General features: G+C 45.8%; 2 protein-coding genes across 2 annotated transcripts in view; one reads left to right on the top strand and one right to left on the bottom strand.

Moving 5' to 3' along the window:
* LOC143923504 (cardiotrophin-2-like) overlaps positions 1-3,573 on the top strand; it is a 12,307-nt gene extending 8,734 nt beyond the window's left edge. The window contains exon 3 of the mRNA XM_077447221.1: positions 1-3,573. This exon is cut by the window's left edge and continues 2,307 nt beyond it. The gene's annotated coding sequence lies outside the window, so the exon portion shown is untranslated.
* Positions 3,574-12,648: 9,075 nt separating this feature from the next.
* On the bottom strand, positions 12,649-57,322 carry LOC143925639 (serine protease 53-like). The gene is given in 14 exon segments (XM_077450105.1): positions 12,649-15,418; positions 15,420-15,941; positions 16,076-16,218; positions 20,277-20,545; positions 22,058-22,220; positions 29,771-30,011; positions 30,287-30,447; positions 30,747-31,009; positions 32,695-32,845; positions 33,057-33,300; positions 33,782-33,948; positions 34,076-34,368; positions 35,060-35,222; positions 57,274-57,322. Coding segments are annotated over 14 exon segments (2,853 nt in total). The 3' UTR covers positions 12,649-15,394.
* Between the last annotated feature and the right edge of the window lie 14,767 nt (positions 57,323-72,089).

Genomic DNA, 72,089 nt, shown 5'->3' with positions numbered 1-72,089 from the left:
TCTGAAAGTACTAGTACTAGCCTGTCTGCTGATCATTGCATAAATTATTTAAGCAGATGACCCAAGTGCACACCTCCGACGGATACAGCTCCCAGCAGGGGTCTGGTTTGGGTTGCCACCTCATCCCTTTAAACCTGAACACATATTAGTTACACGGGTTCTGAGGCTAATTTAATGCAGATAAGGCACCAAGTGTGTTTAATTACTACCTTAATCAGCCACAGAACCTGTGTAATTAATATGGGGTTGATTTACAAAAGCTGGAGCACTCAGAATTTGGTGCAGCTGTGCACAGTAGCCAATCAGCTTCAAGCATCAGCTTGTTCAATTAAGCTTTGGCAATAGTAAATCAACCCCCAGCGTGCATTACGCAACCGGCGTTATTTACTACAGCTGGAGAATGCAAAATCTGGTGCCTTTCTGCATAGAAACCAAGCAGCTTCCAGATTTTAGTGCCAAAATTTTAAGTGATTGTAAGAGTTCATTTTTAAAATTTTTTAAAACAAACATGTCATAGTTGCCTCCACTGTGCAGCTTGTTTTGCACAGAGTGGTCCCCAAACCTGGTCTTCTGGGGTTCCCCCCCCCCCGGCGGCCTTCTCGGCTCCTCCACACTTCTGATAACCCCCTGGGAGAAGCGCTTCCCCGAGGGGGTTACCTCGCGGGCGCGCTCCCGAGTCCAGCATTTGCGTCTATAGATAAAGAGTGCCGGACTCGGCCCTGGCGCCCACGTCATTGGATTTCACTGACAGCAGCTCTATCCAGTGGAGAGAGACAGCGCGTCCCCGCCGAGGAGATGGAGGAGTTCGGGTAAGTGAAACAAGGGGGGACGGTGAATGCCAGGTGTTTTTTCACCTCAATGCATAGGATGCATTAAGGTGAAAAAAACACAAACCTTTACAACCCCTTTAACCCCTCTAGCGGTAATCCCGAGTCTGGCTCGGGGTAGGAATATACTGATAGGAGCGGTAACCCCGAGCCAGACTCGGGATCGCATCACTCGATGCAGGGGAGGACACAGGGAGAGTTACTTACCTTGTCCCCTGGATCCAGCGATGTCCTCCGCGCTGTGTGATCGAGCTGTCCTCCGCTCGATTCACAGTGCCGAATGCCGCCGAGCTCCGTTCCCTGCGACGTTACGGCGCACGGGAGCGGAGAACGGCAGCAAATTCAAAAAAGTAAAAACACACACAGCACTGTAATCTTACAGATTACAGTGCTGTATTAAAAAATACACCCCCCTTTGTCCCTAGTGGTCTGTGCAATGCCCTGCATGCACTTTTATATTATAATTACTGTTTTTTACTGCCTGGAATTTGGAGATTGTCCATAGCAACCAAAAAGTGTAAATTTTTCAGTGTTTTTGGATTTGATTACATTATTGAATAATTTTTATTATTCTTTATTATATTATAAACTTTATCATACCCGGGATGTCTGCTAGACTCTGGTTTGAACAGATTTAAGAGCGTTATTCCTAAGAATTACAGGACTACAAAATAAAAGCCAGATTTCCATGCAAAATAATTGTACCGCTTTCTGCACCTAATTCCAGACTGAATCATACCGCCAGGGAGGTTAATAGATCTGATGATAGACGCTGATTGGCTACCATGCACAGCTGCTCCAGATTTTGAGTGCTCCTGTTTTAGTAAATTCCCCCCTCCCCCAACACCTTATCGTAAAGCTGTGTAATACCGATGAAGGTTTGATGCAGGAAGTCATGGCACTGAAGTGGGAAGGTTGTGGAATTCTCTTCCTCAAGCAGTATATTCAGCGGGGGGCACCGATAGTTTAAAAAAAACTATTTGATGAGCACCTAATGATCACAACATACAGGGATATACAATGTACTATTGACATAAACACAAGCACACTCCCAGGATGGACAGGATGGACTGGTGTCTTTTTTTTTCAACCTTATCAGCTATGAAGCACAGTTTTTATATAAAAAAAAAAAAAAAAAAACCCACTAAGGAAAAATTATAAAAAAATTATTAAGAAATCAGGCAAAAAGCAGCTGGATGAAATGATATCATCTTCAGGAGAATTTCTTTATAACTTTTCTTTGAACTCAAATCAAAATATCCTCCGGGTTTTATAAACTGCGGTTTTCCATAATGAACAATCCACCCACATGTGTCTGAGTTACTGAGTAGTCTGGCTTCCTATGAGGTCACTATGACATCATTGAGGACATCATCCCACACTATGATTCTGTCAGTAGAATTGGCTCATCATTACCATCAGTCTGGGTATTGGTCTCTGTAATGGTGCAAAGACCATTGCCCAGTTAAGGGCGCTCAAACTTTTTCTTGTGAAAAAAAAAAAGGGGGGGGGGGGCTCAAACTAATATAATAATAAAAATCAAGTTGTATAGTGTATGGCCACTTGGCCAGCTTAGGTCTACTGTCAACTAATATAATTCAAGGGCATTCCTGATTTCATACAGATTGAATGGTTTACGTTTGGCCTCCTATTTGAAATGTTTGGTAAATCTTGTATGTAGATTGGCCAATCAGATTATATAGTGCAGGGATATGCAATTAGCGGACCTCGAGCTGTTGCAAAACTACAAGTCCCATCATGCCTCTGCCTCTGTGTGTGATGCTTGTGTCTGTCGGAGTCTTGCTATGCCTCATGGGACTTGTAGTTCTCCAACAGCTGGAGGTCCGCTAATTGCATATCCCTGAGTGTATGGCCAGCTTTACAGCACAAGTTCACATTAAGCACTTTATTTCAACCAATCCTATGGAGGCAGGGTGATGGGTGATGTGGGGGGGGGGGGGGGGTCAGACCAAAGCTTGGACCAATGCACAAATCAATTTTATACTTTTTTATTTATTTTTTTCCTTTTTTACATTTTGCTTTCATTGTTGAATAACCAGCAGTGGAAAAGCAGGGTGCTTTGATTTTACATTTCCAGCATTTTTTTGTAGAGTAGCTCCGGACACTGAAGGCCGCCTGCTCATGGTCATTTCCCAGGGCAGAGGTAATCTAACGTTTTGGGGGTTATTTACTAAAAGCTGGACAGTGCAAAATCCGGAGCAACTCTGCATAGAAACCAATCAGCTTGCGGGTTTTGTTGCCAAAGCTTAATTGAAGAAGCTGAAGTTTGAAGCCGATTGGCCAGCATGCAGGGCTGCGCCAGATTCTGAGTGCACCAGCTTTAGTAAACCGACCACACTGTCAAGGTGGCCATAGACTGGGATCTGTCAGATGAAGCAAACTGACCAATCGCTGTACAGGGTGAGGGGTCACCTGACCTGACAATGTTGGGGCAGAGCTGACACTCTAAACCTGGTCTGTGTGTGTGTGTGTGTGTGTGTGTGTGTGACCATCTGATCAGTAATCCGCACAGTCACTGACACACTCTGAATACCCGTTACTTGTCTCAGGGTTCTTCTGCAGGTGACAGGTCCTCTTTATAGACAGGAAGTCCTTCTGTCCAATCACTATTTATGTCATTGCTGCAGATATTTATACGTTGCTCTGTACTATGTACTTGTGTTTTGTATTTGTGTGTTTTGTATATTTATATTATTTATAGAAATAAAAGATATTTTTGTTTAAAGTTTGCTTCCTGTTGTCATATATTGTGGAGATCAGAGGAAACCGCACTACTTAGGATAAGCAGGAACTTGTATTATTCAGCCTAGGATCACAATGTGAATTGCGTCGCATGGAATCGCATGTGATTTGCACAGGAACGCGGTGCGATTCACAGTGTGATCCTAGACTAAATAATAAAAGTTCCTGCTTATCCTAACTGGTGTGTTTTTTTTTTTTTTTTGCATGGCTCAAATCGCACCGCATCAAGAAGGCGCAGGCAGCTTCTTTTTTTTTTTATTCGCACTGGAAGCAGATTGCATAGGCGTTTTATAACCATGTGATCTGGTTTAAGCAAACGCACTGAGTTTGTGACTTGCTTTTGGGGTCTCGTTTAAAAAAAAAAAAAAACGAAATCAAACAAACATGCCTATGGTTTTGCACAAAGCAGCCCCGATCCTCTTCTTCTGGGGTCTCCCGCTGATGCCCCCAGGCCACTCCTCTTCATCAAGTGCCCCCCTACAGAAAGCCGCTTTCCATGGGGGGGGGCACCCGTGCATGCTCACTCCTGAGTCCTGCTGCTGCGTCCATTGACACAGACATTGGCCTAGGGTTGCACCCGGATTCACCCGGACAGTCTGGGTGTTGAATCTTGTGTTCAGGTTTCAGGCAGACTGAAACCAAGACACATTATTCAGACTAGGCTGTGGCTCCCTGACTTGGGGGGGGGGGGGTGGGTGGCAGGCAGCGGTGGTACTTGGGGGGGGTGGCAGCGGTGGTACTTTGGGGGGGGTGGCAGGCAGCGGTGGTACTTGGGGGGAGTGGCAGGCAGTGGTGGTACTTGACTTGGGGGGGGGGGGTGGGTGGCAGGCAGCGGTGGTACTTGGGGGGGTGGCAGCGGTGGTACTTTGGGGGGGGTGGCAGGCAGCGGTGGTACTTGGGGGGAGTGGCAGGCAGTGGTGGTACTTGGGGGGGTGGCAGTGGTGGTGTACTTGGGGGGGGTGGCAGCGGTGGTACTTGGGGGGAGTGGCAGGCAGCGGTGGTACTTGGGGGGGGGGTGGCAGTGGTGGTGTACTTGGGGGGGGGGTGGCAGGCAGCAGTGGTACTTGGGGGGGTGGCAGTGGTGGTGTACTTGGGGGGGTGGCAGGCAGTGGTGGTACTTGGGGGGGTGGCAGTGGTGGTGTACTTGGGGGGGGGGGGGGTGGCAGCGGTGGTACTTGGGGGGAGTGGCAGGCAGCGGTGGTACTTGGGGGGGGTGGCAGTGGTGGTGTACTTGGGGGGGGGGGGTGGCAGGCAGCAGTGGTACTTGGGGGGGAGTGGCAGTGGTGGTGTACTTGGGGGGGGTGGCAGTGGTGGTGTACTGGGGGGGTGGCAGCAGTGGTACATGGGAGTGGCAGGCAGCGGTGGTACTTGGGGGGGTGGCAGTGGTGGTGTACTGGGGGGGGTGGCAACGGTGGTACTTGTGGGGAGTGGCAGGCAGCGGTGGTACTTGGGGGGGGGGGGGGGTGGCAGTGGTGGTGTACTTGGGGGGGGGGGGGTGGCAGTCAGCGGTGGTAAGGAGCAGAGGTGGTGGAGGACTTGGGATGGATCTTACTTGAATGCCTCCAGGGAAGCCTTAACTCGTGGAGACCCTCCCCTTCACTCGATTGGTGTCAGCTGACTTCATTTTTCCGCCCCGCCTCCCTACATTCTCTCTCTCTGGATAGGCAGGCGGGATGGGGCGGTCCAGACAGTCTCTCTGAGTCTCAGCCTCTTCTCAGCTCAGCGGGCGAAAGCCCCCCCTCCCCCGCGGCGGACGAACGGTCAGGCAGCGCGGGCCATGGCGGGGCCTCCCGGGCAATAGATGTAATTGCGGTAACGCCGCCCAAGTGATGGGAACGGCGTTACCATGAGGGGGAAGAGTAATCAGTTAGATCATTTGTTACCCTCTAAAGTAACTGCGTTACGTAACTCCGTTTATTTTAACTCAGTTACTTACATCAAAGCAGGAGCTCCAAAATGGATATGAAGTTGTCAGAAGGATTGCCACATTCCCCATGCCCCAAAGCTGTCACTGTATACTTTAACCTCTTGCTGCCCATATAACGCATATGTGCGGTAACAAAGAGGGTGAGCTTTAATTCCCACATGCCGGACATATGCTTCCATTGGCAGCAGAGATTTCTGTGCTGAAAGTGCGCTCCCAGGATGGAGACTGAGCTGTCTAAGTCAGCTCTCAGTCTCTCTAGTAATGATCACGGCCAAGTGGGACTGGCTTCTGATCATGTGATCACTGTGCAAAACAATCACAGTGGTCAGGGGATCCGCAGGTCCTTCCCACCTTCTCCCTGGGCATAGGAGACCCCTTTTAAGGGGCCGAGCAGGAAGGGGTTAAAAAAAAAAAGTAAAGTTGAAAGTAGTTATTATTGCACTTTTAAGAAAAAAATAAAACCTTAGCCCCTGACTGCTGGGTCCTCTAGGGTTTTTTGTTGAAGGATGGATGGAACAATATATATCCTCCAGCATTGGTGGCCAGTGAGTGGCTGACTGGAACAATAACCCCCCACCAAGGCACTGGTGGTCTGCTGCTGGCTGGAACAAACTCCATTTATCCCCAGCATTGGTGGTCAGTTGCTGGCTGGATCAATACCTCCCCAACATTGGCTGACTGGAACAATAACCCCGAGCATTTGTGATCAGAGGCTGGCTGGAACAATAACCCCCAGCATTGGTGATCGGTGGCTGGCTGGAACAATAACCCCCAGCATTGGTGATCAGTGGCTGGCTGGAACATTATCCCCCAGCATTGGTGATCAGTGGCTGGCTGGAACAATAACCCCCAGCATTGGTGATCGGTGGCTGGCTGGAACAATAACCCCCAGCATTGGTGATCGGTGGCTGGCTGGAACAATAACCCCCAGCATTGGTGATCAGTGGCTGGCTGGAACATTATCCCCCAGCATTGGTGATCAGTGGCTGGCTGGAACAATAACCCCCAGCATTGGTGATCGGTGGCTGGCTGGAACAATAACCCCCAGCATTGGTGATCGGTGGCTGGCTGGAACAATAACCCCCAGCATTGGTGATTGGTGGCTGGCTGGAACAATAACCCCCAGCATTGGTGATCAGTGGCTGGCTGGAACATTATCCCCCAGCATTGGTGATCAGTGGCTGGCTGGAACAATAACTGCCCAGAATTTGTGAGCAGTGGCTGTCTGGAACAATAACTCCCCATTATTAATGGTCAGTGGTGGATTGGAACATTAAGCCACCCCAGATTAATAACCCCCCAGCATCTGTAGTAAGTGGCTGGCTGGAACAATAACTTCCCAATCCCCCGGCATTGGAGGTCAGTGGCTGGCTGGAAAAATAACCCCCAGAATTGGTGGTCAGTAGCTGGCTGGAATAGCCCCCCCTCTCAAACATTGGTGGTCAGTAGATGGCTGGAACACCCAAACCCCCAGCATTGAGGATCAGTGGCTGACTAGTACTGTAACCCCCCCCCCCCCTCCGAGCATTGGTGGTCAGTGGCTGGCTGGAACAGTAAACCCTCCCATCATTGATCGTCAATGGCTGCCTGGAACACCCCCTCAACCCTACATCTCCAGCATTAGTGGTCAGATGGTGGCTGAATTAGTAACCCCCCCCCCACTGGTGGTCAGTGGCTGGCTGGAACAATAAACCCCCAAGTGTTGGTGGTCAGTGGCTGGCTGGAACAATAAACCCCCAAGTGTTGGTGGTCAGTGGCTGGCTGGAACAATAAACCCTCTAGCATTGGTGGTCAGTGGCCGGCTGGAACAATAAACCCCTAGCATTGGTGGTCAGTGGCCGACTGGAACAATAAACCCCCCAGCATTGGTGGTCAGTGGCTGGCTGAAACTATTCAGTGGTACCCCCCCAGCATTGGGGGTCATTGACTGTAACAATAATAATAACCCCCTTCTTCTCTCACCTATAAGTGGTGTTTAAATCTTATTTACCTGAACACACAATCCCACACCCAGGGCCGGATTAACATAGGGGCTATTGGAGCTGCAGCTCCAGGCCCTTTTCTCAAGATAGGCCCATTTGCCCAAAAAAAAAAAAAAAAAAAAAAGATCAACTTCGAGGATTGTAGCTCGGCGATCAGGAGTCACAGAGACCCCACATTTGGGGGGTATGTAGCTAAAGACCCACTCCAGCACTGGTTAAAATATGGGTCTGCTATCATCTATGGTTCTGGAGATACGGGGCTCCTTGCGCAGCCTGTCAGAAGCTACATACAGAGCGGCCAGTATAAATACAAGCTGGAACACTCTGCAGCAGACGGAGAGGATGAACTCACAGGGCTTATAATAATTATTTGTATATTACTTATGATAATTAACCCCTTGCCACCCAGGCCCATTCTGAGACTTCTCTCCTACATGTAAAAACCATAATTTTTTTTATGCTAGAAAATTACTCAGAACCCTCAAGCATTATATATTGTTTTAGCAGACACCCGATGGAATAAAATGGTGGTCTTTGCAACTTTTTATGTTACACGATATTTGCGCAGCAATTTTTCAAACTTTTTTTGGAAATAAACTTTTTTATTCAGAAAAAAAAACACTAAAGTTAGCACAATTTTTTGTTGTGTACTAAGCGATGCTTTACATTTTTTTACAGGTTAGATGTTTAGAGTTACAGAGGAGGTCTAGTACTAGAATTATTGCTCTCGCTCTAACGATCGTGGCGTATGTAACCTGTGTGTATCTGGCTCTGATACTAACCAGTGCCTACCCAGGGACTGACCAGTATCTCTCCCCAGCCTGTCCCCACACACCCTCTCACCTGCTGACCTGTGAATGGGGCAATCACTCCCGCAGTGTTATTGTGTTCTGCCAGTGAATACAATGATTAGTGTTGCTAACTATAGCTGGCAGCACTGATTGTTTTGGGGAAAACCTGACAGGCTGGTTGTAATCTAGTCGGTTAATAGGTTGACTTGTGTAAAACCAGCTAGCCCATACATAGATTGACTATGGCTGTAATTTCAATCCATGTCTGGCCCGCTTAACCACTACACAGTCCCTAAACATCCTTCCACAAACCTTTACATTTTTCCTTCCCAGATTACTTCATCCTCCTCTCCTATACATAGTGCCCACTGTCATACTCTCCACACTTCTCTCCTATACATAGTGCCCACTGTCATACTCTCCACACTTCTTTCCTGTACATACTGCTCACTGTCATACCCTCCACACTTCTCTCCTATGCATAACGCCCACTGTCATATCCTACATACTCCTCTCTTCTACATAGTGCCCGCTGTCATACACTTCTCTCCTGTACATAGTGCCCACCGTCATACCCTCCACACTCCTCTCCTGTACATACTACTCACTGTCATACCCTCCACACTCCTCTCCTATACATAGTGCCCACTATCATACCTCCAACACTTCTCTCCTATACATAGTGCCCACTGTCATACCCTCCACACTCCTTTCCTGTACATACCTGTACATACTGCTCACTGTCATACCCTCCATACTCCTCTCCTATACATAGTGCCCACCGTCATACCCCCCTTCACACTCCTCTCCTGTAATTACTGCTTACTGTCCTACTCTCCATACTTCTCTCCTGTACATAATGCCCACTGTCATACCCTCCACACTCCTGTACATATTGCTCACTGTCATACCCTCCACACTCTTCTCTTATACATAGTGCCCAATGTCATACCCTCTACACTCCTCTGCTGTGCATACTGCCCACTGTCATACCCTTCACACTCCTCTCATGTACATAGTGCCCACTGTTAGACCCTCCACATTCCTCTCCCTCACCTGCACATACTTCCCACTTTTATACCATCCATACTCCTCCCCTATGCCTCTTACCCACAAAAACTGTTCTTTAAAATTATACTGAATATCCTCAATGTTACCAGCTCTAGAATGGGCACACTTTTGCCAGTTCGACGAAAGGAAAGCCCTCATATTTGTTCTGCCCCATTATTAGTACTTATTTAATTTTGTAATTACTATTGTGATGTATAGAGGAATATAGGGGATGTCAGCTACTCTAAATATAGCACTTGTAAAAAAAGCGTTCCTGAAATTATTTTTGAAATGTTGACAACTATGCACTTAGGCACTGCCCAAGGGCCACAGGGTCAGTAGGGGACCCCATGAGAGGCTCCTGTGATATTAAAGCGGTAGTAAACTTTTCTAACATTACTACTTTTTAGAGGCCCTGGGGTAGGTTATGCCATAATGTACAAGTATGCACAGCATATTAGCACATTAGGGTACACTTAAATTGTCAGACTGAGCCCTCCAGTGCTGTGCTGTGATCAATCTGGCGGGGCCCGGGCACTTCCATCTTCACCGGGTCTTCCTTCTGGATTCTGTGCCTTCGGTCACTTGCCTTGGCCAGGCTGCATTGATGCCATTCCCACACATGCTCATGTGCATCCTCTCTCTCTCATCCCCCCCTTTCTCTCTCATCCTCCCTCCCTTACCCCTCACACCTCTTTCATCCCCTTTCTCTCTCTCTCTTCCTCTCTCTCTCATCCTCCCTCTCTCGCTTTAATTTAATTTGTTATAACAAAAAATTGTTTGCATTTTTATTTAGTTATTGTTTATAAAAGGCCCCACCAAAATCCTCAGCACCAGGCCCATGATGTTCTTAATCTGGCCCTGCCCACACCCCGAGACAGGCTGGGGCTACAGCTCAACTGCCGGGTGGCGATCACTGCGACTGACCATTCTGGGCTTCTTCCGGAAAGTGTTCCAGCAGCCAGCTCACTGTTACCACTCCGCCTATCACCAGGGCGCACTCTAAGTGGTGGTACTTTGGCGCTGACCACCCAAGTCTACCATTGAGTCAGTAATGTATCACTTTACAATTTTCTGACTTTTCAATACATCAGAAACATTCTATGATTGCCGTGCATTGACAAAAAGTTTTATTTTCATTTACAGAGAGAAATTCCAATAATTTGGTCATTAAAACAAAAACTTTCGTTGATTGTTAATATTTGTTCCATTAATACTGTAGAGAGCAGAGACTCCGGAGGGGAAGTCATGACATTCATATAGTAAATACTGTTGCTATGATTGTATGAGCAGAACACGTCTACTCACACGCTACAAGACTGCTAATACTGCACCTATCTTTGTAGAGTAAAGTAGATGTAAATCCCATCTGGATGGCATTTGGTTCGCTCTGTGCATTGAGAACAATCGTCATTTCTTCCTACGCAAAATCCATTTATTAAACTTTTTTTTTTCCTCCCTCTTCCCCGTCTCACTGCTGCTGATCTCCTCCGGCCTCTTTCAGACACTTCCTGTCCACATACACTTGCTTGAGGCTCAACTGATCATCATAGGTCTGGACCGGTTTCTTGATCATGATAACGGTGGACCACGTCTGCCCAAAGCCAGGCCGCATGTAGTCACCACCTGGGGAGCCCACGACGGGGTGATAACTAGACGTGCGTTTCATTCACAATCAAAATTCTGACAAATTTTTTGTTATTCAGAATTTTCAGATGTATCTGAATTTCTGAATTACAACATTAACGAATTTAAACAAATCTGAAATATTAAAATGGAAATTTTAGGCAAAATTCTATTTGAATAGTTTTCTGATCGAATTGGAATAGTTTTTCGAAAGGAATTCCAATTTCTGAAGAGAATAGAATAGAAAATAATAGAAAAGAAAATGAAAAAAGAGACTATAATAGAGTAAAACACACCACAATACTGAATAAAATAATAGAAAATAAAGGAATAGAATAGATTAGAAAAGGAAATTAAAGAATAGAATATAATAGAGTAAAACACACCAGAATACTAAATAAAATAATAGAAAATAAAAGGAATAGAATAGATTAGAAAAGGAAATTAAAGAATAGAATATAATAGAGTAAAACACACCAGAATACTAAATAAAATAATAGAAAATAAAGGAATAGAATAGAAAAATAAAGAATAGAATTAATAGAGTAAAAAACACCAGAATACTAAATAAAATAATAGAAAATAAAGGAATAGAATAGAAAAGGAAATTAAAGAATAGAATATAATAGAGTAAAACACACCAGAATACTAAATAAAATAGAAAATAAAGGAATAGAATACAAAAGAAAAACTAAAGAATAGAATTAATAGAGTAAAACACACCAGAATACTAAATAAAATAACAGAAAATAAAGGAATAGAATAGCAAAGAAAATGGAAAATTAAAGAATAGAATATTAATAGAGTAAAACACACCAGAATACTAAATAAAAGAGTAGAAAAAATAGAATAGAAAATAAAGGAATAGTATAGACAATAAAAGAATAGAATAGAAAAGATTGGAGCAAAAAAAAAAAAAAACGAATTTAAAAATAAAAGAACAGAATAAAATAAAATAAAAAATAAAGGAATAGAATAGATTTTAAATATAAAGAATATAACCATCTTCTGAAATTCGAGTTTCAAATAAAATAGGGGAAAAAAATAATAGAATAGAAAAAAACAATATAATAGAATGGAATAAAATAAAAAGACTATAACCTTTCCGAAATTCAAATTTCGAATAGAATACTTTTGAATTTGAATAGAAAACAAAAGAATAGAATAGAATTTAAAAAAATAGAATAGAAAGAATATAACCGGTTTTCAAAATTTCGATGGAATACATTTGAATAGAATAGAAAAAAAAAAAAAACAATGGGATAGAATAGAATTAAAAATAAAGAATATAACCATCTTCTGGAATTTGAATTTTGAATAGAATGAATTTGACTTAGAATAGAATAGAAAATATTAGCATAGAATAGAAAAGAAAAAACAATAGAATACAAAGAATATAACAATATAACCATCTTCCGAAATTATAATTTTGAATAGAATAAATTAGAATTTGAATAGAGTAGAGAAGAATAGAATATAATAGAAACAAATAGAATAGAAAACAAAATGATAGAATAGAACGGAATAGAAAGAATATAGCCATCTTCCAAAATTCATATTTCGAATAGAATAAATTTGATTTCGAATGGAATTTGAATTTGACTCAATTCTGAAAATTCGTAATGATTAGAACTCGAATAAACAAAACTAATTCCGAAAACAAATTAAACAAATCAAACAAATTTAACGAAAATAATTTATGCAAATAACAAATCGAAACGAAATACATTTTTCCATTCTGCACATGTCTAGTGACCACAATGAACCGCGTTTGGGAGACAGTTGTCACCCTAGACCAGTGAATGCCGAAACGAGACCCCTCATGACAACAGCAATTAGAGATCTTATTACAAGATTTCAGTGATTGGGGTTACATCTACGTTACATTTTGCATTGTTTATTATTTCACAGTGTTTTTTCTTATTCTCCTCCACCCAGGCAGCCATCATCTTAGGTGTACAATACTGTAAAAAATGTATATTTCAGCAAATAATTAAGATCTCTCCTGGAGTTTCTCTGTAGAAAACACGATTTTTGTTTAGGCTTTATAAATGTATATATTGCACATCAAAAATAAATGTTAAAGTTATTCTCCGGCCTCCCAATCCTCACCCCCCTCTGATTGCTGAAATTATTAAAGAAAAAAAACCAAAAAAACCCTTAAGCCGCGTACACACGAGAGGACTTATGTCCAACAGACTTCCGAAGGAGTTCCGTCGGAGTTCTGCTGCAGTTCCGACGGAGTTCTGACGGACTTTTCGACTGAGCGGACTTGGCCACACACAATCACACTAAACTCCGACGGATTCAAACGTGATGACGTACGACTGGACTCGAATAAGGAAGTTCATAGCCAGTAGCCAATAGCTGCCCTAGCGTCGGTTTTAGTCCGTCGGAGTAGCATACACACGAGCGGATTTTTCGAAGGGACCGGGTCCGGTGGAGTTCCTTCGGAAAAATTTGAAGCATGTTCCATATTCTAAAGTCCTTCAGACTTTGGCGAGTCAAAAGTCCGTTGCAGCCCACACACGATTGGATAGTCCGACGGAATCAGTCCGTCGGACTTTGGATGTTGAAAAGTCCTCTCGTGTGTACGGGGCTTTAGACTCACCTAAAGTGACGGTCACATGACACTCCAGTCCCAAGGCGAAGTCCTTCCTTGTGTGTCCACCACATTGCCTGCATGACATGGACACTTCCTATTGGCTGTCCAGCAGCGAGGTACTCTCGGGGTCCAGAATAAGGGTCCACACAGGGGCGAACTGACCATTGGGGCACTGCCCGGGGGCCCCATGCCACTAGGGGGCCCCATCAGGGTTGCCAGCCTCAATAAAACCAGGGACAGTATGTAAAAATCTGTGTTTTTAAAAAAAAAATCCCAAGATTATAGCTGCCCCCCCTCTCCAGTACATTTTCAGTGTGTATGTGTCTGTGTGTATACTCTATGTGTGTGTATACTGTGTGGCCCCATAATCTCTTATTGCCCGGGGGCCCCATAATCTCCTATTGCCCGGGGGCCCCATAATCTCCTATTGCCCGGGGGGCCCATAATCTCCTATTGCCCGGGGGGCCCATAATCTCCTATTGCCCGGGGGGCCCATAATCTCCTATTGCCCGGGGGGCCCATAATCTCCTATTGCCCGGGGGCCCCATAATCTCCTATTGCCCGGGGGCCCCATAATCTCCTATTGCCCAGGAGCCCCATAATCTCTTATTGCCCAGGGGCCCCATAATCTCCTATTGCCCAGGGGCCCCATAATCTCCTATTGCCCGGGAGCCCCATAATCTCCTATTGCCCAGGGGCCCCTTAATCTCCTATTGCGCGGGGGGCCCATAATCTCCTATTGCCCGGGGGCCCCATAATCTCCTATTGCCCGGGGGGCCCCATAATCTCCTATTGCCCGGGGGGCCCATAATCTCCTATTGCCCGGGGGGCCCCATAATCTCCTATTGCCCGGGGGGCCCCATACTCTCCTATTGCCCAGGGGTCCCATAATCTCCTATTGCCCGGGGGCCCCATGAGTTGTCAGTCCGCCCCTGGGTCCACAGTGCGGATATCAGCATAGGGTGGCTATCAGGGACCAGCCGGTAGAGGCACATCTGCAGTGCACCCAGAAAATGGCACCAGTGAAGGACCCAAACGGCCAACTTTGGTCTACTGGTTTGAAAGTGGCATCTCAAGCCTTGTTATAAGCCCTGCCCAGTTCACCTCTGTGGACTATAGAACACCTCCTGACTATGTTATGGAAATGAGAATAAAGGGAGGTGTTTGCAGGCCAGATCGGATGTGCAACCTAGGTTGACCGTGCTGCTCCACCATTGATACAGTACAGCAGGGCTATGCAATTAGCGGGACCCCCAGCTGTTGCAGAACTACAAGTCCCATGAGGCATAGCGATACTCTGACAGCCACAACCATGATACCCAGTGGCAGAGGCATGATGGGACTCGTAGTTTTGCAACAGCTTGGAGGTCCGCTAATTGCATATCCCTGCAGTACAGTGTTCCCACCCTAGAACAGGAAGTGTGTTACTGGCAGGGTCACCAGGTGAAAATAAAGAGAAAAGACCTGAAGAAAGAAGGAAAGTAATCCAGCCACGGCATTTAGTCATCGGTAGGTTGAAATATAAAACGTTTTTGGTCTTGGATTTAGTGCTAATAGGGCAAAGGCCAACATTGGCCTCAAGACGTTGTTGTTTCTTTGAACGAGTGTTGGCTCAGAGAGCGTGACAGGGCCTCTTTCTGTGCTTCACATATATAGGTAATCCTTCAGTGCGCAATAATCTGTTCGGTGACGCTCGCCCATCGAAATCCACAACCGTTTGTAGGCTGTGGATGAAAACCCATTGACCGAGCTCATAATTTCCGTAACACCTCTAGATTATGTTGTTTTGGCTTCTCAGAGGGCAAGCTGTGTCCAGGAACCAATCAGCGGTAATGACAAATAAAAAAAAACTGTCAGAAGAGCATGGACTAACCAGCTCCTCCACAAAGCGTCCGCTCCAGAGGCTGTAGTGCTCCCGGTTGAGCCAGTTTTTTGAGTCGTCGTTGAAGAAGACAAGGTCGAGTTCTGAATCTGTGGTGGCACCGTTGTGTGCCCGGTACAATTGATCCCACTTCCGTGGTTGGGCTCCAGACAGGAACTTTGGGTGCTGGCAGTAGTGAAATGGTGGACATCTTTAGTAGACACATCACTTTCTCGGTAGGTTGTGTTAGAACTTTGTGGACCCGAAGTTGTTTTCGGAGAGGCCAAAGTCTCATTGTAGCTAGGTGTCGGAACTGTTGTGTTCCTCTCAAAGAGACTCAGGTCCTTTTCGGGAACCACCCCTCTGATCCACGATAACATGGGCACCACTGACGTGAAGTTACTGGGACAGGGATTCCCTTTGTTTGGAGAAGTTTGGCTGCCAACACCAAACACGAACCAAGGACCTTTGGAGTTTGGTTGGCATACAAGAGGGGCACTGTCATCCAGCTGAAGAAAAAGCGCAGAAAAATTAATATGAAATGACAAGGGGAAGAGAAGTTTTAAGTTGCCTCGTCCCGTCATGCACCACTCATGCACCAGTTCTTTTCCTTTATCCCGCCACCAAGTCCTCAGGTACATACCAGGCATGAAAATGCGGTATTGTTGGCAGCTGCACAAATTTGCCCTGCTCCACCAGTCTGTGTTATGTTTTTCACAGACCCACAGTGCTTTCCATCCCAGAGATGGACCCGAAGATGCCTCAATGGAGGTGAGAACGTGTGATCTGGAAAAAGAAGGGATACAGATTAAAACAAAACTGTTATTTACTTGATACATAATGCAAGCATAGGGTAGCTCCAGGATGAATCCCTTGCAAGGCCATAATATGAGGGACATGTTTGGCCAGTGTAGAGGACATTTTTTTAAAGGTTCCTTGATAGAAAACCATATCATAAAGGTATAAAACATCTGAATTACAATATAAAAACAAAAAGTTAGCTTGGAAAAATATGGTGACTTAGAGGTGATCTAACGATAATTTTAAGCCCTTGTACACACGGTCGGAGATTCTGACGGAATGTGTTCTATCGGACCATTTTGGCGAATATTCCGACTGTGTGTGGTCTGCATCGGACTGTTTCCGTCAGAATATCCGACGGACCAACTTTTCCAACTTGCCGGTAAAATTTTCCCACAAAATGCTCCGATCGGACATACTCCGATCATGTGTAGCCTTCTCCGACGGACAAAGTGCCACGCATGCTCAGATCAAATTCCTAGACCAAAGCTATTGGCTACTAGCCTGAACCTAGTCCCGTCGTAACGAAATAACGTCATCACGTTATGTACAATCGGATTTTCCGACAACTTAGTCCGACCGTGTGTATACAACATCACTTCCGGACCTCTTCCGGAATTAATCTGTCACAATTACTCCAATGGATTTGGTTGTCGGAATCTCCGACCGTGTGTAAAAGGGCTTAAACAGATTCACTATAAAAGATTGAATAGTTACATATTTAGTGAGGTTGAAAAAAAAAAAAAAAAGGACACAAGCCCATCTAGTTCAACCAATAGAAAAACAAATAAATAGAACAGCCAATCTTAGTCGGGGTTTAAAGGAACAGTAGAGTTCCTATAGTCTAGATCAGTGATTCTCAACCAGGGTTCCTCCAGAGGTTGCTAGGGGGTTCCTTCAGCATTGGGCAATTTCTGCCTCTCAGATAAGTTCCCACTCACACCATTGATCTTTTTAGCTATCTGTAAGGAGGTAATTCTTCCCAATGACCACAAGTATAAGGACCATTCTTCCCAATAACCCCAAGTGTAAGGACCATTCTTCCCAATGACCCCAAGTGTAAGGACCATTCTTCCCAATGACCCCAAGTGTAAGGACCATTCTTCCCACTGACCCCAACACTAATGTATCATGAGTTGTAGATTTCTAATTTTTAGCAGGGGTTCCCCCGAGACCGGAGAACTATTTCAAAGGTTCCTCTGTGTTGAAAAGGTTGAGAAAGGCTGTTCTAGAGCAACCTTTCTCAAACATTTCCCCCCCATGGAACCCCAAAGATAATTTTCAGGTCTTGGGGAACCCTTGCTAAAGTTAATTCATAGGGGTCGATGGCAAAAATGCCACTTACATTGGTGGTCAATAGAAAGAATACAACCCTTAGAGTGCTGGTCAGAATGCCACCCTTACAGCTAAAAAGATAATTGGTGTCATGCTGCTGGCTTTGTCAAGTGGTATTGGTCCTGGAGCTATACAGGCACCCTCAGATGGGAGGTCAATCATTCATAGCTCAAGGAACCCCTAGTAAACTTTGGGGGAATCCCTTTGTTCCATGATTGAGAATAGCTGCTCTAGAAGTTGTTGGGGGTTCCTTGAGTTGTGGCTAATTGACCTCCCATTGGATGGTGCCTGCATAGATCCAGGACTACCACAAATTGACAAAACCAGCAACATGGCACCAATTATCGTTTTAGCTGTCTGTAAGGGTAGCATTCTGAGCACCCCTGTAAGCCCTTGTACACGCGGTCAGACATTCCGATGGAAAATGTCAGATCGGACCGTGTTGTCGAATAATCCGACTGTGTGTGGGCTCCATCGGACTGTTTCCGTCGGAATATCTGACCCGACAAAGTTTTAGAGCTGGGCTGTAAAACTTTGCGACAACATGATCCGATCGGACTTTGTCAGATCATGTGTAGAGCATTTTCATCGGACAAAGTGCCACACATGCTCAGATCAAATTCCTAGACCAAAGCTATTGGCTGCTAGCCTGAACGTAGTCCTGTCCTAATGAAATAACGTCATCACGTTAAGTACGATCGGATTTTCTGACAACTTTGTCCGACCGTGTGTATGCAACAGTTTCAGACAAAATCCGTCGGACAAAATCCGACGGATTTGGTTGTCGCAATGTCCGACCGTGTGTACAAGGGCTTAGAGTGCTGGTCAGAATGCCACCCTTACAGCTAAAAAGATAATTGGTGTCATGCTACTGGCTTTGCCAAGTCGTATTGGCCCTGGAGCTATACAGGCACCCTCAGATGGGAGGTCAATCATCCACAGCTCGAGGAACCCCTAGTAAACTTTGGGGGAATCCCTTTGTTCCATGGAACTCTGATTGAGAATAGCTGCTCTAGAAGTTGTTGGGGGTTCCTTGAGTTGTGGCTAATTGACCTCCCATTGGATGGTGCCTGCATAGATCCAGGACTAGCACAAATTGGCAAAACCAGCAACATGGCACCAATTATCGCTGTAGCTGTCTGTAAGGGTAGCATTCTGACCACCCCTGTAAGGGTTTCATTCTTCCTGCTGACCACCAATGTAAGAGGCATTCCAATTACCCCCCAATAAATTAGTTTTAGGAAGGTTCCCTGAGAATTGAAAATGATCTTTGTGGTAAATGGGTTGAGTAAGGCTGAAATAGAATAAATACATAGAAAACCTCAGTACACAGAACCCTTCACCTAGAGCTGATCCATATAGATAAGCCATGATCCAATTTGCTCCAATGGAGGGAAGAAAAAACAAATAATTGGTCCCCTAAAGGCGAACAGATATTTCCTGGTTCAACAGTCTCAAATGAAAAAAAAAAATCTAAGGACTATTATTGGAGCTTCAGCTGCATATACGGGAAAGACAATATCTCCAAAGCATTGGAAAATTGTATCCGTGGTAGTTGGAGAATTGTTCAAGTTGGAGAAGTTCCTGTATGATGTAGTAATTTTCCCAATTTATTTTAGGTGGGTGGGGATCGGGTCTTGCTTTGGTCTACAACTGCTTGAGGTTGTTGAAGGTTAAACGTGATGGCATCCAAGCCAAAAAAAAGAACCACGGGTCCAGACAAAAGACTGGACATGATGGAAGGGAGTGCTGGGTAAACCATACATCTGAATACCGTAGATCAGTGATTCTCAACCAGGGTTCCTCCAGAGGTTGTAGGGGTTCCTTCAGCATTGGGCAATTTCTGCCTCTCAGATAAGTTCCCACTCACACCATTGATCTTTTTAGCTCTCTGTAAGGAGGTAATTCCTCCCAATGGCCACAAGTGTAAGGACCATTCTTCCCACTGACCATCACACTAATGTATCATGAGTTGTAGATTTCTAATTTTTTAGCAGGGGTTCCTCGAGGCTGGAGAACTATTTCAAGGGTTCCTCTGTGTTCAAAAGGTTGAAAAAGGCTGCCGTAGATGTTCTTTTTTGTCTCCTGGAAACTGCAGAGTACATACTAACATACAACTTTATGGCCACCTGTGCATATGTAGCATGTTCTCAATTATTGCAATATTTTTCAGCTGTGTAAATGGCTCATTCCATCAGTTGTATAAGCATTGCAGAACTCTTACTCTAAGGCCGCGTACACACGGGCGGATTGTCCGTCCAACTTAGTCCGCTGAAACGTGTTTCAGCGAACAATCCGCTCGTGTGTGGGCTTCAGCGGACTTTTTCAGCGGACAGTCTGGCGGACTAAGTCTTTCGGAATTTCCGTAATACAGTCCGTCCAAACTTGGTTTCAGCGGACAGTCCGCTTGTGAGTAGGCAAGTTGGACGGACTAAGTATGGCGCATGCTCAGAAAGGATTTACACGGCGGAAGGTTGCATTGCAGTGTATTGGACGTCGTATTTCTAGTCCCGTCGTACGCGCTGTACACGTCATCGCGCACGCTTTCAGCGGACTGTCTGTTCGTCGTGTGTGGTCAAGTCCGTTCATTCAAAAGTAGGACGGACTGTCTGTCGGATTGTCTGACGGACTTAGTTGGCCAGACAATCCGCCCGTGTGTACGCGGCCTTAGTTTTGTCATAAACAAAGTATGAATATAATTGACTTGCCTGAAGGGTACACTCTTCCCCAGCCAATGACCCAGCATTTGTCGGTGGGGGGTGAAGACTGGTAAGGCGCCAGGCAGATGGGCAGGATGTAATCGCTGAAAGTGACACCATAGTTCATCTCCACCAAAGCTGCATCATTTTGCCCCGTCTCTGGCTTGTAGTCTGGGTGAGGCACCACCTTCTTGATCTGGCGCTGCACCTCTCGGGGGCTTGGCTCGTTCTGCTGCTTGCGGCCTAGGATGATGGTGTATTCATTCAGAGATGTGTAGCTGGGGAGAATGGAGAGAACAACATATTGTAGTTACTGGGCTTAACAAAATAAAGAAAAGGTTCATACGTAGCACCCACATAGCCAGTCCGGTGGTGGATCGGCTCGTTTCCACTGAAGCAACCACTGTTATTATCTTAAAGTAATATGGTACACTCAAATACAAATCCTTTCTTTAAAGTATCAACTTTAGTACATACTGTAAGGTAAATGCCAGTACATAACATAAAGTAGGCATCATGAATTAGTAGTATATACACTATATTGTCAAAAGTATTGGGACACTTGCCTTTACACGCACATGAACTTTAATGGCATCCCAGTCTTAGTCAGTAGGGTTCAATATTAAGTTGGCCCACCCTTTGCAGTTATAACAGCTTCAGCTCTTCTGGGAAGGCCGTCCACAAGGTTCAGGAGTGTCTATGGGAATGTTTGACCATTCTTCCAGAAGCGCATTTGTGAGGTCAGACATTTGGACGAGAAGGCCTGGCTCGTAGTCTCCACTCTAATTCATCCCAAAGGCATTCTATGGGGTTGAGGTCAGGACTCTGTGCAAGCCAGTCAAGTTCCTCCACCACAAACTCGCTCATCCATGTCTTTATGGACCTTGCTTTGTGCACTGGTGGGCAGTCATGTTGGAACAGGAAGGGACCGTCTCCAAACTGTTCCCACAAAGTTGGGAGCATTAAATTGTCCAAAATAATTTATTATGCTGACACCTTAAGATTTCCATTCACTGGAACTAAGGGGTCAAGCCCAACCCATGAAAAACAACCCCAACACCATAATCCTCCCTCCACCAAATGATTTGGACCATTGCACAAAGCAAGGTCCATAAAGGCATGGATGAGTGCATTTGGGATGAAGGAACAGAGTCCTGACCTCGACCCGATAGAACACCTTTGGGCTTCTGGAAGAATGGTCAAACATTCCCATAGACACACTCCTAAACCTTGTGAATAGCCTTCCCAGAAGAGTTGAAGCTGTTATAGCAGCAAAGGGTGGGCCAACTCAATATTGAACCCTACAGACAAAGACTGCCATTATAGTTCATGTGTGTGTAAAGGCAGGTGTCCCAATACTTTTGACAATACAGTGTAGCTCAAGCCTACCACATCACTAAAGTGTGAAAAGGCCTGAGGCCCAGTTTACATATCTGCAGCCGTGGGTTCCGGCCTGGGGTCCGGTGCATGTCTGTTCAGCGGTTCAGTTGCGATTCTAATTTTTGCCGTAATTCACACCTGAACCGGAACCCAAACACGCACAGGACCCTTCTGCGATCCGGACCATGCTACTCTGGACCTGTGTGAACCGGCTCCATTGAGAGACGGTCATACCCGCCTGTCATGCAAATTGAATGTGGGGGAAACCTGCATCTCCAATTCCCAGCCTGAAGGAAGATGTGTAGTAATGCCGAAAGGAATAAAAAAAAAAATCAACATTTTCAAAAATGTTTGGCCTTTAGTCATGAGCATAGAAATAGAAGAAAGTTACTGTGTACCAAACCATGTACCTGGGAATGCAGTGAGCCGCTATAAGGATCCATGTCTCTGTAATAAGGACTCCGGAACAGTGGTGGGACTCAAACTGCTGAAGATCAACCTGCCACGGCCACATCTTATCTGTGGCCTCCCCGATAGGCTCAGGGCTGGGAGAAGCAACTGGATTTCCACAACCTGCCAAGAACAGGAAATTAGGTATGAAAAACCATTACCCTAGGAAAGCACCGGGCCAAGACAGTGTGACTGAAAAATAGCCCTGGCATTTCAAATACACAAAACTCCATTTATGAATGAATGAATGAATGAAATACTTATATAGCGCACAATGCGAACTGAATCGCCTCTAGGCGCTGTGGCGAGCTTTGATCATCTGCTAAAAGAGGAAGGTCTTGAGTTTTTTCCTAAAAGCCAGGTGATTTTCTTCCAAGCTTTGTCCAAAAGAACAATAAATACCATGGACTGGCACTGTGCACACTACCAACTGCAATATATTGTATTTGTTCTAGACGTGGAGGCGAGGCTTATGGGCCTTCCAGGAACGGGGGGTCCTGGCACTACATACATCACAGCCACCACACTCCCAAAGCAAAAATATATCATGTCTCCATCCAATGTGACAATGACATCATCACCTTGGATTCTTGTACTAAGAAAGTCTTTGTGAAGTTAAATGTGTAGCAAGATTTGACAGCGGCCTTCAAAATTACAGGAAGACTATGTCTAATTGAAATGTTAGGGACCGCCCAAGCTCATGAATCGGACACATGTATGTAGGGAAGCCTCCACACTCAGGAACCAGTAGAGTGAAGAGGGAACCCCAGATGTATAGTTTAGAGTCCAGTTCAATTTTTATTCGTCATAAAAGTAAAAAGGATAACTAACACGTTTTGTGGGCTCCATCAATGCCTCCTTATCAGGGCTTATGCAGGTGTGGGTTTGAATAAAGCTGGGCTGAAGCAGGTATCTCTAGCATGGACTGAGGCCTGCTCTGGTCAACGGCCTGGTTGCTAGACCAGTGATTAGAGAAGGTTTCTAATCTCTCAGTCTGGTGCTCTCCTGACCCTACCAAATTTACTACTGCCAATCCGAGGACCTCTTTCTCTGACCCATTGGATCTGAGAGAGCAGGCTCCCAACTAAAATATCAATAGGTCCCAGGGCTGGACTAAGACAGAAATTTGGCCCTGGACTGCATCCAGACCAGCTTACTTACATTTTGAGTGTCCCATCAGCACCTCCTTACATCAGAGTCCCATCAGCAGCCCCCTTACATCAGACTCCCATCAGCAGCCCCTTACATCAGAGTCTCATCAGCAGCCCCCTTACATCAGAGTGTCCCATCACCAGCCCCTTACATCAGAGTCCCATCAGCAGCCCCCTTACATCAGAGTCCCATCAGCAGCCCCCTTACATCAGAGTCCCATCAGCAGCCCCCTTACATCAGAGTCCCATCAGCAGCCCCCTTACATCAGAGTCCCATCAGCAGCCCCCTTACATCAGAGTCCCATCAGCAGCCCCCTTACATCAGAGTCCCATCAGCAGCCCCCTTACATCAGAGTCCCATCAGCAGCCCCCTTACATCAGAGTCCCATCAGCAGCCCCCTTACATCAGAGTCCCATCAGCAGCCCCCTTACATCAGAGTCCCATCAGCAGCCCCCTTACATCAGAGTCCCATCAGCAGCCCCCTTACATCAGAGTCCCATCAGCAGCCCCCTTACATCAGAGTCCCATCAGCAGCCCCCTTACATCAGAGTCCCATCAGCAGCCCCCTTACATCAGAGTCCCATCAGCAGCCCCCTTACATCAGAGTCACATCAGCAGCCCCTTACATCAGAGTCCCATCAGCAGCCCCTTACATCAGATTCCCATCAGCAGCCCCTTACATCAGAGTCCCATCACCAGCCCCCTTACATCAGATTCCCATCAGCAGCCCCTTACATCAGATTCCTATCAGCAGCCCCCTTACATCAGAGTCCCATCAGCAGCCCCTTACATCAGAATCCCATCAGCAGCCCCCTTACATCAGAGTCCCATCAGCAGCCCCTTACATCAGATTCCTATCAGCAGCCCCTTACATCAGATTCCCATCAGCAGCCCCCTTACATCAGATTCCCATCAGCAGCCCCCTTACATCAGAGTCCCATCAGCAGCCCCTTACATCAGATTCCTATCAGCAGCCCCTTACATCAGATTCCCATCACCAGCCCCCTTACATCAGAGTCCCATCAGCAGCCCCTTACATCAAAGTGTCCTCCTCCCACGTGTACTCACAGTTCTGAAGGTAGCTTGAAGTGGCTCCAGAACTACACCAGACTGGCCCACTGAGCCATAGGCCCACCAGGAATCTCCCGGTAGTCTCGATGGCCAGTACATGTCTGATGGGTCCAAACACCTACCATTCTCCAGATCAAGTGCTCCATCAACATATATTCATTTGAGTCATTAAAGAACAGACAAAGACAATGCTCCATCTCTTCTGGGAAGGCCGTCTGCAAGGTTTAGGAGTGTGTCTATGGGAATGTTTGACCATTCTTCCCGAAGAGCGCATTTGTGAGGTCAGGCATTTGGATGAGAAGGCCTGGCTCGCAGTCTCTGCTCTAATTCATCCCAAAGGTTTTCTATCGCATTGAGGCCATCAATATATCTTCCTTTGAGTCATTAAAGAATAGACAAAGACCATGCTCCATCCCTTATGCCTCGCATCGCCAATGATATACAAATGTAATTGTAGGCAGGTGCAGTCTGTATTCTCCACTGCAGGTGGCGTTTGCCATCAGCGGCAATTAGACAGGTGCAGAACGAAAAAATGTGTTTAGCTTCGGAACAATTCGTTAAGTTACTAATTTTGTTTCACCACATTCGTAATGATATTAGTTTCATCTCGTTTATTTGTTTCAAATCAGATTAAAAAATGTTCAATGGATTTGAAGTATTCGAAGTTAAATCGAAAATATCATATTTGAATTTCAGAAGATGGTTATATTCTTTCTATTTTATTCTATGCTATTCTATTGTAATTTAATGTAGTCTATTTTTTATCCATTCTTTTTCTTTTCTTTTCTATTCTATTCTATCCCGTTATTTTCTATTCTATTTCGTGTTATTCTTTTCTATTCTTTTCGGAATTCTAATTTTGAAACATGGCTATATTCTTTCTATTTTATTCTGTTCTATTCTGTTTGAATTTCGGAAGTCACATTTCAGAAGACGGCTATAATCTTTCTATTTGAAATGCAAAATTTCCAATGGATTCAAAGTTTTCAAATTAAAAAAAATATAAAATCTTTGGAACATGGATATATTCTTTCTATTGTTTTCTATTCTATTCAAATCTAAGTTATTATTTCTATTCTATTCTTTTTTTTTTTTTTTCAATTTATCCATTTTTTTATTAACCACTTTCAGACCGGACCATTTTGCTGGCTTAAGACCAGACCACTTTTTGCGATTCGGCAAAGCGTCGTTTTAACTGACAATTGTGCGGTCGTGCGACGTGGCTCCCAAACAAAATTGACGTCCTTTTTTTCCCACAAATAGAGCTTTCTTTTGGTGGTATTTGATCACCCCTGCGGTTTTTATTTTTTGCGCTATAAAGAAAAATAGAGCGACAATTTTGAAAAAAATGCATTATTTTTTACTTTTTGTTATAATAAATATATAAAAAAAACATTTTTTTCCCTCATTTTAGGCCGATATGTATTCTTCTACATATATTTGGTAAAAAAAAAAAAAAAAATCGCAATAAGCGATTATTGATTGGTTTGTGCAAAAGTTATAGCGTTTACAAAATAGGGTATAGTTTTATGCCATTTTTATTAATCATTTTTTTTTTACTAGTAATGGCGGCGATCAGCGATTTTTATTGTGACTGCGACACATCGGAGATTTTTTACACATTTTTGGGACCATTGTCATTTATACAGCAATCAGTGCTATACAAATGCATTGATTCCTGTGTAAATGACACTGGCAGTGTAGGGGTTAAGGGTTCCTAGGGGCGTGTTACTAACTGCAGGGGGCTGGGCTTTGTGTTAGTTAACACCGAGCTCTGCTCCAATCACATGGAGCAGAGATCAGCATCACTTGTTGTTAGGCAGAACGGGGAGATGCTGTTTACAATGGCATCTCCCCATTCAGTCTCCCCGTGAGACAATCGCAGGTATGCCCGCGGTGATCGAGTCCGCGGGACCCCCGACCGGACTCATGCGGGTCCCGACCGGCAGGGTGGCATTTAAAAATGGACGTACCTGTACGCCAATATGCCTGCCCGTGCCATTCTGCCGACGTACATCGGCATGCGCCAGTCGGGAACTGGTTAATCACCACCTGAGGGAGTAATCCCATCGATACAGAAAATCAAAAAATGAAGAGTGTGTTACAGATATTATATGCAATAAAGTACTGAGTAACAGCTAATGTATATTTGAGAATTACATGTCACAGAGGTGTGAATTTTTTGACGACTGGGTTTAAGGAGTTCAAGGTGTTGCACACGTGTTTAATATTGGCTGGTGTTCCTTCCTGCTTTTTCCACATTTCTCTTAGTGCATCAGTAGAAAAAGGGGGGCAGTGAGAAAAGGGGGGGGGGACAGAGCAATGGTGAAGGAAAACTATAGGGGGTTAGTGGGGAGGGGGGAGCAGCCAGAGCGAAGGTAAGCATGTTGTAGAGCTCTCAGGCTCAGGGTTGCATGCGTGTTGAGCAGTCATTTAAGAGTTCAAGAGAGAAGTTCCCTCATCTGAATAAATAAAGAATAAGATATTCCAATTAGTCCAGGTTTCTGAGTATTTCTCGCAGTTGTGTTGCGCTGTAAGAACTAAGTCCTCTAACTTACTAATCTCCATCTTCCGCAGCCAATCTGCCACAGTCGGTGGGCACTGTTGTTTCCAGCATAGTGGTATGCATTCCTTTGCTGCTCTATTCTATTCTATTGAATTTTATTATTTTCTATTACGCAGCCTAAGTAGAAATCATCATCTTTATTTCACTTTTTATACCTTACTGTATTTCTTGCGATATGTTTCCATTTCAAATTCAAATTCATTTTCAAATTCAAATTCTTATACGAATTTGGATAATTTAGATCGTCCAAATTTAGATTTGTAACTAAACGAATTGCACATGTCTAGCGGCAATGCAGATTGGAGAGGAAGTTAAGAGAAGCTGAGTTTCTCTATGATTTCCTCAGTCACCCAGGGCAACGATCCATTTGGATGCACATGGCCCATGTGACCCTGGTGCTCATCTTGGGTCAAGCAGAGTCTATTTAAGACTTTGATCCCTGGGTCTGGCACATTCCCCGTCTGACAAGGACAGTGCCAATGATTGGGAGAGGTTCCAATGGAGTAAGGGGAGAGCAGAGACTATGTCTACCTTCTCAGGAAACTTCCCTTTTGCGTCAGACCGGCCAGGCTGCACTTTGCTCCTCGTGGCAGACTCTGTCAGTATTACTCAGTCTTTTGACCGCTGTCTCTTTGCTGCGCAGTTGTAAGTGGCACCGGACTGGTGAGCCTCCTCGCAGGCCTGTTTGTGCCATTAACCTGCTGCTTCAATACATCATTCTTTGCAAATTGGAAACGCTGTGTATTTAATGCCTACTGCACCATGCTGCACCTATCCAACACTGTAAAGCCTCAACCCCTAGGAACCAGACACAGCTTCACCCCATGTGCACCATACCACCAGTGATATACAGTACACTATGTATATAGTAAATCTTCTACCCTCAGGAACCAGAGAAAGGTCCACCACTTGTGTCTTATACCACCAGTGACATACAATAGGTATGTAGTAGAGCTGTCACCCTCAGGAACCAAAGTTCCACCACTTATGTCTGACACCACCAGTGATATACAGTATGTATGTACAGTGGTGTGAAAAAGTGTTTGCCCCCTTCCTCATTTCCTGTTCCTTTGCATGTTTGTCACACTTATGTGTTTCGGAACATCAAACCAATTTAAACAATAGTCAAGGACAACACAAGTAAACACAAAATGCAATTTGTAAATGAAAGTGTTTATTATTAAAGGTGAAAAAAAATCCAAACCATCATGGCCCTGTGTGAAAAAGTGATTGCCCCCATTGTTAAAACATACTATAACTGTGGTTGTCCACACCTGAGTTCAATTTCTCTAGCCACACCCAGGCCTGATTATTGCCACACCTGTTCACAATCAAGGCATCACTTAAATAGGAGCTGCTTGACACAGTAAGGTCCACCAGAAGATCCTTAAAAGCTACACATCATGCCGAGACCCAAAGAAATTCAGGAACAATTGAGAAAGAAAGTAATTGAGATCTATCAGTCTGGAAAGGGTTATAAAGCCATTTCCAAAGCTCTGGGAATCCAGCGAACCACAGTGAGAGCCATTATCCACAAATGGCGAAGACATGGAACAGTGGTGAACCTTCCCAGGAGTGGCCGGCCGCCCAAAATTACCCCAAGAGCGCAGCGACGACTCATCCAAGAGGTCACAAAAGACCCCACAACAACGTCCAAGGAACTGCAGGCCTCACTTGCCTCAGTTAAGGTCAGCGTTCATGCCTCCACCATCAGGAAAAGACTGGGCAAAAATGGCCTGCATGGCAGAGTTCCAAGGAGAAAACCACTGCTGAGCAAAAAGAACATCAAAGCTCGTCTCAATTTCTCCACAACACATCTTGATGATCCCCAAGACTTTTGGGACAACATTCTGTGGACCGATGAGACAAAAGTGGAACTCTTTGGAAGGTGTGTGTCCAAGTATATCTGGCGTAGAAGGAACACTGCATTTCATAAAAAGAACATTATACCAACAGTAAAATATGGTGGTGGTAGTGTGATGGTCTGGGGCTGTTTTGCTGCTTCAGGACCTGGAATACTTGACGTGATAAAAGGAACTATGAATTCTGCTGTCTACCAAAAGATCCTGAAGGAGAATGTCCGACCATCTGTTCGTGTACTCAAGCTGAAACGAACTTGGGTTCTGCAGCAGGACAATGATCCTAAACACAACAGCAAGTCCACCACCGAATGGCTGAAGAAAAACAAAATGAAGACTTTGGAGTTGCCTAGCCAAAGTCCTGACCTGAATCCTATTGAGATGTTGTGGTATGACCTTAAAAAGGCCGTTCATGCTCGAAAACCCTCTAATGTAACTGAATTAGGACAATTCTGCAAAGATGAGTGGGCCAAAATTCCTCCAGGACGCTGTAAAAGCCTCATTGCACGTTATCGCAAACGCTTGGTTGCAGTTGTTGCTGCTAAGGGTGGCCCAACCAGTTATTAGGTTTAGGGGGCAATCACTTTTTCACACAGGGCCATGATGGTTTGGATTTTTTTTCACCTTTAATAATAAACACCTTCATTTACAAATTGCATTTTGTGTTTACTTGTGTTGTCCTTGACTATTGTTTAAATTGGTTTGATGTTCCGAAACACTTAAGTGTGACAAACATGCAAAGGAACAGGAAATGAGGAAGGGGGCAAACACTTTTTCACACCACTGTATGTAGTTGACATTCTACCCTCAGGAACCAGATAAAGTTCCACCACTTGTGTCTCATACCACCAGTGACATACAATAGGTATGTAGTTGAGCTTCTACCCTCAGGAACCAAAGTTCAACCACTAATGTACCACCAGCGATATACAATATATATGTTGTTAAGCTTCCACCCTCAGGGACCAGACATAGTTCCACCCCCTTAAGTCTCACACCAACAGTGATCTAATGTATGCATGTACCTCTTGGACTGTCAAAAGAGCATCTGTCCGTGTCTGGCTTGGGTGGTGGTGTATTGATCACAGGTCGGAGAAACCTTTCTCGTGTCTCCTTGTCTATCCAGTCTTCATACATGGTTAGTTGGGTAAACACTCTTGGCTGCGTAGAATCTGTTCCTTCCTTGCATTCTCCTCCATAGTTATACACACCCATCAGGAACCAAGTCCCATTCTCTTTACACACAAGGGGTCCACCCAAGTCACCCTGCAAACACAACATTGGATTAGAAAGATGCACACTTAGCTTTAGAATGGTGTTATCTAAATGACTGGAGTAAACTAGCATCTAACTGCTGGTATTCAGCCAACACCGTCTGATAATTTATGAAGCAAGAAGGCAGAGGTATGCACATATAAAAAGGACATGAAAAAAACAACAAAATAAAAAAAACAAGATTGTGAATTGCGAAATGCCTGCCACCGTGGTATCCCAATATACAGAAGATGATTAAGGGTAGTAAAGCTGTAGGGACTACTTACCATGCATTGGCTGCTGTTCTCGCCCTCTCTGGATGCACATATCATCCCCTCCATTACAGACTCCATGCGGTTGTTGGAGTTTGGACGGCTGTAGATGCAGTTACACTGGTTGGGGCCTAACAGCTCCAATTTTTCTCCATGTGGTGCCCCCATCTGGTCTTCTGAGGATCAGAAATTGAATAAAGTTTGACAGTTGCTCTTAGCATTATTTATCCAGGGGCATTACATGATTGGGGAGATAAAAAGTACGAGTATAAGAAAAAAATCAACATCATATCTTACCTCAGCTAAGCCTGATGCAACAAAAATGCCATTAAAATAAAAATGCACTTATGCCCACCATGGTCCCATCATCCAAGGTCCATAGCAAGAGCCATAGGGCCTTCACAACATAAAGCCAAGCTTACTTCTATTTGGACTGGCACACCTTATGATTTGTTTAGCAGAATTTCCTACTTACCAGGATTTGAATTGTTCCCAACTATGTGCCAGCATGAAGAGCCATATGGCATAGGATGGGAGAAATCGGGTAAGCAGACAGCTTGGCTATATGGTCCCAGGGGCACGGGCTGAGCCAGCATAACTAGAGCCAGGTTGGAACCTTTGTCAGGGCTTATGTAGGACCCATGAACGCTGATCTTCTGCACCGCAATGTCTCTCATCACGGGCGTCCCACTAGCCACTGTTACTGACCAGTCCTCTGGCATCTCAGAGGAGTCAGGACTGTAAAAGAAATACATAGAGTGATGTAGTAGTCTCAGGTGAGCAATGAAGCATGTCCCTAAAGCATTCCAGATTCATTTACTATAAATAAGTTCACCACCTTTAAAGTTAACTCCCTGTAATGATATAAGTTGTTAAAATTCCCGCTGGAGATAAGTAACTTTTATTCTACCAGGCACAGCCTTATAACTGGTGGAGCAAAAATAGCCTGGTTTAAATTAATGGCGGGGCTAGAATGTATTTGTATGATTGAATTGTATTCAATATCCTTACAAAATCCTGCTGTTATTGCTGGTTTGCTTTTTGGAAGGCATGGTGCAGAACTGAGCTCTTGGGTTCAGTACTCAAAGACAAAAAAAACCTTACTAGGAATCTGTATGTTTCCCCCAAGGTACTATGGTTTACTTCAGCTTATTTTGTTTCCTACCGAACCTGAAATCATAATGGGGGATTAATTGGGTTCCATCCAGTATTGCATCTTGGTCGTTCTTGTATCAATAGAAAGTACTCCATGGTAGTGGTGTCAAACTCAATTTCATTGCGGGCCACATCAGCAGTAAGTTTGCCCTTAAAGGGTCAGTTGTATCTGAGGTACATTACGTACAGGGAGCAGGGTAAAGGAGTGTGTTACGTACAGAGTGCAGGGTTCAGGAATTCTCGATTTATAAAGTTCAGGAGTGCGTTACATACAGAGTGCAGAGTTCAGGATTGCGTTACGTACAGAGTGCAGAGTTCAGGATTGCGCTACGTACAGAGTGCAGGGTTCAGGAGTGCGTGACGTGTAGAGTTCAGGATTACGCTATGTACAGAGTGGTGAGTTTAGGGGTGGGATACCTACAAAGTTCAGGAGCATGGTACATACAGAGTGCTGAGTTCAGAAGAATGCGGTGTACAGAGTGCGGAGTTCAGGAGTATGCAGTGTACAGAGTGCAGAATTCAGGAGTATGCGGTGTACAGAGTGCAGAGTTCAGGAGTATGCGGTGTACAGAGTGCAGAGTTCAGGAGTATGAGGTGTACAGAGTGCAGAGTTCAGGAGTATGAGGTGTACAGAGTGCGGAGTTCAGGAGTATGAGGTGTACAGAGTGCAGAGTTCAGGAGCATGTGATGTACAGAGTGCAGAGTTCAGGAGTATGAGGTGTACAGTGTGCAGAGATTCAGGAGAATGAGGTGTACAGAGTGCAGAGTTCAGGAGTATGAGGTGTACAGAGTGCAGAGATTCAGGAGAATGAGGTGTACAGAGTGCAGAGATTCAGGAGAATGAGGTGTACAGAGTGCAGAGTTCAGGAGTATGAGGTGTACAGAGTGCAGAGATTCAGGAGAATGAGGTGTACAGAGTGCAGAGATTCAGGAGTATGAGGTGTACAGAGTGCAGAGTTCAGGAGTATGAGGTGTACAGAGTGCACAGTTCAAGAGTGGACTATGTAACGGGTGCAGGGTTAGAGAGGTATGCTACATACAGACTGCAGAGTTCAAGACTCGGCTATGTACAGAGTGCAGGATTTAGAGGTATGCTACATACAGAGTTCAAGAGTGGACTATGTACGGAGTGCAGGGTTTAGGGGTGTGCTACATACAGAGTGCAGGGTTCAGGAGTGCATTGTGTACAGAGTGCAAAGTTCAGGAGTGGACTACGTACAAAGTTCAGGGGTGCGCTATGTACAGAGCTCTGCAGCACAATATCTTACCCAATAAAACATTCTGCCGCTGTTATCACCCAACTGTCTGAGATAAGGGCCCCGCTGCATGTCCTCTTCCCATCTCTCCAGAGGTCAACTTGCCATGGCCAAGTTCCAGGACTGCTAGAAGTAGGATCACTGACCTGTGAGATTCCACAACCTCAAAAAATAAGAATTACGAGATACCTTGTCAAGTTTTGTCTTACGCACATTCCTCTGTCAGCTGAGAGAGTTCTCATGACCATTGTCATCTTATCTACAGCTTGAGATGAAATAAATGACTACAGCTGAGTCTTTGGTGATTGCCTAAATGTTGTTGCCAAGAATTGAGAAGCCAAGGAGATGTTAAGTATGTCCATTCTAGATGTTACCTGCTGTATGATTACTTAGAAGGTCACTGCAAGTGTCATTGTCCACATCATCCACTTCCGCCAAGGTCTGGGGAGAGAAGGAGGCTTGATTGTCAGTCTTTTGCTTAATCCAGTCTTGGTAGAAGGAGGCAGAAGACAGAATGGTGGGACTGTTCAGCAAGTGACAACCTTGGGAAAAGCTGATGACTCCAGCATGGAACCAGACCCCATCTTCCTTACAAACCACGGCCCCACCAGAGTCTCCCTGAAAATTAAACACAAGATCGATCCATTGTATCTCATCACCATGCCCAAACACAAGAGGTACTCCATGTCCACAGGGCTGCTGATAAGGGAGTAATACCCACCCTGCTATATGGGGCCCAAGCCCCTTAAGTTCAACAGGGGGTCCCAGAGCAGTAGGAGTGGGCGCAATTACTGGAACCAATCCCCCTATGGCCCTCCCTATGTTTACAATGCTTCCGTTTGTGAATGAACAGGGAGCCTATGTACAGAGTGCATCCTGTTCAGTTATCTGTCTGGGCCCCTGATATTTAATCAAAGCCAACAATGCTAAATAATTAAAAAAACACAATTAAGGGCTCATTCTCACAGGTATTCTGGTTGCAGGAATGAGTAATTTGTTCATGTGACTGGACCTGGCGTGTGCGTGGCTGTTTCTGTCAGCTGAGCTGTATGGGGCCCCATGATCTCTAACAGCAGCCCTGCATGTCCAACGTACTCACCTGACACGGGCCCTTCTTTCCGTCGCTCTCTGTAATGCACAACATGCTGGGGTTTGCAGGGTTGCTTAAATCGGGCCTCCTGTGTGTGTTGTAAATGCAATTGCAGGTCCGCCAACCGATCAAAATTTGGCCAACTTTCTGCAAGGACCTCTTGCTGTCCAGGGGCACTAAAAAAGGTAAAAGGAAGAAAAGTTCATGGGAGGTTGTGAAGGAGTCTTGAAAAACAAAGTCCCCAACACAGAAGCGTCAGTTGCATACGTCTCCCATTTCCCATACCCCACTTCTCCTACTCACCCTCCTCTGGCACAGTCATGAGACCAGTGGCATAGCAGGTTCTGCGCAGGTTGAAGCGGTGGGTGCTCTCCGGAAGACAAATAGGAGAGATGAAACGGGTGAAATTCACCGGAGACGGCAGCTCCACCAGAGCAATGTCGAAGCCTTTGATGTATTTCGTATAGTTCTCATGGATCACAATCCGGGATGGTACCATAGTGACCGCACCGCTTTCCACTGGCGTGTACCCCATTTTGGTGACGCCCAGGTGAACTTGCCATAACTTGGGGTCCCTTTTGTCCTCGGTGTCTTTACTTAAATAAGAGAATTGATATTTATTATTTTGAGGTTTGCTTCACCTTGAAGTCGACATTATATACATTTAATAGAATCTTTGAAGACAACGTAGAGAGAAAACCAATAAGGTAATATAAGGGTATGGATCAGTGAGGAATATTCCGGGAGAGGAAGACAACATTGTCTCTGTATAAAACCACAAAGGTTTGACAGAAGACAGACCAATAGAAGGTCAGAATACCCAACACTAATACTTGTGTCCAATCATTTAAAAACTGTAGCTTTCAATAAAATAATCCTTGACGATCCAGCAATAAATGTCCTTGTTCAGGATCTTCCTCTTGTGGGGTGACCACTGTCTCCTGATTATGCTCCTATGTTGTCACCCTGGCAAAGGAACCCATGATGAGGACTATAGGCATGCATGCTGACACATGTTGCGTAGGCATGGCCAACCCTCGTCATTATCAGGAAACTGGACCAGACTGATAATAAGAGACTGGTGGATACTTCTACAGCTTGGCCCCGGGCTCACCTTGGAGACATGACAGCTCAGTACGTGTGTGTAGGATTGTCCATGTCTTCACATTATAATGGAAAACATCTGGAATTCATCACCAACTGGGTCATATTTCCCAATTTATTTATCCGCTCTAACAGGACAATGTCCATTCCCATGGCCCCAACTAGTAACATGGCTCCACTTACCGATCGAAGCAGTGAGAGGCGGTGACCACCCACCTATCAGAGACCAGGCTCCCCCCGCAGAATGGCTTCCCCTTGTAGGTCAATGTGGCATGCCATGGAAATTCACTCGGAACAACTGAACTCCCACCGAAGATTCTGGACTGCAATCCCGCCTTGCCACAGGCTGCCAGAGAAAGAGGAACTTCATCAAATACAACATATTATCTATCTATTAGAAGAAGGAGGCTCTGGACAGTAAGTAGTATGTCACCAATAAAAACGCCTTTATTGTATAAAATAACAAAAATTCAAACTGCAGCAGGGTACAGGATAGATTAGCCGACGCGTTTCACACTCTCAGCAGTGCTTAGTCATAGCTACACAATGTTTTGCCACAAATGAGTCATGTGATCAATTATATGATCAATTAGAATTAATTGATTGAATGGAATTAATTAGTTAAATAGCAAACAAGGGTGATTAAGTATATAAGGGGCACAAATATCAAGGAGAAAATGCAGGAGAATACTAATATATATGGAAAAAAAGAGATAATGAAATTTGAATGAATAAAAAGAATTACAATTGTATAACCACAGCTCCTGGATAAACATGCATGTATAGAGCTGTCTCTCTCTCTCTCCCTCCCTCTATACCTCTCTCCATTTTCTCTCTCCCCTTCGCTCTCTCCTCTTCTCTCTCTCCTCTATCTCTTTCCTTCTCTCCCCCTCTCTCTTGTCCCCTCTCTTTTAGACCTCTCTCTCTCCCTCTCTCTCCCCCTCTCTCCCCCTCTCTCTCTCTCCCCCCTCTCCCTCTGTCTCTCTCTCCCCCCTCTCTCCTCTCTCTCCCCCCTCTCCCCCCTCTCCCTCTCTCTCTCCCCCCTCTCTCCTTCTCTCTCTCTCCCCCTCTCCCTCTGTCCCTCTCTCTCCCCCCCCTCTCTCCTCTCTCTCTCCCCCCTCTCTCCTTCTCTCTCTCTCCCCCCTCTCCCTCTGTCCCTCTCTCTCCCCCTCTCTCCTCTCTCTCTCCCCCCTCTCTCCTTCTCTCTTTCCCTCTCTTTTTCTCTCCCCCTCTCTCTCCCCTTCTCTTTCTCTCTCTCTCTCCCCCATCTCCCTCCCTCTCCCCCCTCTTTCCCCCTCTCCATCTCCCTCCCTTCTCCCCCCTCTCCTTCTCCCCCTCTCTCTCTCTCTCTCTCTTTCTCTCCTTCTCTATCCCCCTCTCCCTCTATCTCTCTCTCCCCCCTCTCCCTCTGTCTCTCTCTGTCCCCCCTCTCCTCTCTCTCTCTCCCCCTCTCCCTCTCTCTGTCCCCCCTCTCCCTCTCTCTCTCCCCCCTCTCCCTCTGTCTCTCTCTCCCCCCTCTCTCTCTCCATCTCTCTCCCCCTCTCTCTCTTACCCCCTCTCTTCCCCCTCTCTCTCTCTCTTCCCCTCTCTCTCTCTCTCCCTCTCTCTCCCCCTCCCCCTCTCTCTCTCTCTCTCTTTCTCTCCTTCTCTCTCTCTCTCCCCCCTCTCCCTCTGTCTCTCTCTCTCTCTCCCCCTCTCTCTCCTTCTCTTTCTCTCCCCCTCTCTCTTCCCCTCCCCCCCTTCTTCTCTCCCCTCTCTCTCTCTCCATCTTTCCCTCTACCTCTCACCCTCTCCCTCCCTCATTCTCTCCCCCCCTCTCTCCCCCCTCCCTCTCTCTTGCTCTCCTCTCTCTCTCTCTCTCCCCCCCCTCTCCCTCTGTCTCTCTCTCCCCCCTCTCTCTCCCCCTCTCTCTCTTCCCCCCTCTCTTCCCCCCTCTCTTCCCCCCTCTCTCTCTCTCCATCTCTCTCCATCTCTCTCCCCCTCTCCTTCTCCCTCTCTCTCTCTTCCCCCCTCTCTTCACCCCCTCTCTCTCTTCCCCTCTCTCTCTCTCTCTCTCTCTCTCCCTCTCTCTCTCTTTCTCTCCTTCTCTCTCTCTCTCCCCCCTCTCCCTCTGTCTCTCTCTCTCTCTCCCCCTGTCTCTCCTTCTCTTTCTCTCTCCCTCTCTCTCCCTCTTCCCCTCCCCCCCCTTCTTCTCTCCCCTCTCTCTCTCTCCATCTTTCCCTCTACCTCTCACCCTCTCCCTCCCTCATTCTCTCCCCCCCTCTCTCCCCCCTCCCTCTCTCTTGCTCTCCTCTCTCTCCCCCCCCCCTGTTCTCTCTCCCTCCCCCCTGTTCTCTCTCTCTCCCCCCCTCTCTCTCCCTCCTTCTCTCTCTCATTCAAGGAACAGTCTGCTTTTTTAGTTTGACAAGAATTATAGATATTTTAAACACTATCACTATCAGTGCCGGTGCGTCCATAAAGGGCATAGGAGCGCCGCCCGCTCTCTCCTGTCACCTTTCTCTCACCATAGATAGATAGATTCATGCATTGCATGAATCTAAGGTCACCACTTCCGCCCCCTATTCAGGTGTCCGGCCCCTTGTTGGGTCCCAGGCACCAGAATTACAGTGGCGGGGTATTTTTTGGCAGTGCCTGATTAGAGGCGTAGGCTCTAATGGGCTTCCAAAATGGTAAACAGCAGGTGCAATGCTGTGTGTTCACTGTTTACTCAGTGTTGTGTTAGCTAAGCGAATAAATCACTTTTCTAACACTGACCCGCCTCTCAGCCAATCAGGTGCTTGGGTCTGGTTACCTGTCACCTGATTGGCTAAAACAACAGGCGCTGTGATTGAGGATGCCACCGTGGCCCGCTGCGAGACAGGTAAGTCTCGATTCCCGGGCGATGCACACTGGCAGCATTTGATGGGGCACAGAAGCGGCAATTGATGGGCACACTGGCAGCAATTTATGGGTATAGTGGCTGCATTTGATGGGCACAGTTGCTGCGCTCGATGGGCACAGTGCCTGCATTTGATGGCACAGTGGCTGTGCTTGATGGGCCCAGTGGCTGCGCTTGATGGGCACAGTGGCTGCGCTTGATGGGCACAGTGGCTGCGCTTGATGGGCACAGTGGCTGCGCTTGATGGGCACAGTTGCTGCATTTGATGGGCACAGTTGCTGCATTTGATGGGCACAGTTGCTGCATTTGATGGGCACAGTGGCTAAATTTGATGGGCACAGTGGCTGAATTTGATGGGCACAGTGGCTGCACTTGATGGGCACAGTGGCTGCGTTTGATGGGCACAGTTGCTGCGCTTGATGGGCACAGTTGCTGCGCTTGATGGGCACAGTGGCTGCGTCTTAATGGCACAGTGGCTGCGCTTGATGGTACAGTGGCTGCGTCTTAATGGCACAGTGGCTGCGCTTGATGAGCACAGTGGCTGCGTCTTAATGGCACAGTGGCTGCATGTGATGGCACAGTGGCTGCGTGTGATGGGCACAGTGGCTGCGTGTGATGGGCACAGTGGCTGCGCTTGATGGGCACAGTGGCTGCGCTTGATGGGCACAGTGGCTGCGTGTGATGGGCACAGTTGCTGCGTGTAATGGGCACAGTGGCTGTGCTTGATGGGCATAGTAGCTGCGTTTGATGGGCACAGTTGCTGCGCTTGATGGGCACAGTGGCTGCGTTTGATGGGCACAGTGGCTGCGCTTGATGGGCACAGTGGCTGCGTGTGATGGCACAGTTGCTGCGTGTGATGGGCACAGTTGCTGCGTGTAATGGGCACAGTGGCTGTGCTTGATGGGCATAGTAGCTGCGTTTGATGGGCACAGTTGCTGCATTTGATGGGCACAGTTGCTGCATTTGATGGGCACAGTGGCTGCGCTTGATGGGCACAGTGGCTGCGTTTGATGGTACAGTGACTGCGCTTGATGGGCACAGTGGCTGCATTTCATGGGCACAGTGGCTGCGCTTGATGGCACAGAGGCTGTGCTTGATGGGCACAGTGGTTGCGTTTCATGGGCACAGTGGCTGCGCTTGACGGTACAGTGGCTGCGTCTTAATGGCACAGTGGCTGCATGTGATGGCACAGTGGCTGCGTGTGATGGGCACAGTGGCTGCGTGTGATGGGCACAGTGGCTGCGCTTGATGGGCACAGTGGCTGCGTGTGATGGCACAGTTGCTGCGTGTGATGGGCACAGTTGCTGCGTGTAATGGGCACAGTGGCTGTGCTTGATGGGCATAGTAGCTGCGTTTGATGGGCACAGTTGCTGCGCTTGATGGGCACAGTGGCTGCGCTTGATGGGCACAGTGGCTGCGCTTGATGGGCACAGTGGCTGCGTGTGATGGCACAGTTGCTGCGTGTGATGGGCACAGTTGCTGCGTGTAATGGGCACAGTGGCTGTGCTTGATGGGCATAGTAGCTGCGTTTGATGGGCACAGTTGCTGCATTTGATGGGCACAGTTGCTGCATTTGATGGGCACAGTGGCTGCGCTTGATGGGCACAGTGGCTGCGTTTGATGGTACAGTGACTGCGCTTGATGGGCACAGTGGCTGCGTTTCATGGGCACAGTGGCTGCGCTTGATGGCACAGAGGCTGTGCTTGATGGGCACAGTGGTTGCGTTTCATGGGCACAGTGGCTGCGCTTGACGGTACAGTGGCTGCGTTTGATGGCACAGGGGCTGTGTTTGATGGGCACAGTGGCTGCGTTTGATGTTGTTTTTTTTCAGTTTGTTTGCACCCCCCCCCCCCCCCCAAAAGTTTTGAGCACCAGCCGTCACCGATCACTATATGAAGATTTGTACCTTTGTTTTATTTTATTTTTTTATGTTTTTACATTCAAATAGATAACAAGAATTTTTTTACATTTTCTCTCAGGTGAACATTTCCCTGGAACCCCCCCCCCCCGTATGGATTCTACCAAATGCCCTAATAACTGATGGTGACCCCCGATCACTTACCCCTGGTAGCCGTCACTGCCTGGAGCGCTGCGGAGAGATGATACAAGCGGGTTAGTGATGTCTACATAGATATTCATGCTCTACTTCATTTCTATAGAACATTCCAGACTCCAGATTCACGTCCCTCCCGCCCGGCTCTTCCCTGGAAGGGATCCCACCTGCCTGAGGGGCCAATAATACCTTCCACCATTCACTCTACTGCGGCCTGTAGGGTCATGTCCCTTTAAAAATGTTGAAGCTCGTTATGTCAGGTCAGCAAACAACGTCAATTGTCTTCATTTGGAATCGGGTTGCACATTATGTCACAGGATTCCAGCTCTGTACATCGGACTGAAGCCGAGGCGGGGGCGGGGCGGGGGGGGGGGTTCACTTTTACTTTCCGCACTCTGGCGGATATTGCTAAGTAATCAGCAGTGGAAAAAGCGTGATTTCTAGATTCTCCAGCTTGCATGGCTTGGGGGAGATACAGATATCCTATCCAATTTACCCAGGGCCGCCTTTAACCTCTTCAGCCCCGGAAGATTTGGCTGCTCAATGACCAGGCCATTTTTTGCAATTCGGCACTGCGTCGCTTTAACTGACAATTGCGCGGTCGTGCGACGCTGTACCCAAAACAAAATTGACGTCCTTTTTTCCCCCACAAATAGAGCTTTCTTTTGGTGGTATTTGATCGCCTCTGCAGTTTTTATTTTTTGCACTATAAACAAACGAAGAGCGACAATTTTGAAAAAAAAAAAAAAACTATGGGGGGTTATTTACTAACGGAAAATCCACTTTGCACTGCAAGTGCACTTGGAAGTAAAGTCGCTGTAGATCCGAGGGGGACATACAAGGAAAATAATAAACAGCATTTTAGCTTGCACATGATTGGATGATAAAATCAGCAGAGCTTCCCCTCATTTCAGATCTACTCCTCAGATTTACAGCAACTGCACTTCCAAGTGTACTTGCAGTGCAAAGTGGATTTGCCTTTTGTAAATAACCCCCAATATCTTTTACTTTTTGCTATAATAAATATCCCACATTTTTTTAATCAAAAAAAAAAAAACATTTTCCCTCAGTTTAGGCCGATATGTATTCTTCTAAATATATTTGGTTAAAAAAAAAAAAAAAAAAAAAAAATCGCAATAAGCGTATATCCCCTACTAAATAGGGGATAGATTTATGACATTTGTATTATTATTATTTTTTTAATGGCGGCGATCTGTGATTTTTATCGGGACTGCGATATTGCAGCAGACAAATTGGACACTTTCGACACATTTTTGGGACCATTGACATTTATATAGCGATCAGTGCTATTAAAAAGGCACTAATTACTGTGTAAATGTCTCCGGCAGGGAAGGGGTTAACACTAGGGGGCGATCAAGGGGTTAAGTGTGTATTCTAACCGTGGAGCGATGGGACTGTCTAGGAGGAGAGAGAGCGAGAGATCGGTATTCATACTTAGTATGAACACATGATCTATCTCTACTCCCTTGAGAGAACCGGGATCTGTGTATTTACACATGCAGATTCCTGTTCTCGCTCTGTCACGAGCGATCGCGGGATGACCGCCGGCCAACCGCGATCGCTCATGACAGAGTGAGAACAGGAATCTGCATGTGTAAATAAACACACAGATCCTGGTTCTCTCAGGGGAGTAGAGACAGATCGTGTGTTCATTCTAAGTATGAATACCGATCTCGGCACTCGCATCATCTCGGAAGCACATGATGTGCGCGCCCCTAGTGGCCAATAGGGGAAGTGACGTAAGGTAACGTAGTTTCGCCCAGCTGTGCCATTCTACCGCAATAAAACTGCAGCGGCTTGTCGGCAAGTGGTTATCCACTTAAAGGCCAGGCCTATTTTTCAGACTTGGTGTTTACAAGTTAAAATCAGTGTTTTCTGCTAGAAAATTACTTAGAACCCCCAAACATTATATATATATTTTTCTAACACCCTAGAGAATAAAATGGTGGTCGTTGCAATACTTTCTGTCACACCGTATTTTTCGCAGCGGTCTCAACGGGCGCACTTTTTTTGGACAAAAATACACTTTTTTAAATGAAAAAATAAGACAACAGTAAAGTTAGCCCAATTTTTTTTTTTATATATTGTGAAAGATAATGTTACTCCAAGTAAATTGATACCCAACATGTCACGTTTCAAAATTGCGCCCGCTCGTGGAATGGCGACAAACTTTTACCCTTAAAAATGTCCATAGGCGACGTTTAAAAATGTCTTCAGGTTACCAGTTTAGAGTTACAGAGGAGGTCTAGGGCTATAATTATTGCTCTCACTCTAACGATCACGGTGATACCTCACATGTGTGGTTTGAACACCGTTTTCATATGCGGGCGCTGCTCACGTATGCGTTCACTTCTGCGTGTGAGATCGGCAGGGCGGGGTGCTTTACTTTTTTATTATTATTTATTTTACTTTTTATTTTTTATATTGACACTGTCCTTTAAAAAAAAAAATTAAATTGGGGTCACTTTTATTCCTATTACAAGGAATGTAAGCATCCCTTGTAATAGAAAAAAGCATGACAGGTCCTCTTAAATATGAGATGTTGGAGTCAAAAAGTCTTCAGATCTCATATTTACACTAAAATGCAATAAAAAAAAAAAAAAATTATTTGAAAAAATAAAATAATTTCTCCTTTAAGAGCTATGGGCGGAAGTGATGTTTGACGTCGCTTCCGCCAGTCAGTGCTATGGAGCCGTATGGGGGCCAGATCGTCTCCACCAGAGCGCAGTGGGGGGGGGGGGGCTCTCCCGCCAATGAGAAAAGTGATCTCACGACGAGTCCGCCGCAGAGACCACTTTTATCTGAAAGCAGACCGCCCGCTGAAGAAGAGGATACTGGGGTTATGGCAGCTAACTATTCTCCTTCAAACAGCCGATGTATAACGGTGGCGGGCGGTCAGCAAGTGAGTAATACTGATTGGACCCCGGGCAAACATTTTCTTGGGCCTTCCTGAATCCACTTATCAACTATTTGTGGGCAGTGCAGGCTCAAGGGGAAGCTGCCTTGGGCCCCACAACAATGACCGGACCCGGGGCAGCTGCCCCTTTTGCCCTGTTTTTAAAGACAGCCCTGCATTTACCCCCTACAAGGTCCTATAGTCATCAGTCCATGCTTGCATAAGATCGACACGGCAAAGTCCCCTGTCTCCCGCAGGCAATCCCATGCAACTGCACATACATGAAGAAATCCTATTCATTCCTATGAAGAGGGTGTCTATTCTGCGTCAGAATGATAGACAGTTACTACATGGGAATGAATATGATTTCCATGATGAATATGATTTCCAGAAGAAACAAACAGGGTGGGATAGTTTGCAGCAAGGGGCAGCACAGCGCAGACCGGGAGTGGCACATGAATTATACCATTTGAAGACCAGTCCCTTTTTTGGCACTTTTTATTTACAAGTTTAAGGCCGGGTTCACACACGTGCGGCCGCGGGTTCCTGCCTGGGGTCCGGTGCGTGTCTGTACACCGGTCCAGGTGTGATTCAGGTCGAATTTTATCCTGAATTCACACCTGAATCAGTGGGAACCCAAACACGCCTCGGATCGCTTTTTCAATCCAGATCGCGGCCGCCCTCGGAACCGATGTGAACCGGCAACCATTGAGAGCCACGCTTGGCTTGTCATGTGAATTGGATGCAGGTAAACCTACATCCAATTCACACATGTGTGAACCCAGCCTCAATCAGTATTTTTTTTTTACTAGAAAATTACTTGTAACCCCCAAATATTATTTAAAAAAAAAAGAATTCTGAGCAGAGACCCTAGGGAATAAAATGATTATCGTTGCAATTTTTTATGTCACATTGCATTAATGTCAACTTTTGTGCTTCTGGTGATCATTTCAGGATTATATATGATTATTTTATATATGTGTGTGTATATATATATATATATATATATATATATATATATATATATATATATATATATATATATATATATATATACACACACACACATATATATATTAGGGTTGCACTGATACTAGTATCGGTATCGATATTGAGTATTTGCACAAGTATCGGTACTCGTGCAAATGCACCAATACCTGAACCCGATACTTTCATGCTTGGCTCTTTGAGCTGTCAGTGGGTCTCCCCAGTGTTAAAGAAGTCTGGTAATTGGAGCTGTCAAAAAAAAAAAAAAGCCAGCAATGTTTATTAACAACATTGCTCAGCCCTGAAACGCTAAAATAAAAAGAAACATTGTTTCTTTTTGTATATTTCTGTTTCTTTATCTGCAGATCAAAGGGATGAACATATTTCCCTCTGTTTAACCCCTTAATAGCCCTTAAGTTACTCTAATCGGCCTTAATTAACTCCCTATTCTCCTCCATTTAATTGTTAATTTCCGGCTTTTTTTTTTTCTTTTGTTCACGTCTATTTTATAAACGATAAACAATTAAAACTTTTTTTTTTTTTTGCTTTGTTAGTGAAAATTTTTGCACATATATTATTATTATTATTATTCAGGATTAACATATATTTACACAATTCACATTGAAAAAGCGCTAAATTAAAAATAAATCAATTAATTTCATTTGTAAATAACTTGTCAATGCTTTGTACCATTGCTGACAGCGGAAGTTAAAACAAAACAGTTGCAGTAGGTATCGGTAATTGGTATCGGCGAGTACTAAAAAAAAAAGTATAGGCACAATCATTGTAAAAAAAAAAATGGTATCGGTGAATCCCTAATAAAAATAATAATAATAATAATAATAATATATATATATATCCAATTCGTCCAATTAGGGCTTCCTCGGGATACACGTCATTTTTTGATCTTTACAATGATGCAGCTGATGAATGTTACAATAAATATATATATATATATATATATATATATATATATATATATATATATATATATATATATATATTTTTTTTTTTTTTTTTTTTTTTTATTGTATCAATTATTGTATCATTCATGCTGCATCATTGTAAAGATCAAAAAATGACGTGTATCCTGAGGAAGCCCTAATTGGACGAAATGTGTCGATCCACTGTTTTTTCTCTTCTACACATTCAAATTTTTTTGTTTTCTGATGTATTTTGAGCACACTAAAATCCCAATTCTCTCCGTCTCTTAATTGTTGAGGCCACGTATGGGTTATTAAATGTTTCAATTTAAAAGATGACTTAAATACTCTCTTCCATCCAAACCGAGTCCGGAGGAGTCCTCACACTAGACACACAGAGCTCCTCGCTAAATTCTCCATAACGAGGCGTGGGAACTTTCTGAGACTCTTCCTTAGACACTCAGTGACTCAGCGCCTGCACTGTCACCCGCAGCTGAATTCATCTTTCACAGAGGAATTTTTCTGATCCACGACTCTGCCCAGGCTGGGGGGATTGTATTCCACCCGCCAGATTCCTTGATGTCTGGGAGGCTCACTGCCAGGGTGACTCAGTTGGGTCGGCTGCTGCTGCTACATTGGGCTGTTGTCACACTTTATAATGCAGGAGGGGAAATTTGAATTTTTCACACTTCATCAAAACTGAAACTCTTCATCCTAATCATCAAGCTGCTTGGGTGAAATTTTCTTGGAAAAATAAAAAATAAAACTACCTTTTTTTTTTCATTTAGAGCTTTTTTTAAATAAAATAATAATAATAATAATAATAATAATAATAATAATAAATTGAATCCAAACCCCTGCTGTCATCCACTCAAAAAAAAAAAAAAAAAAAAAAAATATATATATATATGTAGACATATATATATATATATATATATATATATATATATATATATATATATATATATATATATATATATATGTATATATATATATATGTAGACATATATATATATATATATATATATGTAGACATATATATATATATATATATTGAATGGATGACAGCAGGGGTTTGGATTGATTCCTCTGACCTCATGTATGACATCTTGGATTTTTCCATATGCCTAATTTGACTCCCTGTAATGGGTGTCCATTAAGTCTAGTGAGTGCATTGTGTGTCTGCATGGTGGTGGAGAGGAGTCTTTCCTATACTCCCTGAGGATGTTTATTCATGTGTGGGATCTAGAAATCCCAATTTTTATGTATTTTTTTTTTATAATTCAAATGAAGATGTATTTATTTATTTATTTGTTTATTCGCTATGGTGATATGTATTTTATGTTTTAGGAGCTCAGTTCATTTATAGGTGTTTGTTACACTTTACAACACACAGCTCTTTATTGTAGTTTAATTGTTTTTTGGTCATTGATTTGCATGGGTTTGGAACCTGTTGGTTTGGTTCCTATTTTTTCTTTTATCATTTTATACATATCTCATACCTTAAAGCGGAGGTCCACCCTAAAGTGGAGCTTCCGCTCATTGTAACCCTCCCCCCCCCTCCGGCGCCACAATTGGCACCTTTCAGGGGGGAGTGAGGGTGCAAGTACCTGTACAGTACAGGTATCTGCACCCACTTCCGGCGTAGATTCTGCAGAAGGTACGCCCCTTTGCGCAGAATCTACACCCTTTTCCAAAGGTCCCCCGCTGCCTGCTGGGAAACACACGGATCCCAGAGACAGCGGGGACCATCCTTATTGCGCAGCGCGACTCGCGCATGCGCAGTAGGAAACCAGGAAATGAAGCCGCAAGGCGCCACTTCCTGATTCCCATACCCAAGATGGCGGCGGCAGCACCTGAGAGACGATCGAGAGATCGGCTTCGGGTGCCGACATTGCGGGCGTGCTGGGCGGGTAAGTACCATTATTTTAAAAGTCAGCAGCTGCAGTATTTGTAGCTGCTGGCTTTTAAAAAAAAAAAACGGCGGAACTCCCGCTTTAAGGCCACTGGGGAAGCTGACAATCGATGTAGTAGTTGGAGCTACTGCAGTAATCACCACAGTCTTCTGGGTCCTGTGCTGAGCAGCTGCAATTCCGCATAGTAGCCACAGGGAGTCGCCACTATTCACAGAATGCCCTCTATGAGGTGGAGATAGTGACATCACTGCTCTCCACCTCATCCAATCAGAGAACGCCTTGTATTTATTGGAAAAGGAATACGAGGTGATCCATAAATGGAGGGAAGTGGACCCTGGAGTCAGTGTGTAGAGGGGATACACACGAGATTGTGGCGATCACTGTAGTAGGACCGTGATTTTCAGCTTCCCCCTGTGGCCCTTCAGGTATGTGATATACAGACCTATATTGTGCCACGCACCATCAATGTAACCACGCAATGAAAATTAATTCCTGGAACTCCACTTTAACCTCTTCAGGGCTGCCCGCCTGCATTGTACTGCACATAGCTGTATGCCGTTGGCCTCTCCTGGGTACAGGGCGTGCCCGCCTCCCCATTTAAGAGTCCTCAGTCCTGATGCAGGCAGTGGGAGGAGTTATGCAAATATCAAAATGCTTCGATGTGTGGGTGTCAGTCTGGAGGAGTGGGCGTTCCTAGGAAGACTGTATTTGCATGGTAACGCCCACATGTGGTGCTGAGCCTCCATGATTGAAAGAACTGAAATCCAATGAATGAAAGGGGAGGACCAGGGACAGTCAGGCTGAGTCGGAAAGGGCTAGATGATGCTGGGCATCCTCCAGGAAAATTAAGTGGGCTCTGACTGGCTGCAGCTTCTAATGCACATTGTGAGCATCTCACAGTGTTCAGCGATATCAGAGTAAGACATTTCAGTCCAGGAGAGGAGCCGCTACAACTGTGCAAGACTGAATGGAAGGCCGAAGGTCAGATTTAATTCTTCATAGGGGGGGGGCGTGGCAGGGGGGTGTGTCTTTTGCCAACATACTTGGAATGGTACTAAAGGATGCCCCACTTTCTCAGCTGAGAATTTTGGGCAGTATGATTTTAGCACGCCTCGGCTCACCTTTCTATAGACTGCCACGGCATACCTTAACCCAGAACATACAGTATCTCACTAAAGTGAGTACACCCCTCACATTTTTGTTAATATTTTATTATATCTTTATAATAATTTATAGACTTTCAGGGTCTTGGCAATCTTCTCATAGCCTAGGCCAGTGGTGGTGAACCTTGGCACCCCAGATGTTTTGGAACTACATTTCCCATGAAGCTCATGCACTCTGCAGTGTAGTGGAGCATCATGGGAAATGTAGTTCCAAAACATCTGGGATGCCAAAGTTCTCCATTCTTAACTACTTAAGGACCAGGCCTCTTTTTCAGACTCGGTGTTTACATGTTTAAAACAGTTTTTTTTGCTAGAAAATTACTTAGAACCCCCAAACATTATATATATATTTTTTCTAACACCCTAGAGAATAAAATGGCGGTCATTGCAATACTTTTTGTCACACCGTATTTGCGCAGCGGTCTTACAAGTGCACTTTCTGGAAAAAAATAACCTTTTTGAATAAAAAAAATAAGACAACAGTAAAATTAGCCCAATTTTTTTTATATTGTGAAAGATAATGTTACACCGAGTAAATTGATACCCAACATGTCACGCTTCAAAATTGCGCCCGCTCGTGGAATGGAGTCGAACTTTTACCCTCAAAAATCTCCATAAGCGACATTTAAAAAATTCTACAGGTTGCATGTTTTGTGTTACAGAGAAGGTCTATGGCTAGAATTATTGTTATCACTCTACCGATCGCGGCGATACCTCACATGTGGTGGTTTTGACTACCTTTTTCATATGCGAGCGCTTCTGCACGTGAGCTCGTCGGGACGGGTGTTTTAAAAGAAAATAAAAAAAAATTCTTATCTATTTTACTTGATTTTATTTATTTTGACACTGTTTTTAAAAAAAATTGATCACTTTTATTCCTATTACAAGGAATGTAAACATCCCTTGTAATAGAAAAAGCATGACAGGTCCTCTTAAATATGAGATCCGGGGGGTCAAAAAGTCCTCAGATCTCATATTTGGACTAAAATGCAATAAAAAAAATAAAAAAAATGTCATTTGAAAAAATGACATTGAAAAATATGTTCCTTTAAGCCCTTGTACACACGGTCAGACATTCCGACAACCAAATCCGACGGATTTTGTCTGACGGATTTTGTCCGAAACTGTTGTATACACACGGTCGGACGAAGTTGTCGGAAAATCCGATCGTTCAGAACGTGATGACGTAATTTCGTTACAATGGGACTACCATCAGGCTAGTAGCCAATAGCTTTGATGTAGGAATTTGATCTGAGCATGCGTGGCACTTTGTCCGGAATTCTCTACACATGATCGGAGTATGTCCGATCTGAGCATTTTGTCGGAAAATTTTACCAACAAGTTGGAAAACTTGGTCCGTCGGATATTCCGACGGAAACAGTCCGATGGAGACCACACACAGTCGGAATATCCGACAAAACGGTCCCATAGGACACATTGCGTCGGAATCTCCGATCGTGTGTAGAAGGGCCTAAGAGGTATGGGCGGAAGTGACGTTTTGACGTTGCTTCCGCCCTCCTATGGTATAGAGATGGGTGGGGGGCCATCTTAGCCTCACTCATCCTCTATACCCAGCAGAGGAAAGGACCCGATCGCCTCCGCCGCTACCAACGGCTCCGGTAAGCGGGAGACCGGCGGGAGGAGGGGTGGCCCCTCTCCTGACGCCGACAACAGTGGTTTAGCGGAGAACCCGCCGCGGAGACTACCGTTATCGTAAGCAGGACCGCCTCCTGTAAAGAGGGATATCTCGGTTGTGGCAGCAGCTGCTGCCTTTACCGAGTTATCCATCTTTAAATTGCCGACGTATATGTACAGGAGGCGGTCCTTAAGTGGATAGCCTAGGCCAGTGATGGCGAACCTTGGCACCCCAGATGTTTTGGAACTACATTTCCCATGATGCTTAGCTACACTGCAGCGTGCTTGAGCATCATGGGAAATGTAGTTCCAAAACATCTGGAGTGCCAAGGTTCGCCATCACTGCCCTAGGCCATCTTTATGTAGAGCAACGATTCTTTTTTTTCCGATCCTCAGAGAGTTCTTTGCCATGAGGTGCCATGTTGGACTTCCAGTGACCAGTATGAGAGAGTGAGAGCGATAACACCAAATTTAACACACCTGCTCCACCATTCACACCTGAGACCTTGTAACACTAACGAGTCACGTGACAGCGGGGGAGGGAAAATGGCTAATTGGGCAAAATTTGGACATTTTCACTTAGGGGTGTTCTCACTTTTGTTGCCAGCGGTTTAGACATTAATGGCTGTGTGTTGAGTTATTTTGAGGGGATTGCAAATGTACACTGTTATACAAGCTGTACACTCACTACTTTACATTGTAGCAAAGTGTCATTTCTTCAGTGTTGTCACATGAAAAGATAGAAGAAAAGATTTACAAAAATGTGAGGGGTGTACTTACTTTTGTGAGATACTGTACATATATAACCTGGCGGGGGCTGGGAGTTGGACTGATTCCCGCTGGCAGCAGGTTAATTGTAGGTGCGCGGTCCCGCCATCATCTCTACCTGTCACAGGCAGCGCAGCCGGGGCCCCACCTATCATTATTCAGAATTAATTGATGGAATACGCATTGTTCTCTCTTGGAGTTGCAATAAAGGGAGTTTCATAAAAACCGGGGCCGCGTGTTATAGGGAGGACCTGTCTTTATATTTGAAAATTACATGAGTAAGAAAAACACGGAAAATTCCACTTCTAACCAGATTTCATTATTCCCATCCAAGACCATAGCTATAAACATAGCATCCTGTATGACTGCTATGGGGCCCGGGGCACAATGATTAATATATAGATATATAGATAGATATATAATACAGTAGATATTTAAATAAAATGAATATTAATATAAAGTCATGGGATCTCTGTATTATACCAATAAAAACAAATAGGGGTGTATTTATATATAATAAATATTAAATAATAATAAAAAATAATGCATAGCAATTAATTTGGCGAATGTGCATTTGTTGTGTGTGGATGGGGCAGAAAAACAAATATTTATTATTATTATTATACAGGATTTATATAGTGCCAACAGTTTGCGCAGTGCTTTACAACATGGGGGGGGGGGGGGGGCAGACAGTATAGTTACAATACAAATCAATACAGGAGGGATCAGAGGGCCCCTGCTCCTTAGAGCTTACAATCTAGAAGGGAGGGGCAAGTGGAACAAAAGAGAGGGCTAGGCAGTGTAGAATAGATCCAGAGGGTGAATGTAGCATTTGCGGGGGAACAGGATCCAGAGGGCAGGTGCACAACTTCCTGTGCTGGACAAATGTTTTTCACTGATTTAAGATAGAAAATACATTTGGCCACTAGATGGTGCTAGTGATCTTCTATAATACTTAGCACCATCTAGTGGTCAAATGTGGAGTTCCCTACGATACCTAGCACCATCTATTGGCCAAATGCAGAACTTCCTATGATACCAAACAACATCATGTGCCCAAAAACCGAAACTTCCTATGATACTTAGTGCCATCTAGTGGCCAAAAGAATTATTTCCTTTGGTACTTAGCATCATCTAGTGGCCAAATGCAGAATTTCCAATGATACTTAGCACCACCTATTAGATCAAGTGCGCAACCTCCTATAAAGGCCAAATACGGAATTTAACAAAGTAACACAGTACTATCTAGTGGCCAAAGGTGCAATCTCCTATGATACTTGGCATAATTTCAGGTCAAATACAGAACCATGTAGTTATCAAATGCAGAATTTCCTATGCTATCTAAGACCATCTTGTGACCGAATGCAGAATTTTCTGGGAAACCTACTACGATCGAATGATGGCCAAAGGTGCAATTTCCTATTATACTGGTTAAATGCAGAACTTCCCATGATACTTAGTACCATCTAGTGGCCAAATTAATTATTTCCTATGGAACTTACCACCATCTAGTGGCTAAATGGGGAATTTCCTATGATACATAACACCATCTAGTGGCCAAATGCAGAAAGTCCTTTTACAGATGAGCAGTGGTGCCATCAATTCTTAACAGCAACACCCCCATGCATTTGCTAACACGCGGTTTGGTGCAGTGCTATTTTGCAGAAATGGCCGGGGACTTATTTTTTTTTTTGCAGAAGGCAGCCCTTTGAACTGAATGGGATGCCCTACACCTGGCGTGTGTGCTCTGTAGCACCCGCATAATGTGAACAAAGCCTAACTCTGCAGGTTCGCCCTTCCTAGTTCTGTCTGAGGAACACAGATTACTCCCCACCCCCTTCGTTATTGAGATAAGTAGAGGGGGAGGTGTACTGTAGTTCTGTCTGAGGAACACAGATTACTCCCCACCTCCCCCCTTCGTTATAGAGATAAGTAGAGGGGGAGGTGTACTGTAGTTCTGTCTGAGGGCGACAGTGCTGCACAGACACCGTACAGTGGGTGAACGTTGTCAGGAAAGGTGTGACTGGCACAAATCGGAAAAAAAAATCTAATGGAGAAAACAAATGCAGTCATCAGATGTAAGAATTGGTGTGATACAATGTAATACGTCCTTGTTCTTGGATTTAGATACATTTTTATCATACATTCTTAGATTTAGACACATTTTACCCCAAACGTTTGATATTCCTGATATGTGGTTGCTGTAGCCTGTACTTGTATGAGAAAGTCTCCTGCTCTCTTTGTATTGCTTCCCCCGGTGTTCCTTCCAGTCCCTCTGCTTTCCTAATTAAAACTGACCGCGCTAGGCATGATAGCTCAACCACCCCAGAGTTATCAGTTTTGTGGCTGTGCTGGGAGGGCAGCCTTAGACTTCTGCTGAAACGCCCCCCCTGCACTTCCGCACAGCCGTTTACCAGGAAGATCAGTGTTCTGCTGTTTCTCCTTCCCCACCTCTCTAAGCTCTTTATGCAGCTGAGAACAGAGGATATGTGATCACTTATAAAAAAAAAAAAAAAAAAAAGAAAGTTATTTATAATGTTTTTATATCTATACACAAATGTTTTGCTCTTCATTTCGATTTTTTTTTTTTTTACAAGGTGAGGGGTCACATATAATTTAATAGCTGATGATGAAGTATTTTTCCTCTACCTTTTCCCAGGAAGGGTGTTATCTCCGAGCCCGGTCCTGGAACTTCTCCAGAATATCTTATATCAATATTTCTACATTTCTGGACACACACACATTGTCTCCGTGACACAAGCAGCCCGTTGTGTACTTCCTCCAGTCTGCAGAGTCCCCGAGCCGGGCGGCCGGTCATCGGTCGTACGCGTGTTGTCACCGCTTCTCCCTCTTAAAGGAAACCTTTCCTGAGTCAATCCAGAACCTCCAATGCTTGACCTTCATTCCAGAATACCCGTGTCCTGGATCAACATGGCAGCCAGGCAAGTAGCATTTTCAGGAGGAGAGGCTTGCGCTGGCAGCCCTCATATTCATTAAAACTGGAAATTTCAGTGACATAAAGTGAAAGATCTTCTCCCCTGTTCTACCTGCCAAAGGGATTGCACTTCTGTCCATCCTGTCCCTAAATGTAAACTGCACTGCAGTGGTGTAGCATGGGTTGTCAGCACCCGGGGCAAGGAAAGTAATTTACGCCCCCCCAACACAAGAATGGGCAGCCGCTGCCCATCCCTGAAACAGAACATGGCACCTGGAGCACAGCGAGTGACACCACCCATACACATTAGGATGGAGTGACACTCGCACCGGATGCTGCTCTGCACCCCCCCTAAATGTTGCCCTCCGGGGGCCATGGCCCCCTCCGCTACGCCACTGCTGCACTGCCCCGTCCGGGGAGGGAGGAGATTTTGTTTTTTCCTTCTTCTGCAGTTCAGTGACACTTACAGGTCTTGTCCCTCCCCCAGCATGTGATTGGACAGTGAAAAGAGAAGACGCATACTGATGACCTCCTCTCTCTGCTCTCTCCTGCTTTCAGTATGCTCATTACAATGTAGCACCCCTGATTGGCTCTCTCTGTTGCTTTTACCACTCCTGGGTCTGAGCTCTGCTGCACAAGGACAAGAGGCTACAACAAAGTCAAATTTCCGGAACCTATACGTCAGGCATTAAAAAAAAAAAAAACTTTTTTTTTTTTCTCTACGTTGTATTCAGAGATGGAATGCTGGATAATTTAATGTTACCACGAAGTATTACTGAACGATTCTGGAGAAATATTTAAATTGCAATACGTTTAATAGCCGTCTTCTGTATCTTTTATTGAAACTGTAATACAAATATTGGAAAAGAAAGAAAAATATAATAAAATACAACAGCTTTGTGAGCCAATCACAGCGGTCACATGAGCGAGAAGCTGTTCCGCCTCCTGCCATTAAAGCTCACTTAAAGGTCGTTTAAAGTGGATGTAAATCCTTCCATATACCCAGTAATGTGACCGACCTCGGGTGATACACAGAGATTAAACAAATCTCCCTACATAAGTTGTACCTGTGTATCTGCAGCAGTACCGGGACAAGGTCATCTAGAGCCAGGGGCGAACATGTCAAATTGCCGCCCCCCCCCAAGATATATAAATATTATGTGTCAGCAAAACACCCCCACAAAAACACTGAGCACTCATCTGCATGCTTACCTCCTAAGCATAAATTCCCCCTCCTCCCAGTACAAATCTGTCCCCCTGCTGAAATCCCCCCTCTCAATTTTTGCCCCCGTACCCCAAATTCCCCCCAGCTCAAATGCCCCCTGCTTCCCGCCCAAAATAAATAAATAAAAACATTCACTCCTCCTAGCACAAATCCTCTACCCCTAAAGTTTTCCGCTCCTAGTACACATCTTCTCCCCCCCCCCCCCCCGCCTCAAATTTCCCCTCCCAGCACAAATTTCTCCTAAATCCCCCCACCTAGTACAAATCTTCTTCCCCTTTCCCAATACAAATCCCCCCCTAAATCACCACTCTTAGCACCCCCCCCCCCCCCCCCCCCAAATTTCCCCTCCTAGAACAGTACAGTAATACCTTGGATTGCGAGCAAATTTGTTCCAGAAACATACTTGTAATCCAAAGCACTTGTATATCAAAGCGAATTTCCCCATAAGAAATAATGGAAACTCTGATGATTTGTTCCACAACCATTTATTCATAAGTCTTTCAGTTTATAGTCCATATAAAAAGATTATAGCAATGTGACCAGGTTGTATAACCATAAAATGTCCACCCACAAATGTGCTCCTCCACGAGGGGATTAGAAGCCAAATCCAGCAGGAGCTCCAGAGTATAAAAGAGAAGAGAGGCGCCTCGAAGTGTAGCAATATGGTTACATTTAATGAAAGTGCAACATTTAGCAACTCACATGGTTGATGATTAAGTTGGGCACCAGGGGCGGACTGACAACTCATGGGGCCCTGGGCAATAGGAGATTATGGGGCCCCCAGGCAATAAAAGATTATGGGGACACACAGTATACAAAAACACACACACACACACACAGTATGCAATCACACAGTATACACAGACATGTTTCTATTGGCTGAGAAGGTACTGGAGAGGATTTTTACATACTGTCCCTGGTTTTACTGAGGTTGGCAACCCTGATGGGGCCCCCTAGGGGCCCGGGGCCCTCGGGCAGTGCCCGAGTTGCTGAATGGTCAGTCCGCCCCTGTTGGGCACATCTAAGTATGCCGGCATCCGGGGTAAAGTGGTCCACATAGACCGTCCTCCACACCACCGACTCTCAACGCTGTCAGTCTGTAATTGTGACCGGGAAGATTACCTTGCAGTAGAACGACATGAAAGCGAGGCTTGAACCGCTCGCGGAGCGCAGCGTGGAAGGGATGACGTTGATGGCGGTGTGGAGGATGGTCTATGTGGACAGATTTACCCCGGATGCCTCCATACTTAGATGTGTCTGTTTTAATCATCAACCATGTGAGATGCTAAATGTTGTACCTTCATTACAGGTAACCATATTGCTACACTTAGAGGCGCCTCTCTTCTCTTTTATACCTTGTTCCGACATGACGCTACTTGTATATCAAGACATTGCTTGTATATCAAGTCCAAATTTATAAAAAAAATATTTGCTTGTCTTGCAAAACACTCCCAAACCAAGTAATGCCGCGTAGACATGTGCAGAGTTTCCGTCAGAAAAATCTTGGATGGTTTTTCCGACGGAATTCCGCTCAAGCTCGGCTTGCATACACACGGTCACACAAAAGTTCGCAGAACTTTCGACTGTCAAGAACGCGGTGACGTACAACACCACGACGAGCCGAGAAAATGAAGAGCAATGCTTCCGAGCATGCGTCGAATTGTTTCCGAGCATGCGCAGAAATTTAGCACGTTGGTATTGCTACAGACGATCGGAATTTCCGAACGGAACTTTTTCCGACCGAAAAATTGAGAACCTGCTCTCAATCTTTTTCTGGAGGAAATTCTGGCAGCAAAAGCCAGATGGAGCGTGCACATGGTCGCATTTTCCGACCAAAAGCTCTCATTGGTATTTTGCTGGCGGAATTTCCGATCATGTGTACGGGGCATTACTCTCAATCCAAAGGTTTACTGTACTTACCCCATGCCACCCCCCAAATTCCCCCATCCCCTATCTCCTTGTGGTGCCCCCCCCCACCTTTACATGATACCGCAGTGCCCAGGGCAGCTTCCTCTCCTGCCCACCCCTTGTCCTGGCCCTGATCTGCAGTCTTCTCTCCTCTACATGTGTTCAAAGTGCTGAATTTATAACGCTTGTCTGAAAGCTCATAAAAAAAGGGGCGGAGAGCTGAAATTACACTCTGCAGAGCTCAGTGAGGAGAACTCTGATGGCTGATTGGGGGGAAGAGACACCCCCCCCCCTCCCCACACACAGCATAAAGGAACAGAGCTGAGGCTGTCAATCAGCTGGAGGTCCCTCCCCTGTCACCATTTTTCTCTTGGTGTCAGGAAAACTTGTCAGAAGTGATTCATGAGGATAGCAGAGTAAGGAGGCGGCAGACAGAAATGACACTCAGTGCTCTGGATTGGAACAAGCACACACTATAGAGGGATATACTTTCTTCATATTTCAAATCTGAGGTATACAACCACTTTACGGACCAATCCGATTGCAGTGCATTAGCGTGCATTACTTAGTGCATTCACGTGCTTCCTTAAGGCAGCCCATTGATTAGGAGAAGGTTCTCAATGGACCACAATGAATCAAGAATAAGCATGACCCTTCTTTAGCAACGCAGGACAGTTGTGAGCCCCCAATCTCTGGCATCACGGGCTATTTAAAGGGCCAGCAGCAAGGGGGTTAACAATATTCAGCAACCGCTAATCAACTAGAATCAACATTCACCCAGATCTTATGTACTCACAAATTCAAATCTATTATCCAGAACTATAAAAATAACACAATAAGGACACCACCTTATTATAAGTTGATGGATACGATAAAAAAAAGTCATCAGTCAAAAGTGATTGTAAAACCTGATATAGTTTATAACACCATAAAAGTCCGCCTACAAATCACTAAGCCCAATAAGGTGGCAGAAAAGTAAATAAGCATCTCGCCAGTATAATTCCTCCAAACGTAATAAAAATACATTCCGAAACTGAAGATGGGACGAGGCAGAGAGTAGTACATGACACACGCTCTACGAAGGCCAACCACCCTCTTCATCTCCGCACAGAGATTCGGCGCTATAGTAATCCACCATTTTGAAATGGGCGCCAAAACTTTGATTGAACACATTTTTCGACTTGGTGATGTTTTGGACAACAGTCTGAAAGGTTTAACTGCTGAGATATTAATATATCATTTATCACTTTCTACAATTTAGAGCCAAGATTGGGGTTAGGTTCAGCTCAGGGGAGGGGTTTGTCATTAAAGGGACATTAAACTCTGCTTAAAACAAAAGTTCTGTACAAGTATTCTTGTAGTCGTAAGTCAGAGAAGTCCCTTCTGTTGCCCTCAGCCATCTCCAAATCTCCAAATCATTTATTTTTTACTGCTGTGATCGGACTTTTTGTTATAAGGTTTGTGTTCCGTGGTCCCACCAAATGTAGGAATGTAGCCACCTTTCCTTGAGGGCTCCCGAGATGGGCTGGTGGGAAGGACTTTACAGCAACCCCTAATTAGCCAAGAGGATTCCATCCAAGTTGCAGCCAGGAGGACTCCCCCCATCCATGTTCTAGTGGTTGCAGCCAGGAGGACTCCCTCCATCCATGTTATAATGGTGACAGCCATGAGGATTCCCCCTATCTATGTTCCAATGGTGGCAGCCAGGAGCACCCCCCCCCCCCCCCACCCCATCCATGTTCTAATGGTGGCAGCTATTAGGACTCCTCCTATCTAAATTATAATGGTAGCAGCCAGGAGGACTCCCCTCATCCATTTTCCAGTGGTGGCAGCCAGGAGGACTCCCCTCATCCATTTTCCAGTGGTGGCAGCCAGGAGGACTCCCCTCATCTATTTTCCAGTGGTGCCAGCCAGGAGGACTCCCCCTATCTATGTTCTGATGGTGACAGCCAAGAGGACTCCCCCATCCATGTTTCAGTGATGGCAGTGAGGAGGACTCCCCCCATCCATGTCCCAGTGGTGGTGGCCAGGAGGACTTCCCCTATCTATGTTCTAATGGTGACAGCCAAGAGGACTCCCCCTATCCAAGTTTCAGTGGTGACAGCCAGATGGACTCCCCTCATCCATGTTCCAGTGATGGCAGTCATTAGGACTCCCTTCATCCATGTTCCAGTGGTGGCAGTCAGGAGGATATCCCTATCCATGATTCAGTGGTGACAGCCAGATGGACTCCCCCATCCATGTTCCAGTGATGGCAGCCATGGGGACTCCCCCCATCCATGTTCTAGTGCTGACAGTCAGGAGGATTCCCCCCATCCATGTTCTTGTAGTGACAGTCAGGTGGACTCCCCTCATCCACATTCCAGTGGTGGCAGTCATTAGGACTCCCTCCATCCACATTCCAGTGGCGGCAGTCATTAGGACTCCCTCCATCCACATTCCAGTGGTGGCCAGGGGCAGACTGACAACTCATGGGGCCCCCGGGCAATAGGAGATTATAGGGCCCCCAGGCAATCAGATTTTATGGGGCCACACAGTATACACAAACACACACACATACACACACACACAGAGTATACAATCGCACAGTATACACATACATGTACACACAGTATACACAGACATGTTTCTATTGGCTGAGAAGGTACTGGAGAGGTGGGGCAGCTATGATCTCTGGATTTTTAGACCAAAAGGATGTCGGTAAGGGACATTTCAGAGACAGATATAAAAAAAACAGATTTTTACATACTGTCCCTGGTTTTACTGAGGCTGGCAACCCTGATGGGGCCCCCTAGTGGCCCGGAGGCCTTCGGGCAGTGCCCGTGTGGCCGAATGGTCAGTCTGCCCCTGGTGGTGGCAGTCATTAGGACTCCCTCCATCCACATTCCAGTGGTGGCAGTCAGCAGGATACCCCCATCCATGATTCAGTGATGACAGCCATGAGGACTCCCCTCATCCATGTTCCAGTGATGGCTGTCATTAGGACGCCCTCCATCCACATTCCAGTGGTGGCAGTCATTAGGACTCCCTCCATCCAAGGACGCCCTCCATCCACATTCCAGTGGTGGCAGTCATTAGGACTCCCTCCATCCACATTCCAGTGGTGGCGGTCATTAGGACTCCCTCCATCCACATTCCAGTGATGGCAGTCATTAGGACTCCCTCCATTCACATTCCAGTGGTGGCGGTCATTAGGACTCCCTCCATCCACATTCCAGTGGTGGCTGTCATTAGGACGCCCTCCATCCACATTCCAGTGGTGGCGGTCATTAGGACTCCCTCTATCCACATTCCAGTGGTGGCGGTCATTAGGACTCCCTCCATCCACATTCCAGTGGTGGCGGTCATTAGGACTCCCTCCATCCACATTCCAGTGGTGGCGGTCATTAGGACTCCCTCCATCCACATTCCAGTGGTAGCAGTCATTAGGACTCCCTCCATCCACATTCCAGTGATGGCGGTCATTAGGACTCCCTCCATCCACATTCCAGTGGTGGCGGTCATTAGGACTCCCTCCATCCACATTCCAGTGGTGGCGGTCATTAGGACTCCCTCCATCCACATTCCAGTGGTGGCAGTCATTAGGACTCCCTCCATCCACATTCCAGTGGTGGCGGTCATTAGGACTCCCTCCATCCACATTCCAGTGGTGGCGGTCATTAGGACTCCCTCCATCCACATTCCAGTGGTGGCGGTCATTAGGACTCCCTCCATCCACATTCCAGTGGTGGCGGTCCGCAGGATACCCCCATCCATAATTCAGTGATGACAGCCATGAGGACTCCCCTCATCCATGTTCCAGTGATGGCTGTCATTAGGACTCCCTCCATCCACATTCCAGTGATGGCAGTCATTAGGACTCCCTCCATCCACATTCCAGTGGTGGCGGTCATTAGGACTCCCTCCATCCACATTCCAGTGGTGGCGGTCATTAGGACTCAGTGGTAGCAGTCATTAGGACTCCCTCCATCCACATTCCAGTGATGGCGGTCATTAGGACTCCCTCCATCCACATTCCAGTGGTGGCGGTCATTAGGACTCCCTCCATCCACATTCCAGTGGTGGCGGTCATTAGGACTCCCTCCATCCACATTCCAGTGGTGGCGGTCATTAGGACTCCCTCCATCCACATTCCAGTGGTGGCGGTCCGCAGGATACCCCCATCCATAATTCAGTGATGACAGCCATGAGGACTCCCCTCATCCATGTTCCAGTGATGGCTGTCATTAGGACTCCCTCCATCCACATTCCAGTGATGGCAGTCATTAGGACTCCCTCCATCCACATTCCAGTGGTGGCGGTCATTAGGACTCCCTCCATCCACATTCCAGTGGTGGCGGTCATTAGGACTCCCTCCATCCACATTCCAGTGGTGGCGGTCATTAGGACTCCCTCCATCCACATTCCAGTGGTAGCGGTCCGCAGGATACCCCCATCCATGATTCAGTGATGACAGCCATGAGGACTCCCCTCATCCATGTTCCAGTGATGGCTGTCATTAGGACTCCCTCCATCCACATTCCAGTGGTGGCAGTCATTAGGACTCCCTCCATCCACATTCCAGTGATGACATCCATGAGGACTCCCTCCACCCACGTTCCAGTGATGGCAGTCAAGTTTCTGATTTCACCTGGTGGTGCTGGCTCCCTGACTGGGGTGCATACAGTGGCGGAATTATCAGGGTCGCACCAGTCGCATATGCGACTGGGCCCTTGAGTTTCGCCACTGTAGGGGGGCCCGCCACCGCCCGGGATATAGTCATTTACACGGAGAGTCCCGGTAAGCTCCGCCCATTGTTTCCGGCTGCTCCGCCCATCCTCCTCGCCCATCCTCTGCTACCGCACTCACTGGGACAGTCCCCGCCCGCTTCACCCATCCTCTCTGCCCGCACAGTCTCCGCCCATCTTCTCTGTCCCCGCCTGCTCCGCCCATGTTCTCCAGCCACACCTTCACTCACAGGCTCTGCCCAGCCTCTCTGCTCTCCCAACCAAGACCAAGCAAGGAGGAGGAATGAAGTGATCTGCAAGTGAGTGGCACCCATCGCTTAATAACAACACTGCCACTGATACCCCCCACTCCCACCACAGCTGGCACTGATACCCCCCACACCACCACAACTGCCACTGATACCCTCTACGCCACCGCTACTGCCACTGATACCCCCCACACACCACCATTACTGCCACTGATACCCCCACACCACCACCATTACTGCCACTGATACCCCCACACCACCACAACTGCCACTGACACCCCCCACACCACCACTACTGCCACTGGCACCCCCCACACCACCACTACTGCCACTGATACCCCCCACACACCACCACTACTGCCACTGATACCCCCCACACACCACCACTACTGCCACTGATACCCGCCCACACACCACCGCTACTGCCACTGATACCCCCCACACACCACCATTACTGCCACTGATACCCCCCACACCACCGCTACTGCCACTGATACCCCCCACACCACCGCTACTGCCACTGATACCCCCGCACACACCACCATTACTGCCATTGATACCCCCACACCACCACAACTGCCACTGACACCCCCCACACCACCACTACTGTCACTGATACCCCCCACACACCACCACTACTGCCACTGATACCCCCCACACACCACCACTACTGCCACTGATACCCCCCACACACCACCACTACTGCCACTGATACCCCCCACACACCACCACTACTGCCACTGATTACCCCCCACACACCACCACTACTGCCACTGATACCCCCCCACACACCACCACTACTGCCACTGATACCCCCCACATACCACCATTACTGCCACTGATACCCCCACACACCACCACTACTGCCGTCTGCCACTGATACCCCACAGACCACCATTACTGCCACTGATAACCCCCACACACCACCACTACTGCCACTGATACCCCCCACATACCACCACTACTGCCACTGATACCCCCCACACACCACCACTACTGCCGTCTGCCACTGATACCCCACACACCACCATTACTGCCACTGATACCCCACACACCACCATTACTGCCACTGATACCCCCCACCCCACACCACAGCTACTGCAACTGATACCCCCACAACACACTACTGCCACCGATACCCCCCACACCACCACTACTGCCACTAATACCCCCACCCCCCACACCACCACTACTGCCACTGATACCCCCTCCCCCCACACCACCACCACTAATACCCCCCACACCACCACAACCACTGATCCACCCCACGATGACCACTACTGCCACTGATCCACCCCACCATGACCACTGCTGCCACTGATCCCATCCTTGCCACTGATACCATTCCCCTCCCCACCACTCATCCCAACCCACCCCCCCAACCACCACCCTCACCACAGATCCCATCCTCCCACCACCACTGCCACTCATCCCATTCCATCTCCCTCCACCCCCCTCCAACCAACACCCTTTCCACTGATCCCATTCCCACCACCACATCTGCCACTCATCCCATTCAACCTCCCCTATCACTGATCCCACCCCCCAACCACAACCCTTGCCACTGATCCCACCCCCCTCACCACTGCCACTGATCCCATTCCCCCACCACCATCGCTACTACTGATCCAATCCCCACCCAACCACCACTGCTGCCACTGATGCCATCCTCCCCACCGCTGCCACTCATCCCATCCCCCACCAAAGATGCCACTGATCCTATCCCTCCTCAACCACCACTGCTGCCAATAATCTCATCCCCCCACCACCACCACTGGCACTCATCCCAGGGGCGTAATTACAGGGGTCATAATTGCCCCTAAACACCTGGATGGGGGAGGGGGCATTTAGAGGAACAAATTCCCTCAATTCTTCTCCTGCAGCCACTAAAAGTCTGCTTCTCCTCCTGTCCCTCTGATAGGCATTAAATGACTGCAGGAGGAAAATGGAGGGGATTTGTTCCCCCTCCGATCCAGGTCCTGGTGCCCCCAGGATCATTGGGAAGATCTCTGGCTGGAGGTCGGGGGGGGGGCCCTCCATGGTTTCTTGCATCGGGGCCCTGAAGGTTCTAGTTACGCCACTGGGTGCATAATATCATGTACTGCTATGAGCCTACTAGAGGACACCATATACGCCATACAGGGGATTGTATATACAGTATACAGTCCATAGGAAGAAACACACACCCTTACAGGTCTGTAGTGTGACAATGCAACTGGAGGATTACCCACCTTTTACCTCCAATGTAAAGAAGCCTAAACAGAAGATACAAAGTAACAGTTCTGAGTATGCCATGCTCTCTGTAAAGCTCCTGGTGACAATTTGGAGGCTGTAACTTTGTATCTTCTGCACATTGGTATAAAATAGAAGAATAGAACGCTTGTTTGGACTTACAGTCACCATCCACTTTATTAGGTACACCTTGCTAGTACCAGGTTGAACCCCCCTTTGCCTTCAGAACTGCCTTCAATCTTCTTGGCACAGATAAAACAAGGTGTTGGAAACCTTCCTCAGATATTTTGGTCCATAGTAACACGATAGCATCATGCAGTTGCTGCAGATTTGTTGGCTGCACATCCATTATGTGAATCTCTCATCCCATCGCATTCCAAAGGTGCTCTATTGGATGAGATCTGGTGAGTGTGGATGACATTGGAGGTTCTCTATTGGATGAGATCTGGTGAGTGTGGATGACATTGGAGGTTCTCTATTGGATGAGATCTGGTGAGTGTGGATGACATTGGAGGTTCTCTATTGGATGAGATCTGGTGAGTGTGGACGACATTGGAGGCTCTCTATTGGAATGAGATCTGGTGAGTGTGGAGACCATTGGAGGACAGTGACCTCATTGTCCAGTGGTGCGATGATCAGAGCTTTGTGACATGGTGCATTATCCTGCTGGAAGGAGCCATCAGAAGATGGGGACCCTGTAGTCATAAAGGGATGGACATGGTCAGCAACAATACTCAGGTAGGCCGTGGTGGTAAAACCATGCTCAATTGGTACTAAGGGGCCAAGAAATTACCCCCCTCACACCATTACACCACCAGCCTTAACCATTGATACAAGGCAGGATGGCTTCATGTTTTCAAGGCATTTTCCTCCACACAGCTGCCGCTCACTGGATATTTTCTCTTTTTCCGGACCATTCTCTGTAAACCCGAGACATGGTTGTGCATGAAAATCCCAGTAGATCAGCAGTTTGTGAAATACTCAGACCAGCCCGTCTGGCACCAAAAACCACGCCACGTTCAAAGTCAGTTAAATCCCCTTTCTTCCCCATTCTGATGCTCAGTTTGAACTTCAGCAAGTCGTCTTCACCACGTCTAGATGCCTAAATGCATTTCGTTGCTTCCCTGTGATTGGCTGATTAGCTATTTGTGTTACCGGGCAATTGAACAGGTGTATTTAATAAAGTGGCTGGGGAGTGTATATACATTGTACACATACCATATGCAATATATACAAACAATTAGAAGGTGATGACAAACTGCACAGAAGGATGTAAGGTGAAGAATTGTGACGTGAGTGCGAATCACACCGATTTGTCACATTACAATGTTTATAGTACAAGGAGTGAGCGTATACTGCATGCTCATCATCACCCGGCAATAATAAAACTGTGACTGATATACTGTAATGTGTGTAAAACATAATATAAACAGACAGGAATTAGAGGGATTAAATGGAATCCATGGATGGAGTGGAGTTGGGCCAGATCTCATTACAATCTAAATATAAATAGACACTAAACTATATCCTTATCCTCCAAAAATAACCCTTACACATCCACTGCTTAAAGTAACATTAAAAGTTCTTTATTTTTTTATTCTTAAAATAATAAACCTGTTATACCTAGCTGCTCTGTGTAATGGTTTTGCACAGAGCAGCCTGGATCCTCCTCCTTTGGTGTATCACACTGGCGCTTCAGGCCCCTCCTCTTCGGCGAGTGTCCCCACAGAAAGACACTTTCTCTGGGGGCACTTTGTACGTGCTCGCTCCGAGCCACCCTTTCCAGTCCCATTGACATAGACTTTTGATTGACAGTAGTGGGAACCAATGGCTGAGTGGTGAGAGCCCCTGCTCTTGTGCACATTGCTGGTTTGGGATTGGGCTCAGGTAAGTTTAAATTGGGGGGAAGGTGGGGGGGTGATCCTACCAGGGTTGTCGATAAGGCAGTACAGCCAGCCCTCCTGTACTGGGCCCAGGCCCAATCAGTTCCCAAAGGGGGGTCCAGGCAGTGTCTTATTGCAGACACCAACCCTCTTCTGCCTTCCCCTGCAACGCTGCCAGCTTCTCCCTCTGGCTGCACTGCTGGGGAGTAGTTTTAGCTCATGCATCCCTTCCATCTGCTGTTCACCCCCCGTGTGCCCCTTCCCCTGCAGTGCTTCCGGCTACCCTCCTCTCCTCTCCTGCCAGCAGCTGCTTCAGGCACACAGGGCAAATATATTGGCCCCTTCCTTTCCTGAATGAGCACAGTGAATGATCAATACCAATCATGCGTGTGTCCATTCATCACTGAGGCATAGTAAACTTTGTTTACTATGCTTCAACTTGTGAATGAGCAAGAAGCTTTAGAGCACTTACAATTCATTCATCTTTGCAACTGAGACTGCAAAGAAAAGGACTGATAAGGTGGATAACCGCAGAAAAAATAAAAGGAATTTTGAGATTTTTTATTTTTTTTTAAACCAGAGTGTAAACCAGGTGTTTATACATTAGGCCGGGTTCACACTGCCGGGCTGCGGTTTGCCTGCCGTGCGGGTGTAACTGTGGTTTTCATGTGGTTGACCAGCATTTTCCCATAGTCCTTTCTTAAAGCACACCCACAGTCAGGGGTGGACTGACAACTCATGGGGCCCCCGAGCAATAGGAGATTATGGGGCCCCCAGGCAATCAGACATTATGGGACCACACAGTGTACACAAACACCTACACAAGGTATACACAGACATGTTTCTATTGGCTGAGAAAGTACTGGAGAGGTGGGGCAGCTATAATCTCGTGATTTTTAGACCAAAAGGATATCGGTAAGGGACATTTCAGAGACAGATGTAAAAAGAAACACAGATTTTTACATACTGTCCCTGGTTTTACTGAGGCTGGCAACCCTGATGGGGCCCACTAGTGGCCTGGGGCCCTCAGGCAGTGCCCGAGTGTCCGAATGGTCAGTCCGCCCCTGAATATCATTTATTTTTAAATAATATTATATTAATGTCCAAAAAATGTGGCCTAAAAGTGAACAAAAAATGTCTCCTGAAACTGTGCAATGTTTAGTGAAAGTCCAACATGTGATGAAATCCACAATCAAAGTGACTTTTACTTGAGAAATCCCACCACCAGAAGAATTGTGCACTTACCAGCTGCCATATAGTTAATGCATAGAACCAACACCCAGCCAGGGCCTTTTCTTCAACTCAAAAGCAATCTGGTGGTCCCGTCTGTGGGGGGTCTCCTGGTCGGCACTATGGCCACACAAATCCTCCACTAATGCCCGATTGCACTGCAAAATTTGCTGATGCAAATATGGCTCAAAGGAAAACAAACAAGGTGGCCATAGGTAATAGCCACTAGATATTTATTGTTAAAAATATAAACGCCATCGGCATACAAAAACAGATAAAAAATCCAAATAGTTAAAATTGCGGCCGGCCGGCTGCAGTACACACGCCCGTTCTACAAACAATGAGACATAGCGAGTGGTGACGTCAGTACGTCGCTCCTCCCGACGCGTTTCGTGACAGGCTTAACGTCGTCATGGGGCATATTTTTGTATGTTGTGTGTATCCCACTTTGCGTTGCAACTATTTAGTTTAGTATATTGTCCAGCGCCGTTTTTTTCTTTGCCATATCACAAGTCTGGCTGGACAGAATTAACAGAAACCTCAACCTAACCCTTCAATCCAATCCTGACTAACTTCCTCAACACAACTCTAAATTGTGAACCTGTGGCCTTCACATGCCTGCACACCACCAGCTCTTCTCCTCTTTAGAGAAACCAAGTCACCCTGAGACCTGGTCTTCTGCTGTTTAGGTATACCATCATTATTAAATGATTTATTAAAATGCCGTGTGACTCGAAACATTGTACAATTGCACTGTGATGCGATGTCTCCAATAAAAAAAAAAAAATAGACTTTAGACTTAAGATCTATGGAGTAATGGTGACGTTTCCTCTATTCCTTATACCTTGACTGGTGTTGGTATCTGCAACAGGGCCGTCTTTAAGGCAGGGCAAAAGGGGCAGCTGCCCAGGGCCCTGTCATTGTTGTGGGACCCAAAGTAGCTGCATCATACTTGCCAACTATCCCAGTTTACATTCCCTTGTCCCTTGAAGTTTTAGTCCTGTGCTGCTACTAATGCTGCCCAGCTCTGCCCTATTGTTGTGTACAGGTGACTCACCTGCAGACCTGTGTTTACATGTAAATACTGGCATTCATATGTAAATAGCAGTCACATGCATATGTAAATAGCTGAGGCCAACGGCATTGATATGTAAATAAAGGCAGCATTCATAGGTATATCATGCCCCCCCTGCAGTGAGGAGAAGATGTGCTGTAACCTATCGCAACCAGTGAGCAGTATTACTGTACAGTAATTTCAAGCAGCCAATCAACAAGCAGAAATGTGCTGTAACCTCTAGCAACTAATCAGTGAGCTTTAAGGAGTGCTGTAACCTCTAGCAACCAGTCAGTAAGCAGTAATGATATACTGTAACTTCTGGCAACCAATCGCAATCGTTGCCTGATCTGATACAGTAAACTGGTTTTAAGTCTAGCTGCTATTTATTGTATGTCTCAGAGAAGGCGGAGAGAGAAATTGCATGGTGGGGGGGCCCTAAGAAAATTTTTGCCCAGGGTCCAATCAATATTAAAGACGGCCCTGATCTGCAGCACAGAGGGCAACATCAGCAGGGGCATGGTGGAAGGGGCCCTACACAGCCCAAAACATTGTGAGCGCTCTGGTAAAAATGTGGACTTTATAACAAAGGTCCATGCTGTACTGGTGAAATATTTCCTCTGTTATTTATACCCTGGTTGGGGTCGGTCCCTTATCTGCAGCACAGAGGACATCAGCAGAAGCATCGTAGAAGGGGTCCTGAGCAGCCCCAAACTGTTCCAATATTTGCCCTGTGATGTGCTCTGGAGTTAAAATGTGGACTCCACAGTGTGCTGGTGACATATTTCTTCTATTTTCTATAGCTTGACTGGGGTCTGTCCACACACAGGGGATGAACATCCGCAGGGTCATGGTGGAAGGAGCCCTGTGTGGCCCTGAAATGTTGTATTATTTGCACTGTGATCTCTCAAATAAATAAAAAAAATTGTGACATATGTCCCATATTTTCTCTAGTCTTATTGGGTTGGTCCCTTGCCTGCAGTGGACAGGGTGATCATCAACAGGAACATGGTGGAAGGGGTCCTTCACAATCTCACATCATCCTATTTGTACTGTGATCTCTCAAATAGAAATATGGACTTTATAACAAAGATCCATTGTGTAATGGTTCATATTTCTTCTATTTTCTATCTTCTGATCAGGTTTTGTCCCTCACTTGCACATCAGAAGGTGGTTACCAGCAGGAGCATGGTGGAAGGGGTCCTGCATGGCCTGAAACATTGCACTATTTGCACTCTGATCTCTCCAGTACAAATAAGGACTTTATAACAAAGATCCATGGTGTGATGGTTCATATTTATTCTATTTTCTATCTCCTGATCAGGGTTTGTCTCTCACTTGCACATCAGAAGGTGGTCATCAACAGGAGCATGGTGGAAGGGGTCCTGCATGGCCTGAAACATTGCACTCTGATCTCTCCAATACAAATAAGGACTTTATAACAACGATCCATGGTGTGCTGGTGACATATTTCCTCTATTTTCTATCTCCTGATCAGGGTTTGTCCCCTACCTGTGCACAGAGGATGACCTTCAGCAGGAACGTGGTGGAAGAGGTCCTGCATGGCCTCGAAACATTGCTCTATTTACACTGTGATTTCTCCAGGAAAAATGTTGATTTTATAACAAAGGTTTCATGGTGTGCTGGCGACATACGCCTTATATTTCCTATATCCTGATTAGGGTCTATCTCTTACCTGCAGCGCAGAGGATGACCATCAGCAGGATCATGGTGGAAGGGGTTCTGCGTGGCCGGAAATGAACACACATATGGATTTTATAACAAAGATACTTGGTGTGCTGGTGACATATTTCCTCTATTTTCTATCTCCTGATCAGGGTTTGTCCCCTACCTGTGCACAGAGGATGACCTTCAGCAGGAACGTGGTGGAAGGGGTCCTGCATGACCCCCAAACATTGCACTATTTGCACTCTGATCTCTTCAGTGAAAATGTGGACTGTATAACAATGATCCATGGTGTGCTGGTGACATACTCCTCTCTTCTCTATCTCCTGATCAGGGTTTGTCCCCTACCTGTGCACAGAGGATAACCCTTACCTGCAGTACAGAGGGTGACCATCAGCAGGGGCGTGGTGGAAGGGGTCCTTCTGACTCCTTCATTGCTTTAAAATTGTGCATTGTGATCTCCCCAGCACAAATATAGACTTCATAACAAAAATCCATGGTGTTCTGGTGACATCTTTCCTCTATTTCTTTTTTATCTCCTGATCAGGGTTTGCCCCTTACCTGTGCACAGAGGATGACTATCAACAGAAGCATGGTGGAAGGGGTCCTGCATGGCCCCAAAAGTTTGATTTATTTTCACTGTGATGTGAACTCTATAAAAAAAAAATAGATTTTTTTCTATTATGTATTGATAACATATTTCTGTACTTCCTATATTCTGATCAAGATCTGTCCCCTACCTGCAGTGCAGAGAGTGACCATCAGCAGGAGCGTGGTGGTCCTGCATGGCCCCGAAATCTTGCACGATGATCTCTCCAACACAAATATGGACAAAGATCCATAATATGCTGGTGACATATCTCCTCTATTTGCTATCTCATGATCGGGGCTTGTCCTCTAACCTGTGTGCAGAGGATGACCATCAGCAGGAGCACGGTGGAAGGGGTCCTGCACGGCCCTGAAATGTTGCACTATTTGCACTAAGGCAATGCTCTCTATAAAACAAATATATAGATTTTTTAACAAAGATGTATTATGTCCTGTTAACATATTACTGTATTCCCTACACCCTGATCAAGGTCTGTCCCTTACCTGCAGTGCAGAGGATGACCATCAGCAGGAACATGGTGGAAGGGGTCCTGCACAACATCGAAACACCCTATTTGTACCGTCATGTGATCTTTCCAATAAAAATTTGAACTTATTAAAGATCCACAGTATGCTTGTGACATATTTCCTCTATTTTTTTTTATTTTTTTTTGCCTAATCAGGGTTTGTCCCCACTTAAGGACCAGCCTCATTTTAAGATTTTGGTGTTTAGATGTTTAAAACTGTTTTTTTTTTATTTATAGATAATTACTTAGAACCCCCAAACATTATATATATATTTTTTTTTTTCCGAATACCCTAGAGAATAAAATGGCGGTCATTGCAATACTTTTTGTCACACCGTATTTGCGCAGCGGTCTTACAAGCGCACTTTTTTTGGAAACAATTCGCTTTATTAAATAAAAAAAAATAAGACAACAGTAAAGTTAGCAAATTTTTTTTTTTTATCTTGTGAAAGATAATGTTACGCCGAGTAAATTGATACCCAACATGTCACGCTTCAAAATTGCGCCCGCTCGTGGAATGGTATCAAACTTTTACCCTTAAAAAACTCCATAGGCGACGTTTAAAAAATTCTATAGGTTGCATGTTTTGAGTTACAGAAGAGGTGTGGGGCTAGAATTATTGCTCTCGCTCTACCGATCGCGGCGATACCTCACATGTGTGGTTTGACCACCGTTTTCATATGCAGGCGCCACTCATGTATGCGATCACTTCTGCGCGCGAGCTCGTATTTATTTTACTTGATTTTATTTATTTTTTCACAGTTTTAAAAAATAAATACATTTGGGTCACTTTTATTCCTATTACAAGGAATGTAAACATCCCTTGTAATAGAAAAAAGCACAACAGGTCCTCTTAAATATGAGATCTGGGGGGGTCAAAAAGTCCTCAGATCTATTTTGGACTAAAATACGATAAAAAAAAAGAAAAATTTGTCATTTGGAAAAATGGCCCTTTAAGAGGTATGGGGGGTAGTGACGTTATGACGTCACTTCCGCCCTGCTATGGTATGGAGACGGGTGGGGACCATCTTCCCCTCACTCGTCTCCATACGTAGCCACGACAAGGACCCAATCCCCTCCGCTGCTGCCGATGGCTCCGGTAAGCGGCGGAGGGTGCGGGAGAAAGCGGCGGGAGTGGGTGCCCCTCTCCCGCAGCCGTTAACGCTGATTTAATGGCGATTCCACTGCAGAGACCACCATTATTGTAAAGACGACTGGCTCCTGAAGAGATAGATACCTTGGTTGTGGCAGCAGCTGCTGCCGTTACAGAGATATCCATCTTCAAAGTGCCGACGTATATGTACAGGAGTCGGTCGGCGAGTGGTTAACTGTGCACAGAGGGTGACTATGAGCAGGAGCATGGTGGAAGGGGTCCTGCACGGCACTGAAATGTTGCACTATTTGCACTGCGATGTGATCTCTATAAATACATATTTTGACATTATAGCAAAGATCCATTATGTACTAATAACATATTTCCTGTATTTCCTATAGCCTGATCAGGGTCTGTCCCTTACCTGTATTACAGAGGATGACCATCAGCAGGAGCATGGTGGAAGGGGTCCTGCACGGCCCTGAAATACTTCACCATTTTCATCTTCAACACAAATATGGACTTTATAACAAAGAAAATTAAGGAAAGATGTGACCAGCACACCATGAAGCTTTGTTATAAAGACCATATTAGTGAAACATTTCAGGGCCGTGCAGGACCCCTTCCACCACACTCC

The sequence above is a fragment of the Lithobates pipiens genome, unplaced genomic scaffold (genome assembly GCF_037356315.1).
Source record: "Lithobates pipiens isolate NorthernLeopardFrog02 unplaced genomic scaffold, aLitPip1_a1.2 Scaffold_22, whole genome shotgun sequence".
Classification (NCBI taxonomy): Eukaryota; Metazoa; Chordata; class Amphibia; order Anura; family Ranidae; genus Lithobates; species Lithobates pipiens.
The sequence above is the reverse complement of the archived record's forward strand: the minus strand, read 5'-3'. Positions and strand labels throughout refer to the sequence as shown.